The sequence below is a fragment of the Arachis stenosperma genome, chromosome 9 (assembly GCF_014773155.1).
Source record: "Arachis stenosperma cultivar V10309 chromosome 9, arast.V10309.gnm1.PFL2, whole genome shotgun sequence".
Lineage (NCBI taxonomy): Eukaryota > Viridiplantae > Streptophyta > Magnoliopsida > Fabales > Fabaceae > Arachis > Arachis stenosperma.
In genome coordinates this window covers 18,034,279-18,106,367 of record NC_080385.1, presented here as the reverse complement: position 1 = coordinate 18,106,367, position 72,089 = coordinate 18,034,279, and the positions used below count along the sequence as shown (strand labels likewise).

Below are 72,089 nucleotides of genomic sequence, written 5' to 3'. Positions count from 1 at the left end.
CTATTTGCTGTAACTGCTGCCTACTTGTGCTTTCCTTGTCTGTCTTCTCTGTGTTTGTCCTGGCGTGCTATATCTGAGATTAAACATTGTTTCTTTGAAAAGGTTTTGAACAATTACCTATTGGTTTTTAAAAGATTCATAAGGCAATGATAATCACTGAGCTTGAAAATAGTTTTCTTATAAAATATCTTCTTATGACAGCTTTGAAATTCCATGGTGAGACCGTGTGGTTAGGTTCTCACCCCCCTACAGCTTTACCTTTTCAGGAACCAGATGAAGAGGCATTAAGGAGTGTTATACTGCGTTTGTTTTATATTTTGTTGTATTAATTAGATTATTTTCTTCCCTCGTCTTTGTTATTACAAATTGTAAGAGGGATAGGAGTTGTATGTTTTATATGTATATTATATTAGGAGTTATTATGTAAGGAGTTTTGTATATGAATCTATGCCTGCTTGTATTTTTTTTAAATTAAAGTATTAATTTCCGATTTTCGAAGAAATCAGCGATACAGTGTCAAGTCACAGGCTCCTATTTTAGTATTTAGTATGTAAAGTAGTCGTAATACTTCTTGCTATCAGAGTGGCGTAGCCGGAAGCGTGACTTCTGATAGTGAGGGTGTTACATTATGGTATCAGAGCGGTCTTTCCCGTAGAGCCTTGGGAATGGACTGATTATGCTTCAATTGCATACTCTGAGCGTTTGTCATGAAATAGATCTTGTTCAGATAACGAGAATTAGAGCTTTATGCACATGACGGTCTACTGGTTAACGCCATTAGTCTTGCATTGCATAATTCCTGGTATTAAGTTTGGCCGGCTTAACACTAGTGAATTATGTATATGGAAGTACCAATGGGTTATCATAGACGATATGCGAGTCATAGATAATGCGAGTCACGTAGTTCGCGGATGCTATTGTTCGCTTTTCATGCTTGGTTTCGATTTGTGATTCTTGTTTATGTCGCTTAGGTTGGCATATCGTTTCTTTTTACTATCCTCATTGAAGTTCCTTGACTCAGATTCCTTTCTTGAACCATGATTGATCATTCTTTGACCGTATTTCATTATTCGTCCATAATCTTGTTTGATTGTATTCTTAAGAATTTGTCTGAGTCTTTTAAAGATATCTGTCCTTATCATTGATTATACTCTTCTTTAGGAATCCTGTGCTCATTGATCCGATCTTGAACTTGTTTTGGCATGATGCATGATCCTTAAATCTTGAGCAATTTGAACCGTGAGAATTATGATTCGAACTAAGCTAACTTTGTAAATTGATTCTTTTACTTCATGTCTAATGTATATCTTGTACTTACCATATTCTTGATTATCTTCTAAATTTTCGGCATCATAATTCTTGACCTTGAATTTCTCTACGTAATCTGTGTATCTCCTTGACGTGATCTGAGCTTATTTTGGTTTTAAAAAAAAAAGAAGAAGAAGAAAAAAAAAATTTAGAATTGACTATTTTTCTGCTTAATTCTGTTACGCAATCCTCTTTTGAATTTTTTTTTTTTAGACCATTTTTAATTTAGTATATATTTTTTTACATGGATTCAAAAATTTCTTTATATGATATAAATCTGTTTATCTGCAATACTTCACCTATTCTTTTATAGATATGTGAAAACAATTTTTTTATCTTGGATTTTCTTCCTTGACTACAACTTGATTTAATTCCAATTTTATCACAATTTTTATACGTATACTTTTATGATTTTGCACCCGAGTATTTTCCAAGACTCTTAAGAAAATATTTCTGCTCATAGCTTGATTAAGTTCTATTTTATAAATTTTGCGTATCTAATTTTAATCTAACTTGTTTTGATGTAATACCTTTTATATTTCTTTTGAAAAAGTGAATTCATTCCTTTTTGAGTTTATCCATTCCTTGTGGACGCTACTATTGATTTTTAGTATTCTTTTCAACCCAGCTTAGATTCGGTTCAAAAGAGTGTACCGTTCTTCCTTCTGATTGTTCCTTTCGAAATTCTTAGATTTAAATTCCTTCCTAGGATTACAACTTGAATTCCTACCAATCTCATATTTATTTTTATGCAAATTCTTATTTTATTATGTAAAATGTCTTTGAAGGTTTTCAAGAAAATATTTTATCCTTAGCCTAACTAATTTTTATTTCAAAAATTTTGCATAATCTAGTTTGACTTGAAATTGTTTTAATATGACGCAATATTTATGTTTTTATCAATTCTCTTGAATTTTATAAATAATTGCCCTGTTCTCTTTTAGGATTTCTATTGAAGTTCTTTGAAGTCAAAATTATTTCCTATTTGTATTTCAATTCTTTCTTCTGACATACTTCATGACTTTTAACCATCCTAATTTGTTGGTGACTAGAACCATTCCTTCATATTTTTGTAAACCTTGTGCCTCTCTAATTTGGTTTCAGTTTGTTTTGATCCAATTTACCACTACCCTTCTTTTGTTTTCTTTGGAGTTCCTAGATTCAATATTTCCTGTTAAGATGCGAAATGATTCTTTTCGAAACGTTTTCTCATGACCATACATTATTGCTTAGTTGTAATCCTATACCTCCTTCCGTATTCATGTAAATCTTATCCTTATCACTTACTCTTCTCTTTCTGCGATTTGTATCTCTTTGAACGTACTTAATGCATTTTAATATTATTGAATATCTTTATAAGGTGTGATTTCTAGTATATTCTTGGATTGTTTTAAACATTTTTAAATAAGGTTTGATTTATTTTTAAATAAGGTTGTTTTTGACTCTGCATTCCTTTATTTGGGCAATGCCTCTTTTGCTGTAAGTTGAATTTGTTTTGGAGCAATACAACCATCTCTTGAAGTTTTAAATAAAATCGCTTTTAACTTAGCTTACACTCCCTTACTTTGAAAATTTTTGTATGTGATTTAAATATGTTTCATTACTCCGAAAATTTTTGTATAAGATTTAAATCTGTTTCATTGTAATGCATTTTCTTTTCCTTTTATAAGCAAAACTTTATTTCAAGTTTCCTTCCAACAAGATCGTAATTTTCATGCATGCCTAACATAAGAACGAGAAAAATAGAATTTTTCTTTTAGCTAAATTAATCTCTCTTTTCTCAAATTTTACGTAGTTTGTTTCGACTTGAAGTTATATTGAAATCATGCTTTATTTGACTCAGGAGCAACTCATTCATTTATTACATTTGAAAAAGCCAATGAGTTAGGATTGAGAATGGTGGTTTTAGGTTATGATTTGAAAGTATATAATGGTACTCATGAAACTATAGTGACTAGGATAGGATGTCCACAAGTTCCCTTTCGAGTGCAACAGCGTGAATTTGTACATGATTTGATTTGTTTGCCTATGACTGGTCTTGATCTCATCTTGGGATTGGATTGGCTATCCAAGTATCATGTTTTGCTTGATTGTTCTGAGAAGTCAGTACAGTTTATGCCGGAAGGGTCAAAAGCACCGGTTGTGGTGAATAGTTACTATTTGAATTCTATGATAGTAAACTGCTTTGGAATTGAATGTCAGGATATTATGTTATTAACTGCGGGAGTATCAGGTGATGATCAGAGTTTAGAGCAGATTCCGGTTGTATGTGATTTCCAAATGTGTTTCCGGATGATATTAATGAATTTCCACCTAACCGAGAGGTTGAATTTGCAATCGAGTTGGTACCTGGATCCGGTCTAATTTCAATTACTTCTTATAGGATGTCACCTTTAGAAATGGCTGAACTGAAGGCTCAGCTGGAAGATCTGTTGGGTAAGCATTTTATCCGACCAAGTGTTTCTCCGTGGGGAGCGCCAGTGTTACTGGTAAAGAAGAAGGATGGGAGTATGCGGCTGTGTGTCGATTATCGGCAATTGAATAAGATCACTGTGAAGAATAAATATTCATTGCCTAGAATCGATGATATAATGGATCAGTTACAGGGTGCTGGTGTGTTTTCTTAGATTGACCTGCGATCCGGGTATCATCAGATAAGGGTTAGAGACGAGGATATACCGAAAACTACTTTCAGAACCCGTTATGGTCATTATGAGTATACAATGATGTCTTTTGGGTTAACTAATGCCCCGGTCGTATTTATGGATTATATGAACAGGATTTTTCGACCATATCTGGACAAGTTTATTATTGTCTTTATTGATGACATTCTTGTTTATTCTAAGTCTGAAGAGGAACATGCTGATCACTTGCGAACTGTGCTACAAATTCTGAGAGACAGGAAGTTGTACGCTAAGTTATCTAAATGCGAGTTCTAGACGAGTGAGGTGAAGTTTCTTGGCCATGTGGTGAGTAAGCAGGGAATAGCTATGGATCCAGCTAAGGTGGAAGCAGTGATAAATTGGGAGCGACCAACTTCAGTGACAGAGATCAGGAGTTTCTTAGGTTTGGCAGGGTATTATCGCAGATTCATTAAGAGATTTTCACAGCTCACCTTACCTTTAACTAAATTGACTAGGAAGGATACGCCTTTTATCTGGACTCCAGAATGTGAAGAGAGTTTCCAAGCATTAAAGCATAGGTTGACTACTGCACCTGTATTGGTATTACCTGAACCAAATGAACCGTTTGAAGTGTATTGTGATGCATCTCTGAAAGGTTTGGGGTGCGTTATGATGCAGCACCAGAATGTTGTAGCATACGCCTCACGGCAATTAAGGCCGAATGAAATGAACTATCCAACACATGATTTGGAACTTGCTGCTGTTGTGTTTGCTTTAAAGATTTAGAGGCATTATCTCTATGGTGTTAAGTTTCATGTTTTCTCAAACCATAAGAGTTTGAAGTATCTTTTTGAGCAAAAAGAGTTGAATATGCATCAGAGGAGATGGATGGGGCTTCTAAAAGATTATGATTTTGAATTGAATTATCATCCAGGAAAAGCAAACGTTGTGGCAGACGCCTTGAGTCGGAAATCTTTATATGCAGCTTGGATGATGCTACGGGAAGAAGAATTACTAAAGGCATTTCAAGGTTTGAATTTGGGAATTAGAGAAGAATCTGGAATCCTGTGTTTGAGTCAGTTGCAGATTTCAAGTGATTTTAAATTAGAACTTCTGAAGGCTCATCGAGATAGTGAAGCATTATGTAAGGTATTACCAGCAGTTAAACAGGGAAAACAGTGGAGAGTGTCAGAAGGTCAGGATGGTTTATGAAGGTTCAAGAACCGGATTATTGTGCCTAATGTTGGAGACCTGCGACAAAGTATCTTGAAGGAAGCTCATAAGAGTGGGTTCTCAATTCATCCAGGGAGTACCAAAATGTATCAAGATCTGAAAGCGATGTTCTGGTAGCCAGAGATGAAGAATGATGTGGCATTACATGTATCTAAAAGTTTAACGTGTCAGAAGGTTAAGATTGAGCATCAGAGACCATCAGGGACCCTTCAGCCTTTGGAGATTCCACAATGAAAATGGGAGAGCATCGCAATGGATTTTGTGATAGGTTTGCCTAGAACCCGATCTGGTTTTGACGCTATTTGGGTGGTTGTGGATCGATTGACAAAATCAGCTCACTTTCTTCCTATCCAAATAAGTTGTACAATGGAGGAATTGGCTCAAATGTATATCAAAGTGATTGTCAGGTTACATGGTGTGCCTTCTACTATTATATCTGATAGAGATCCCCATTTTACATCAAGGTTTTGGGGAGATTTTCAGCGTGCATTTGGAACTCATTTAAGTTTGAGTACTGTGTATCACCCTCAGACAGATGGTCATTCAGAGAGAACTATTCAGACCTTGGAGGATATACTAAGGGCTTGTGTTTTGGACCAGCCAGCGAGTTGGGATCGGTATATGCCATTAATAGAATTTGGTTATAATAATAGCTATCATGCGAGCATCGGAATGGCTCCATATAAGGCTCTGTATGGCAGAAAATGTCAATCTCCATTGTGTTGGTATGAAACTGGAGAAAAGAGTCTATTAGGGCCTGAGATAATAGCTGAAACGACTGAGCAAATAAAGATGATTCGTAGTCGAATACTTATAGCCCAAAGTCGCCAAAAGAGCTATGCTGACCAGAGGCGAAAGCCTTTGGAATTCGAAGAAGGAGAACATGTCTTTCTAAAGGTTACACCAATCACTGAGGTAGGAAGAGCTATTAAGACTGAGAAACTGAATCCCCGTTATATTGGACCCTTTGAGATTCTGAAGAGGATTGGGCCAGTGGCTTATAGAATTGCCTTACCGCCATATCTTTCAAATTTGCACGATGTGTTTCATGTGTCTCAGCTTAGAAAGTACACTCCTGACGCAAGTCATATTCTAGAACCAGAACCAATCCAAGTAAGAGAAGATCTAACACTTCCAGTAATTCCAGTGAGAATTGATGATACTAATATTAAATGATTACGAGGAAGGGAAGTATCATTGGTAAAAGTATCTTGGAGTCGAGCTGGTATCAAGGAGCATACCTGGGAGCTCGAATCAGATATGCGAAAGGACTATCCACATCTCTTTTCAGGTAACTAGATTTGAATTTTGAGGGCAAAATTCTTTGTTAGGTGGGTAGAATGTAAACCCCGATTAAATTAGTAAATAATTAGTCAATAAATTAGTTTTTAATAAGGAGGATTAGAAATGTGAATATTATATCAAATTAGGATAGAGCTCATCGAAACGAGAATTTTGACACCAATTTCGAAGAAAACGGTCCAAAATTGGACCGAACGGACCGAACCGGTTGAACCGGACCCGAACCGGGCTGTCGGTCCAACCGGACCAGCCCTTTTAAGTGAACCCAAGCCTTCGTCCCCCTCATTTCAACATAAACGAAGCTGAAAGCTTCCCAGGGAAATGAAGAACGAAACATTCCCGTAACCCTCACGTAAATTTCCAACTCCCGTAACTTCTCCGTCCGAGCTCCAATCGTTGCACCGTTTGCAGCCACACATTCACCGCGTCGAGCTTTACTTTTCTATCGAAACAATTTCATAGGTAACTTGTTTAATCACTCTCAGCCTTCTCTTCCCCCAATTTTTGAATTTTAAGTGGGAATGTTGAATTTCTTTGATTTCTGAAGTTTTAGGATCCAATTAGCTTGAGGAAAACGTTCACTCTTGCTTATGTGAAGCTTGGGTAAGGTGAGGATACGATAATTCTATTTTATTTTCTTTGAATTTGAGCTTTGAGTATTAAATTGGATATATATGTGTTATAAATGTCTATTAGGTTGAAAATAAATAATTGGAGCTTGAAATTGTGAATACTGGAACTTGGAGGAAGCGGATTAGTTGAGTTTTTGAGGGCTGAGTTCTTTTAGAAAAATTGTCTTGGAATAATACTTGAGAATCGGCTAAGGTATGGTTTAGGTTTCTTGCATTTAATATATAATGTTCTGTGAAAACTTAGGCTAGATGACCATAGGATAGGTTGGATTGCATGCGTATATTTAATGCTTAGTATCCTGTTGATGAACATGGTTGATTTGGTGCTTGTTAGTTAACTGGTGATTTGGTGAATTATTGATTTGAGGTATAACTATTGTGGAGGTTGTTGCGATAATGAGGTATTTTGTGTTAAAAGCCTAGGATTTGTGAACTATGATTCTTAGTTAAATTTTGGTTGTTGGATTTGAATATAGTATGAGTATAATTGTTGATTTGAGGTAGATTTATTGTGGTGATTGTTATGATGATGAGGAAGGGTATGTTGAGTTGAAAAGAATGCAAGTTTGGACCCGAAAAGGGTAGCAAAGTCCGAGTTTTAGAGAAGATGCTGCCAAAATTTTATAAAAATTAGAGATTTTGTTTAGATGATTATTTAAAAGAGATTTAGATTTAAATGTTATATAGTTTGATTTTGAGTTATTAAGAAAATGAGTATGTTTTAAGTTTGAAGTTTGATTCTTAGAAAAGAATGAATTATGTGTTTTGAATTGGAACTATTGATGGACGGAATGGGAGGTGTGATAATGAAGGATAAGGATTGAATATGTTTAATGTATGATGATGAATGAGATGCGATTGAGAATGATGTGGATGTTGATGAATTATAATGGATTTATTTATATGGCTTATGAATTTGAATGATCTGAGACACGAGATTCCCTGGATAAAGTGTCGTGGCTTGCCACCACGTGTACCAGGTAGAAAACTCGATACTCTATTGACCCTACGACGTAAGTGTGACCGGGCACTATATAAATTCCCGGGAATGTTACCCCCATTGAGAAATATTGATTATTTGAGATAAAGCTATGCATAGACTCATGGGGATGCACATCGGGGGACAGTCTAAGTACAATTTAGACTTGTCGGGTTGGCTGGATAACCGATAGATGAGCCTTATCAGTCGTAGGACAGGCATGCATCATCTGCATATTACTCGAATTACTTGTTTGTGCATTAGTTGGGTGTGCCTAACTGTATTTGCCATGTTAAATGTGTAATTGTTACCTGCTGTATTTGTAACTTTCTTGTGCTTGCTTATATCTGTTTAACTGTCTGTGAAATACTGAAGGAAGTGGAGGTATGGAGGAACGACAATATGGGGTTTAGACTTAAGGTTAAGTTAAGTCAATTTTATATACTCTTAGAAAACTACCTTTTATGACTTCTATTTAATACATTAAGCTCTATAATCTGAGTGTCGGCATTCTAGGATTGCCTCTAGTATTCCCAGGACCTTATATATTATGTGTGTGGCACCTTTACCATACTGAGAACCCCTAGTTCTCATTCCATACTATGTTGTTGTTTTTCAAATACAGGTTGAGAGGTATCTCGTTAGGCGTCTGAACTCTTGAAGCGGAGTGGTTGCTGGGTAGTTTTGCTGTACAGTGATGTATATATGTGTATTTAGTTTTCTCTCCACATAACTTGTTCTTTTTGATCCTCTTAGAGGTTTATCGAGAGGTAGGATTGTGCATATGTACATTTGGGTTTTGGATATGTATATATATGTATATATGTGTATATATTCTCTGGCCAGTCTTGACTTCGTAGGCTGAGTCAAGAGCTCGTTATTTTGTATCTTTGACTATCTGTTTCTATTTTAGGTTATTTTACACTTGGCAACTGTAGCTTTCTTAGCACGTAAGTTAACTCGCTTCTGGGGCGCTGTGCTTTTATTTTCGCAATTTTTGTTTCCTCTATTCTTCAAGGCTCCTAGCATATTATAATTCTTCTGCTATTATATATTTACATTTTATTTTAGAGGTCGTAATACCACACCACCTCTGCTTTACGACTTAAGCTTAAAGCTCTGGGTGGTAGGGTGTTACACTGTAAAAATTAAAAAACAATACCAAGAAGACCAAAAATCAAAGAAGTAAATCAACCAGAACTTCATATTGTTAATTATCTTGGGTATCCTGTTTATGTAAGTTTTTAATTTTTAAAAGTTTTTATCTTTAAATAATTTTATTTAAGAATAATAATAGTAATATATATTATAATGACACTAAGTAGAGATTATTCATATATGTGTGTATGATTTTATTGTTAGGTGGTTAGAAATAAAGATTAAAGTATGGATTAGCCATGTATGTATGTATGATATGGTACCGTTGATTTGGGGTTTTTTATGATTATTGGTTAATGAAATGAAATAAAATGAAAGAAAGAATGAATGAAATGAATGGATGGATGGGTGTGAATGAAAGAAGAATGAGATCTGTACATTTTGTGATGGGTATTAGTTTTAGTATTAGTTAGTTAGAAATTAAGTTTAATAAATTATTATGATTAATGATATAAATTTAATAAATTATTTATGATCGTTAATAATGAGATCTGTACATATTGTGACTGGTATTAGTTTTAGTATTAGTTAGTAATTGAGTTTAATAAATTATTATGATTAATAATATAAATTTAATAAATTATTTATGATCATTAATAGTTGAATTTAACATAATTTAGTAAAATTTAGACAATAAACTAGTAATAAGTAAACATAAATTGAAAATTAGTATGTTGTTTTATGAATAATAATAATAATATAATAAATAATAATAATAATAATAATAATAATAATAATAATAGAGGTTGAAAGAAAAAAATATTTGCTCTACGAATAAATAATTTATCAATCGTGAAATTAGTCCGGTTAGTTAGTTAAGGTTAATTAATTTTTGTTATAAGGTAATGATAATGATTGAAGGATTTTTGTATAACAGATTTACTGTGTTTGTTTGAAATGCAATTATGCTTAGAATTAGTTATAATTGACATGTAAGGATAATTGTGTTTTTGATAATATAGTTATATTATACTAGTACTTATAACGGAAATGTGATATTGTAGGGTTCACGAATGTTGATATGTGATCATTTAAAACCGTCGGATCCATACAACCAAATTGTTGAGTCACACTTACGCGAGACTGGATTTTATTATATTTCCCAGATTAGAGTTATCCAATGTCAGTCAGCAATGATTAATGCTCTGATTGAGAGATGGTAGCCTAAGACTCACACATTTTATTTTCCGGTTGGTGAGTGTGCCGTGACCTTGGAGGATGTGGCGATAATTCTTGGTCTGCCGACAAATGGTCTTCCGGTTACAGGACTGACCATGAGTAGTTTTGAGGCATTGGAGGCCGAGTGCTTGCACCAATTTGGAGTTGCACCGAGGAAGACGGACTGTAGGGGGAGCTTTATAAAATTAACGTGGTTTAGGGGTTTGAAAGATCGTATAGTGTTGAATGATGATGTTCACATTCAGATGTATGTAAAGTGTCACATAATGTTGTTATTCGGGACGATTTTGTTTGGAGATAAGTCGGGTACAGCGGTGCATTGGAAATTTTTGCCTTTGCTCTGTAACTTCGGTGGCATCATACAGTTTAGTTGGGGTTCGGCATGCCTGGCACACTTGTATAGATCATTGTATAGGGCAACTCGCGTCGATTGCAAGGAGATGGACGCTCCGCTGACACTGTTGCTTACTTGGGCTTGGATCCGGCTACCATTTCTAGCGCCGATTCCCGGCAATTCCCGAGTGTTTCCAATTGCAAACACGTGATTTTGATTAAAGTATTGTTGAGTTAAGAAATTAACTAAATTAATTAGTGATGACAAACATTATTTTTGGTCAAAATAAATAATTAGTGTTGATTAATTATAATTGCATATTACTAATTATTTATTATTACAGGCCAAAATTAAATTTTATAGCCCAAATGGAATGAAAAGCAAATAGCAAGGATAGTGGACTGAAAGCAAAAAGAGAAGCCCAAGGAAATGCAAAGAAAGAAGTCAGATGGGCCAAACGGGTTGCTTAATGGATATCCGATCCAAACCCAACTCAATTTCAAATCCCTCCAATTTGATCTCACTACCAAAGCAACGTTCTTCTCTCCTCTGTCTTAGTCAAATCACAAAATTCAGAAAAGTGAGAAAGAGAAAGAGAAAGCTTCTTCCCTAAGGTGATCATCAAAGAAGCAAGAAAGAGAAAGTCCAAGCTTGAAACGTAGAAGTCTAATCAGCAAATTCAAACTATATCAAGCTTAGGTTAAAGGTAACCCATTTTCTTGTACATGTAACACACTTTCTTCTCTTCATTTTCAACTCTCTGCCACTCCGTTTTGAGCCATATAGAAAAGAGGATATATGTTCTTCTCTGCTGTAAATCCACGGTCTCAAACATGTCTTGGGGACCAAGTTGGTTTTCAAGGGTTCAGATTTGGTTTACCATTGGAAGACTTTTGTGGATACTATTTTATGGCTTTCGGTCAAGATGGAGAATTCAGAAGCAAAGTTTCCATTGTGAGGATTAATGGGAAAAAGTGAGACAGTGGGTTGGTGAAGCTCAAGGCTCAAGGAGTTGACCTATGAAGAAGAACCCAGCAACATGCAAGGAGATAAAAGAAGACTTTCTGCTCATTCAGAACCAAAGAGAGAAAACCAGAGCTTTGTGAGTTGTGTTCTGTAAAGAAGTTCCTCTACTTAGATAATGCTTTCTTTCAAAGAAGCATTCGGCCAATACTGAAGAACTGTATTTGAGGTTTGCAAATCTGGTTTTGCACATAGCGAAGAGGTTGTTGATGAAGTCAATCTCCTTCATGTTTTACAGATTGTGATGTACTTTTCTATGTTTATCTTTCTATAATTTCTTGTGTGAAAAGGCATATTGAGAGAGCTCAAGTAAAAGCCATGAGTGGAAAAAGGCTGAGTGATACACTTGAGAGAAAAGCCTAGAGTTATTTTCAGATTTCTTTAGATATGTCTATGTCTTGTATTTTGTACCTGTGAGATATCCCTTTCTTAGTTGGGTTAGCACTAAGAGTGAAGAGTTAGGTATTCGCATAGCCAATGTCAAGTTAGGTTAGAACTTGAGTGTGAAAGGATTGTGTCAATCTTGTGGAATTGGTGTATGTAATACTTTTAACTATAGTGAAATTCCTTCATAGTTGTGGAGGAGACTGGACATAGGTTGCATTGCACAAGGCAACCGAACCAGGATACATGCTGGTGTTAGCTCCTCCCTTCTCTACTGTGTTCTGTTTTCTGATATTCATGAGACAAAAATAAATTGTCTCATAAATTTCCGCTGCTGAGTACAAATAGAATCAGAATTGAAAGTTTGTTTTAAATGTTCATTTCTGTAACTTAAAAGAAAGGCATAGATTCAACCCCTATTCTCTAAGCCTACCATAACCTTCAAGTATGCATTGAAAGAACTTCTAGAAATTGTATTTTGTTTACCACAGAATAAGTTAATAATGAATTGTCTGACGGCAGGTGGCGTAACTGGGACCGTGATAACTATGCCTACCGATATAATTCGCTTGTACACTACAGGAGGTTGTTGGATGATCTACAAGAAGGACAGGTATGTTGTAAAATACAAGTACCGAATGTAGCTTGTTCAGTGGATTAATTGTTGTGTAATCATTTGACTGGTTCAATGTGTCCAGTTTGTTTGGCAGGCTTATGGCATTGGAGACATTAACCCAGACGTGATTACTTTAGACATCCGTCATAATTCGATTATCTGGAGTGCCACGGTGCCACTTATTTCTTTTGAATGCATCGAGTAGCATAAATCTGATAGAGTCAGGAGGCAATTTGGCCTGAGACACGATGTTCCTAATCAAGAGCGGGATTTAGGTGCATCACACGGCGAAGTTCTAACTAGGCCTAAGAATCAAGATTGGGCCAATACCCACTCTTTTTGGGTGATGCAGTAGACCAATCGGTATAGTCACATTCTCTCTGATGACTTGGTGCCTTTACATTATCCATTGAAAATTTACATGCATTGGTACCGAGAAGCATTTGGTGACCACTTGCAATTGTCGAACCTTGTATTCCAAGAGAATCCAAAAGTTCCTCCACCACCACCAGCACCCGAACCGGCACCGACACCTCCACCACCACCGCCACCGGGACCGCCACAACAGGGGGTGAGTATTTTGCATCATATGTTCCTGACACGCATCCGTCTGAATATTTTTTAGTGTCAGTCCCGGTACATCAACAGTATTGGGGTGGGCAACAGTTTGAGCCAGGGCAGCAAGCTTCATTCAGTTAGCTGCTTGGTTTCATGGCACCGGGGCCGCACCACTCACATTCAGGTAATTATGTTGACATTCCCACAACAGTTCAAGCACATCCGGGTGGTATTACTTCAGTTAGGAGGTCATTGGATTCGCGACATCAGGTTCGCACTTCCTTTGATAATTTTGGTGCCAAAATGTCTGTTGACTCAAGCAGAAGTGCTGAAGGGGCGGGAGGGATTATACAGAGTGGAAACCCTAGATGTATTCCGATGAGTCTAATTCAAGAGAGTAATAGGGCAGTTGATGATGAGACTGATAACTACCTAGTAGACCATCCAGAGGATGCGGATGAGGGTGAGGATGAGGGTGAGGATGAGGATGACGATGAGGATGAGGGTGTGAATGAGGATGAGGATGATGACGATGCTGTTGATGAGGATCCAGCACCTAGTGCAGGTAAAATAAACTGTTGGTAATGATTTTCAAATTGATTATGAATTTCGATTAGTAAATCCATGATGAACTTCTATTTCTAATATATGTTGTGTTTTGATAGGTACGGCCACAAGTGAAAAAGGTAAAGGTTACATATACCCGATAGTCTACACCTCTACGGATGGTATAATCTTTCATTGCCTTGATTACTACCTCCCTTGAACTGAATTCCATCCCCACCTTGAACTTACCATCCGCCACAACAGGAAGCGCTGCATACATCATCAGTAATAAATTCTTTATTATATAATCAGTAATAAATCATTCATTACTATATATGATCATAATAGTCATTTTTTCTGCTATTCTATCTACGTAAGGAACAACTAAATATAATTCATAATAAAGAACTACTAACTAATAAAGTAATCAAATGCAATGGTCAAAAATTACTATTCACATATCACATATACTACTCATCTGACCTTATTCTTTTCCTAATTTAGAATATCACAAAGCTATCTTTCTTTACGTACCTGCATTCATATATTGGGGAAATTTCGGTGCATGCGTAGCCTCCAAATCCAACGACCTCATGAAAGAAGGCTCCTGAAACAAATGTGGGTTTGCTAGTGCATTTGCAACTTCCACCACATCTGCGTTCATGGTGCTGTCAGCTTCATCTTCGTCTTCACCTAGACCAACGATCTCATAGTTACTTTCAAACTCCTCCTCACTTTCACTATTATAATCTTCCAATTCAATATTACGGCCCGCTTCAGATTGCTCGAACTCAATATACAACTCGATGCACGACATTCGGTGGCAATTTTCCATATACATTGAGAACATCTCATGCATACTCGCTTCATCCGTCACTTATTTGATTTGAAATTGAACGAACCCACCAAACACAGATAAAGGATACCTGTACAATACACACGATACTCTCCTAGATATTTAAGAATCTATCTTCTCACAAATCCCACCTTTCAATTCCTCAAATGACAATGTGAACGGAATAACAATATCTAATAAATTTTCACACACAAATTGAACTCCCTCATATGTTTGAAATAAAATCTGCCCGTAAAAATAAATTTTCAACCCAACTCTATCATCCATAACACTATACGTACTTAACTACTCTCAATCTCACAAAAATCTATCCTGCAAGAATGAAAGAGAGGAATGAGAGCATACGAAGAACATGAGCAGAGGAAGAATAGGGTTTCTGCGATTTTTTTTGGGTTTATGTATGCAGTTACAATAAAATCGATCGGATCGACCGCGTCCTATTATTTCAATAATTTTTTTGGCATCACAAATCAGTGGGTCCGATTGCTGCCCTCCCGGATTCAAATAAAATTTTCCACCAGAAATCGGTGAATCCGATTACAGCACTCTTGGTTTTAAAAATTTGGACCTCCTGAAATCGGTGGGTCCAATTTCATGTATAGCAAAACTTAGCTGCACACAAATCGAACCGTTCAATTTGTGCTCCTTTCTCTTTCATCATGAAATCGGACGGTCCGATTTCTTTCCCCCAAGATTTCTAAAACTAACGCCGTCATAACAGTGTAATTCATCCCTAATCATCATAACCGAGCAAAACTCACAATGCTAAATCATATAAAAAAATCAGCCTATTATTGAAGCTAGTTACGGATCAGAATTTAGACCACAATTTAGAATTATGGTCACGCTTTATAAACGATGAAAATGAAACTAAAAATATTATTCTTTACCTTATTAATTCGTTGGACAGTTAGTGAAAGAAAAATGTTTCCTAACCATGCTTTTCATCAAACATAAACGTCATGGAAACATTTTTACAAAAATTTAAACTAATAAAAAAAAACATATAAATAACTATTTTTAATACACTGTTCCACATACAAGAGCCTTGCTCTTTTTAGATTTGAGTAAATATTTTTGTGTATATATAGAATTATAGACTATATTTATTTATTTATCTTATATTAAAATCCTTTTTTTTTTTTAGTCAACAAAATCAAACTTTGAATTTTTAGGTTATAAAAAAATTTTAATACTATATCATAAAATTATTTTTTTAAATTTTAAATATATATATAAAGAAGTATATGAAAGATTGTTTCTAATAATAAAAGTATACTTATTATTAAAAAGAATCAAAATATCTATCACCTTGGTCAAAAGAACACACTTGGACATGAAAATTCAGCACTTGGATAACAATTTTGTTAGAGAGTGAAGGTGTGAACGTGCAATAATGGTCCATCCCTTGAGATTCAAGAGGGTCTATAAAGAGAAGGGTTGTCCCTATAAGCATGGCTTTGAACAAAAATTAAAGAAAGTGTGTGTGTAGGTATGTGCTACTAATACAAAAAGAAAGAAAAGAAAAGCTAGACGGCAATCCCGAGGAACAAAACAAAAGAACCAATTAAGCATGTATGTATGTTTTGTGAATTTAAAGTGAGAAAATTAAACCCTATAGCAACGGCAAATGCTACAAGGTTCGTGTATCTCTCGTCCCACTCATTCAACTTCTCTATCTATCATCTCTAAAAAGAAAAGCAAACCCACGTAATAAAGCACCCTCCTCTTCGCTAGGTTTTTCTACTTTTTTTTTCTTTCCTCACTTAGTCATCAATTTTTGAAGTTGAATGCGATTTGAGAAATCATATTCTTGTTTTTAGGTATACATTGAACATTTCTAAGTAGGATGGCTTAGCTTTTATAAAGACCAATATAGCCAGTATCAAATTGAACATTCATGTTATTTTTTTTTATCAATTTAAGTTTTGGGAAGAAAATTTTATGTTTGAATTGTATATAGAGTGAATCTCAAAAGAGAAAAAAAATATAAGAGAAATAAAAAAAAGTTCATAAAAAAATTAAACAAATAATTCAAAACAATTCTTACCTGAAACAAAGGGTTAAATATATGGTAAAAACTTAGGTGCAGTCGACTTCACGTGAAGTTAATACCTGAAAGTCGTTAGATGATTTGACTAAATTTTCATCTAATAACTCTCAGATATTAAATTCACCTGAAGTCGACTTTTTCACCTGAGTTTTCATCTAAATATATAATTATTTATATTACTTTTTTTTTATCAGCTTAAATTTTTAGTAAAAATGGTTTCATCATAGCATGAAAATGAAAAATTCCTACGCTTTAATTTGTAGTAAAAATGGTTTCAACGGAAACTACTCGGAAAGGATGCCTGGGAGTAAGTTTTCATGTATAGAAAGATACTTTGCTACTTAATAAGATTCTGAAAGAGTAACAAATCTATAATCCATAATCTATAATAGTAAAAAAGTAGTAAATGAGGAGTATGAATCTTCTCAATCTCCATAGTGAATTTCTTATTGTCTTATTAAGCTATATCGCACGTAATCTTAAATTTTCAATTTCTATTAATAATTGATGATTTTGGTCATCCGTAAATTAAAGGAAAAATCTCAATTACACTAATTAGAAACTAATTTAATATCCAGTTAATTCACATTTTAACGATACAAAAGTTTCAGCATCTTCTACAATAATAATCAACAATCATCAACGTACAACTTTATAATTATCTTATTAATATAGTCATAATCAACCATACTTAACAATTTGTTAGCACCAACACCACATATAGAAACATGCAAAATTAAACATAATCCTTTTTAGTCATAATTAACAACGTAAGCCAACTCTATAACTAACTATAACAACCAATGCAAGTTGACAAAACCAATTTCAACTGAATCTCAACTGCTGTGACTGACTATCTTAAGTAGCTCCCACTTATATCCATCTATTCAAGATTCATAAAATAATTACTAAAACAATGGGCAGAGAAAGAAAGATTCTTAAACGGTGTATTATATGAATTTCGTTATGTATCATTCTTTAGAATCATAGATATATAAATTAAAGAGAATTCTGTACACCTTATCATAATCCTAATAAACTTGTAAATATCATAAAAGATTCTAATTCTAACAGAATGATTTTGTATGATAAGTCACTACTTTTATAAGAAAGAGAGGTGAGGAGATATAAAGATGATTTAATCTAGTTGGACATGATTTTGCTTGAATTGGGCCAATAAAGGTGACTGGTCCAATATGTCCCCGTAAACTAGAGGATGTTATATGTCAAGAATCCATAATTTGGACAAATTAATGTGAAAAAATTGAGTAGAAAGACGCTTCTTGAAGATGTCTGCAAGTTGACTGAAGAAAGGAACAGGAAGTAACTTCATTACTCTAGCTTGAACCTTTTGACGAACCAAATGACAATCTACTTCTAAGTATTTAGTGCACTCATGAAAAACTAGATTTGCCGCAATATGTAAAGCACTCTAATTGTCACAAAACAAAAGAGGAGGGCAAGCACAAGGTACATTAAGGAACTTCAGCAAATTGAGAATCTATAAGAGCTCGCACGTGGTACTAGCAAGAGCGCGATATTCAGCTTCAGTAGAAAAACGAGCAGTATTGATTTGTTTTTTAGTCTTCCATAATACTAAAGAATCTCCAAGAAGAAACAATAGCCAGTTAAAGACCTACGTATATCCGGAAAACCGACCCAATCTAAATCGCTAAAACTGCAAATTTGGAGATTAGAACTCCAAGGAAAGAAAAGTTCCCTGCCAAGACTAGTATTAAGATATCAAAGAATACGAACAACTGCTTTGTAATGAGCTTGAGTTGGTGTAACTAAAAATTGATTTAGCTGCTGAGTTGCATAAGTAATATCCGGGTGAGTAGTGGTTAAGTAAATCAAGCGACCAACAAAGCGACGATAAACAAAGGGATCTGGAAGAAGAGACTGTTATCTTAAAAATGTTTAATTGCACTATCCATGGGAACACTAATGGGATTAGCTCCCAAAAGATCAGAATAAGTCAAAAGATCAAGTAGTATTTCTGCTATGAAAGTGCAATCCTTTTACTGGGATCAGCCACCTCAATATCCAAAAAATATTTTAAAATTTCAAGATCCTTAATCCTAAAATGAGAGTCTAAGATTCGCTTAATGGCTACAATCTCAGAAATGGAATTTTCAATAACCACAATGTCATCAACATATATTAACAAGATACATACTTCTCTGCCAACAACCTTAATGAATAGGCTATAATCGAAAATAGTCTGTTGATATCCACAAAAAAGAAGAAAAATAGAGAGTTTTTCATACCACATTTGACTAGACTGGCAACCGATACAAAGATTTGTGGAGACGACAACATTGATTTGGAAGACTGGAAGAGAGGCCCGATGGTAGCTCCATGTATACCAATTCAGATAAATCTCCATGGAGAAAAGCATTATTGACATCTAGCTGCTGAAGGCCATTGTTTAATAGAGCTAAAGCCAAAAGTATGCGGACAGTAACTGGTTTGACAATGAGTGAGAATGTCTCAAAAGTATTCACTCTTTTAGTCTGTGTGAAACCTTTGGCCACCAAACATACTTTGTATCTTTCAATTGAGCCACTTGGACGAGGACAACATTTAATTTTATACACCCATCGACAACCTATGAGTTTCACCTTTGGGGGACACTCAACAAGAGACTAAGTTTTATTTAATTCTAATGCAGCAAGCTCTTTCTTCATGACAAGGTGCCAATGAGAAACCTGATTGGCCTCCTAAAATACTTTTTGTTCATGTTCAGATTGCAATGATAAAATGTAAGTTCTGTGAATAAAAAATAGTAAAAAATTGAAAAAATAGAATAGAGGAAATCTCGACAACTTGAGAATGTAGAGGGTTCATTGATAAGTAAGAGAAGAATTGCAAACATAATATGACAAGTGAATCAGAGGCCGAGAAAGGCGCTAGCTACGGCGTGGACACGTGGTGGTGGATTGGGCGAGGTGGTGATTATAGATGATTTGGATGAGGGGATATAAGATATGGGTTGGAGAATAGAAGATGAAGAAGGCTAAAGATCATGCATGAGAGAAGAAGAAACTTGAATATCATTTGTAGGAAGGATGAGTTGGGGGTTGTCGCAGAAGGTGTGTTTCTAGGGAACGATGATTGGATGCCATGAGGAGGTGGGCTAAAGTCACCAAAGGAGAATAGAAAAAATTTGTAACGGGTCATTAGATAGAGTGGAAAAGGTGGTACTGGGAATGAGTGGGTCAAGTGATGAGCGGATAATTTATACGCTTTTTGGCATTGTTTTTAGTATGTTTTTAGTATCTTTTAGTTAGTTTTTATTATATTTTTATTAGTTTTTAATTAAAATTCACTTTTCTGGACTTTACTATGAGTTTGTGTGTTTTTCTGTAATTTCAGGTATTTTCTGGCTGAAATTGAGGGATCTGAGCAAAAATCTGATCCAGAGACTCAAAAGGACTACAGATGCTGTTGGATTCTGACCTCCCTGCACTCGAAGTGGATTTTCTGGAGCTACAGAAGCCCAATTGGCGCGCTCTCAACGGCGTTGGAAAGTAGACATCCTGGGATTTCCAGCAATATATGATAGTCCATACTTTGCCCAAGATTTGATGGCCCAAACCGGCGTTCAAAGTCACCCTCAGAAATTCCAGCGTTAAACGCCGGAACTGGCACCAAAATGGGAGTTAAACGCCCAAACTGGAATAAAAGCTGGCGTTTAACTCCAAGAAGAGTCTCTACACGAAATTTCTTCATTGCTCAGCCCAAGCACACACCAAGTGGGCCCGGAAGTGGATTTTTATGTCATTTACTCATCTCTGTACACCCTAGGTTACTAGTTTTCTATATATAGGACCTTTTACTATTGTATTTTGATCTTTTGATCATGTTTTGATGATTGAACCCTCTTTGGGAGGCTGGCCATTCGGCCATGCCTAGACTTTGTTCTTATGTATTTTCAACGGTGGAGTTTCTACACACCATAGATTAAGGTGTGGAGCTCTGCTGTACCTCGAGTATTAATGCAATTACTATTGTTCTTCTATTCAATTCCGCTTGTTCTTTGTCCAAGATATCACTTGTTCTTCAACTTGATGAATGTGATGATTGACGCCCATCATCATTCTCACCTATGAACAAGGTGACTGACAACCATTCTTGTTCTACAAGCATCTGAGGCTTAGTGAATATCTCTTGGATTTCTGATTGCACGATGCATGGTTGATCGCCTGACAACCGAGTGCTCGCCTGACAAACGAGCCAGCCATTCCGTGAGATCAGAGTCTTCGTGGTATAGGCAAGAACTGATGGCGGCATTCAAGAGAATCCGGAAGGTCTCACCTTGTCTGTGGTATTCTGAGTAGGATTCAATGATTGAATGACTGTGACGTGTTTCAAACTCCTAGCAGGCTAGGGCGTTAGTGACAGACGCAAAAGTATCAATGGATATTATTCTGGCCTGAACGAGAACCGACAGATGATTAGCCTATGCTGTGATAGAGCATCAGGGACGTATTTTCACTGAGAGGATGGGAGGTAGCTGCTGACAACAGTGAAACCCTACACGAGCTTGCCATGGAAAGGAGTAAGAAGGATTGGATGAAGGCAGTAGGAAAGCAGAGAGACGGAAGGGAAGGCATCTTCATACGCTTGTCTGAAGCTCTTACACCAATGATATGCATAAGTATCTCTATCTTTATCTTTATGCTTTATTCGTTTATCACTATACCCATTTGAGTCTGCCTGACTGAGATTTACAAGATGACCATAGCTTGCTTCATACCACCAATCTCCGTGGGATCGACCCTTACTCGCGTAAGGTTTATTACTTGGACGACCCAGTGCACTTGCTGGTTAGTTGTGCGAAGTTGTGTTTATGCCATGGTATTGAGCACCAAGTCTTTGGAGCCATTACTAGGGATTGTTTATGTTTTGAAAAGTATTGATCACAATTTCGCGCACCAAGCTTTTGGCGCCGTTGCCGGGGATTGTTCTTGTGTATGGACAACTGACGGTTCATCTTGTTGCTTAGATTAGGTATTATTTTTCTTCAGAGTTCTTAAGAATGAATTCTAGTGTTTCAGGGTGATGTTCTTATCATCACCAAAGCTGATTGATCATCATCAATTTAGCTCTTGAATGCAATGTCCTGCTGAAGTTTAGCCGGCCATGTCTAATTCCTTTAGACTAAAGCTTTAGACTAACATTGCATGATTCCTGGAATTCTCATTAAGAATTTTGATACCTTTATTTTCCTTTTCACTTAATTTTCGAAAAAGCACAAAAAAATTTACAAAATCATAAAAACCAAAAATATTTCTTGTTAAGTCTAGTGTCTCATTTCAAGTTTGGTGTCAATTGCATGTTTCTGCTCTTCTTGCATTTTTTCGAATTCATGCATGTGTCTTCATTAATCTTCAAGTTGTTCTTGATGATTTCCTTGTTTTGATCTTTGAATTCTATTGACTTGAGTGTTTTGTTGTTTCTCATATATACAAACTGCTAAGTTTGGTGTCTTGCATGCATTGTTATTTGATTTTAGTTGCATTTTGATTATTCCTCATTATTAAAAATCCAAAAATATTTTTAATTTGTGTCTTTTCAAGTCAATAATACAGAGAATTGAAGATTCAGAACATACTGCAGAGGAATTATACAGAAAAAGCTGGGCATTCAAAAATGCCCAGTGAAAAAGACAGACTGGCGTTTAAACGCCAGAATGTGCACCATTCTGGGCGTTTAACGCCAGGATGGCACAAGGGGGAAGATTTTGTTTTTCAAATCAATTTTTTTCAAGTTTTCAAAGTTTTTCAAAATCAAATCTTTTTCAAATCATATCTTTTCAATCAAATGTTTTCAAAATCAATTTCTTTCCTTTTTCAAAGATACTTACTAACAATTAATGATTTGATTGAACATTTTTTGCCTTTTCTGTTAAGGAAGGTTTTATGTTTGAATCATATCTTTTCTTGTTAGGCAAGTCATTAAATTTTAAAAATCAAATCTTTTTAAATTGTTTTCAAAATCAAATCTTTTTAAAATGTTTTTCTAATCATATCTTCTCAATCACATCTTTTTAAAAATCAATCATATCTTCTTAACTACATCTTTTTCAAAATAGTTTTCAATCATATCTTTTTAATTTCTAATTTCAAAATCTTTTTCAAAAAATCACTTGATTACTTTTCCACTCTTATTTTCGAAAATCAATTAAGTGTTTTTCAAAATGTTTTCAAAATCTTTTACTTAAATTTTCGAAAATTACTTCCCTTCTTCTCACATCCTTCTATTCATGGACTAACTCTATTCCTTAGTGCAAAATTCGAACTCCATCTTCTTTGATAAGTTCGAATTTTCTACTTCTGTCTTCTACTTTTCTTCTCCTCTGACACCTCAAGGAATCTCTATACTGTGACATAGAGGATTCCATGTTTTCTTGTTCTCTTCTCTTTCATATGAGCAGGAACAAAGACAAAGGCATTCTTGTTGAAGCTGACCCTGAACCTGAAAGGACCTGACCGAATTCTTCAAAGAAGAAGAACACATGGCAGCCGAAAACAACAACAATGCCAACAATGCAAGGAAGGTGCTGGGTGACTTTACTGCACCTACTCCCGACTTCTATAAGACTTACTGCTTTCTCAATTTCTCACAAATGCAATGCTGTTGTATTTTTATTTTTTTGTGTATTTTATTGATTTACATTAGAATATATTTATGTGTTTGTGTAACTGTTTATGATTTCATATATTATTTTATTATAATCTAGTTATTCCGGTTGAGCCTAGTTGAGGCTTTCAACCTTTGATAAAGTAGCCAAAACGGTTCGATTAGTTCAATTTTCAAAACCTTGCTTTAATTATATTAAAACGGTTTAATTTTGATGCACTGAAGAGGAGACTTGTGGCCTTTTCAGGACGACGCTCTTCCTCTCTTGGAGCAGGCAGTTCGCAGCCTTCCTTCCCTGTCTTGCAGTTGGTTGCTCTCGCTAGAGAAGAGCAGACACGGGTTTGATCTTTGATCCTTTTGTGTGCAGGGTTCCATCCAGAAAGAAGAGAAGAAGAATGGAGGCTGCGAAACGGTTACAAGGAAACTCATTATCACTTTTCAGCGAAGGCATTGGCTTTGTTTTGTTGCGTTGGTCCGCTCTTCGTGATGCTGTCGAGAACCAGTGGGGTGGCCCTGACTCCCGCCTCAAGGCCGATAACCTCGCCACCGATATCCTCTCCTGGTTCACTCAATCCAGAGGTTGCTCGCTATTACACTGCTTCAATTATTGTTATTTTGTTTTAGATCCTTAATATTTTTATTTTCTGAATGATTCGCAGAGCCGCTTGATACTGATGACTTGGAGGACAAACTCTATGATGGCATGACTTCGCTCAATGTAGTGGTTGAGGCTGGCAGCATTAAAGAGGTGCATCTTTCTTTCTTTGTTGGATTAATACATATTATTTGTTGTTGAATTTTGCTCATGTTGCTTGTTTGCAATAATTAAGGTTTAAATGTAGTTGTTATCTTTAGTTTACCATAGTGTTTGAAAGTAAAGTTACCTAATTTGTTAAGCTCAATGGAAGTGGGTTGAATGTTAGTTGAACTTTAACTACAAGGTTGAGGGTTTGAATCTTCGGAAACTCTCTTTGGAGAGGGCTGCATTCTTTTACCACCTCGATCACAACATCAGTCTTCCCTGTCTTTTTATTCATAGGTGGAAACTGAAAACTTAATATCTGGCCATCATAGGCATAATTAATGGTACACTATTTAGTCTTTAGTTTTTGGAATGAACATATCATTAGTCACCAATTTTCATGTTCATGTCATATGTTTCTATTTTGTATTTTAAAATCTTGATATACCTTTTGTTTTGTATGTATTTTATTTGGAAAGAAGCAGTTAAGTAGGGCTCTGGTGTCCATATCCATTTGTAGCATAGATTAAACTTAATGTGAACTGTGTCCTAAGGTCATTTTTTCAAACTTAAAAGAAATTAAAGCTGTGTATGCCACTGCTAATGACTCCTTTGTGATGTATCTGTGTATTTGCAGTATTTTCTTGTGATTCTCATTTTTTCATGTTCATGTTATTATTACGAACTAATGTAGGTAGCTAAAAATCTAATGGTTATGCATGAGGAATGCTTAGAAGGAAACTTTGTGACCATTGAGCGTTATAGGCAGGCCATTGTTAACCAAGCTGCGCATCCTCGTGCAGTGCCACAGGTAAATGATAGCATAATATTTTTGAATGAGTATGAGCCTTGATTTGTTATATTGCTATTCTATAAATTTTTTACACTTGTGTATATGATTGATTTAGGCTTTTCCTTGTCCTATATGACTGGATTTTTTTAGGAGGGAGCAACGTTAAAGTATATTATTTGATGGGAATGTGATGCATGAGTTTGCTTTGCCCATACTATATTTAGGAGGAGAAACATTAATATTTTAATTCTATAACTTCTAATTTCTAAACGAGCTTAAATGTTCAGACATTATTCATAATAGCGCATCATGGTGTCATTTTGGTTCATGTACTCAACCGCACATATAGTGAAAAAAATTTTGTTGTTGGCTGACACGTGAACATTTTCTCTTGTTTACATCTTTGCTAAGATACAACTGGAAGCTCATCCACATTACTTGAATTTTGAAGTAGTAGTAGTAGTTTTTTTTTATGATTTATTTATTTTTTTTAAATAGATTGTGATGATGAGGATGATGATGAGGATGAGGAAGATGATGATGTCCAAGGTGGTCAAAATGGTGAAAGCAGTGCTAGGCAAGCTACTGCGGATTGATGATGAGCCTCTCAAAAAGGATGCAGGTGAAGCAGAGGATGGATGGGTTGTAGTTTCAAAGAAAAAAAACAAGGTTAGAAAAAATTAGATGAAGAATAGTTCAAATTTTCCTTTAGGATGGTGCAATCTTCCTCTGGTTTCTATTGGTTTTTGTTGTATTGCACCTTTTACCTCAAAGAGTGTTACTTTGTAATTAATTTTTGTTTGCTTATTTAAAGGAATCAATCGGCTGAGCCTGAGGTCTTTAAAAATAGTAAAATATTGAGAAGAACGTATTTAGGGTTTTAACAGTCCAACGTTAACATTCCTAATTATATATCCTTTAGTTTTCGCGACCTTTATGCAAAATATGAAAGTTCATTTCAAATACTTACATTGAAAGCCTTGAATTATGTGTTATCCTCGCTTCTATTTTCCGAGCACTTTCTTCAATGCATTGACTGAATTATTTTTTCTTGCTCCTACATGAGTAGTAGTATCCTGCACTCCTGAATTTTTACCGCATCTAAGTATTGGAAACCAAGTATTTGACTATTTGCAAAAAGTGAATAAGGCATAATGGATTTATTACCTTTGGAGCAGCCTGGACTTATCGAGTTTCTAATTTTAGGAAATAAACTGAGGCATCGATCTGTTTTTATTGTGCGGAGTAACTTAAGAAAGTTTTGAATTGGGGATTGTTCTTGAAATAATTTGGAATCCAAATCTTGGTGATATGAAAGGCTAGTTTGAAGAAAGTCCTTAGGCTCTTATTGCGAACTGCAATTAGGTACCTTAATAGATTTATTTGAGTTTATCGCCACAAACCAAGAAAAAAAATGGTAACATAACGGTATATATATATATATATATATATAAAAGAATTTATTCAATATTCTGAAAGTTGGTTCAAATTGAATTAAAAATTGGTCGATTTTAAAATTTCATCTAAACTGCACGTTGATCTGCAGAGCCACAAAAAAAAAAGGAAAAAGAAATGGAGAGGGCGGGAGGAGAATTAGAAAACAGAAAAATTCTATTATTTTCTTTTTTCCCCTCTCAAAGGCGCTCATCTTCTTTCTCACACCACCGCCGGTTACCATGCCATGGTAACTGACACAACTTTGTGCCCCTTTTTTTGTTCTTGTTTTATTGCTTGTAACTTTTTTTTTCTGTTCTTCAATTACAACGATGCATCCTCAGTCCCTCACAACTACAGTTGGAAATGAGCCGACCTAGACCAAGCTCAAGCTTGACTTACCAAAATTAAGTTTAACTTACGGCTCAACTCATTACTAATCGAGCTTATTTCTTAAATTCAAGTTCGACTCATCGAAAGCTTACGAGTTAGCTCAAATAATAGGAACATGATCTATAATTCTATATTAATAAATTATAACTCGTATATTTTAAAAAATCAATTTTATATATTGTCTATCTATCAATAAATTATAAATTTTTTATTTATATTTTACATCAAAATTATATGTAAAAATAAATATAAAATTTTAAATAATTAAGATTAATATATATATATATATATAATTATATATTACTATTTCATATGTATATATACAATATTAAAAGTATAAATTAAATGCATATATAATATAGTTTGTCCACTTATTCATATGATTTGCATGGTTTTACATTCTCTTTCCCGATTTTGTGCTATGATTGAAAACATGCTTCTTTGGCTTTTATTTTCTTTTATTTAAATCCTCTCTTATTACCATTCGATGCCTTGATATGTGTGTTAAGTGATTTCAGGGATTACAGGGCAAGAATGGCTTAGAGGATGGAAAGGAAGCGTGCAAAAGTAGAAGGAATACAAGAAGTTGAAGAAATTGCTAAGCTGTCCAACTTGACCTCTTCGCACTCAAACGGTCATAACTTGATCTACATAGGTCCAAATGACGCATTTCTAGTTGCGTTGGAAAGCTAACATCCGGGGTTTCGATTTGATATATAATTTGCTATAGTGGCCGTACAGATATGTGATGCGAACGCGCGCTCCATGCGGATGCGTCGCATCTGCGAAAATCAGCGTGGCATATTTCATAACCAGCGAATTCTGGGCTGTTTTTGACCCAGTTTTCGGTCCAGAAAACACAGATTAGAGGCTATAAAGTGGGAGAGTCCATACATTTATTCAGAAGTCACACTTTTCATAAATTAGATGTAGTTTTTAGAGAGAGAGGTCTTAGGATTAGGATTCCTCTTAAAGGATTTAGGAATATTTTTATCTTTTTCATCACAGGTTCAATGTTCTTTTTATTTACTTTCTCTTTTATTTGTTTATGAACTTTTCATGTTAGGATTTTCTTAATTAATATAATTTGAGGTATTTCAGACTCATGATTGCTTACTTCTATTTATTATATAAGTAATTTAGATTTTTTACTATTGGCTTTAGTTGATTAATTGGTAACTCTTGAGTTGTCAAACTCATCGTGATTGATAATTGTTATCTTTGCTGATTAATTTAGATTCCTATAACTCTAGTCTTTCCTTGAGGAGTTGACTAGGACTTTAGGTGTTAAATTAATTTGTCCACTTAACTGACCTTCATAGTTAGAGGTTGACTTAGTGGGAGCAAAAATATAATTCTCATCACCATTGATAAGGATAACTAGGATAGGACTTTCAGTTTTCATACCTTGCCAAGGGTTTTATTAGTTATTAATTTATTAATTCCTGCAATCTCTTTCTCCTGTTCAAACCTTTTCAAAACCCCAAAATATACCTTTGCATAATCAATAATAAATAATACTTCCTTGCAATTCCTTGAGAAGACGACCCGAGGTTTAAATACTTCGGTTATCAATTTCAAAGGGGTTTGTTACTTGTGACAACCAAACATTTGTACGAAAGGATTTTCTGTCGGTTTAGAAGCTATACTTACAACGCGATTATATTTGTGAATTTCTTTACTAATAGAAAATCCGTTCGTCAATGTGACTAAACCCTAATTTCTTAGACCTTTTTAGTCTCATCTAAAATTCATCAACCGCCAATTCCTTGGTCACTTAATTCCAATTAGAGGGTGAAGTTCAATTCTAGTTTATATGCCACAAAAATCCTAATTACCCAAATATAAGAGGATTATATGTCACGTATCCTGTTAAGTCCAGATAATTAGAAATTTAGGAGAATATATTTTAAAGTTGTTATTCAAGTAAAAAGCTTTTCCAAGTTATACAAGAACTCAATTAGAACCAAGGTCATACTTTCGTTCCACCCAGATTCATAAAATAAAGAACGAAAACAATTCTTGAAATATAAATCAGTACATGAATTAAAATAAAAAAATAATAGTATCAATCCATACAATAGACAGAGCTCCTAACCTTAACAGTGGAGGTTTAGTTGCTCATGGTTCATAGAGAAAACAAGGATTCTGAAAAACTGTAAAGTGCGGAATGAGGTATAAAAGAAGAGAAGAGATTTTTTTCCATTTTATATCTAATCCTAATTAATGTAAAATATATTTTCTAAAAATAAATAATATCTTTTTCTATTTTTAAATAAAATAAAGTTTAAATCAGAATTAATAGGAGATTGCGTGCTTGCTTCTTGGAGAGTTGGGGACCACTTGATTCCTTAATAATCCACGCCTAACTTGAGAAATCTCAAGTTAGGCGCAGCCTTGGCCGAATTGATGGAGAAGAAGTATGAACTATTATACATCGTTGAAAAGCTCTAGAAGTAAGCTTTTCAACGCCGCTAAAATCACTTCAATTAGATCTCTGTAGCTCGAGTTATTCAGGTTTAAGTGCAGAGAGGTCAGGGTTGACAGCATCATTCGCCTTCTTCTCTTTTTCTATGAAAACTCCATCAAATCCATCCGAATGCTACCTAAAATAAAAAGAATTGTACACGACTCAAAGTAGCATCCATAGTGGCTAATAGATAATTAATTCTTGATTAAACTCTACAAATTAAATGCAAATTCACTAGGAAAAGATAGGAAAGATGCTCACGTATCACCTATCATTTTAAAGAATTTTCGTTCATGCAAAATACTTAAGGCTGTAGCTATTGAAAATCCAAATGATGTTGATCAAGCTACTGAAATTGTTCTCAGTGAAATTATTCTGGCATCAAAAGTTCTATAATATTCACTGAAATTACATCAATTTGTGATCTTCTGGCATGTCTCACACGTTTAGTATATATCTTGGAGAGTAATTACAAGTATTAGGACACAAACAGAATTGCATCAATTTGTGATCTTCTGGGACAACGTTATTTCTTCTTCTTTTCTCACACTTCAATCCGTGAACTTAGCCAACATGGCAGAGTAAATTAAGCAGGGTCCAATCTGCTTGCAACAAGTAGATTATGAATAAGAATACATTGGAGGGTTAAAAATAGAAGTGATGATTATTATCACATGCGTCTAAATAACAAAAAGTAGTCTTAAATATGTCACATTCATCAGTGTAGAAAGAAGAGAGAACACAAGTGAGGGTGAGTTGATGAATGAATAGTGATGAGAAAAACATGGACGAAAAAAGCGACAAGGAAAGAAAGATTTTGATGGAAGTGCTTGGTTGAATTTCAGTGCCTTTTGCAAACTATAAGAACCGCAACTAATCAACCGGTTAATTAAGTGATTATATTTTCCAAATTAGATTTTGAACAGTTAGAGAGAGAATTTGAGGATTTAAATGTGATTTTTGGACTCAGTAGGTTTTTCTGAGTTAGAAAATGTGTTTTCTGCAAAAAACCTTGAAAAACTGCGAACTGGCAATTGAACCGGTTGAACCGGTTCAAGTTTGCCCGGTGCTACGCGAGAAAAAGTGAAAACAGCAAAAAATCTTAGAAAAATATTAGAAGTCAAAAATCTAGCGTTAATTTTAAAGGTTTGGCCCAAAGTTGAGCCAAACGGGCTGGACCGGGTCCAAATTGGGCCCAAGCCCAACATCATATAAGTCCATTAAGTGGCAAACTCTGCCACTTTTAATTCTAAATAGCAGCAGCAACGTGAAAGTGAAGAGAGGAGAGGTAAGGGTTTTATTTACTATTTATCATCTTCTTCTTGGAGCCATATCTCACTCTCCGGAGTTCCGATTCGTGTGCCGTCAGTTGCTATACAAAGCTCTTGCCAAGTCCCTTAGTTCTATCCCACTTGTGTATGTAAGAACTCAAAATTCCCTGCCCAATTTTGTGCCCTTTGTGAAATTCAAATTTTGGGTTTTGATTTTGAGTGATCTTTGTGATTTTGGGTAGGTGTTTAGGTTCACTCTAATCCTTGTTTAGTATTGGGTTTTGGCTACAAAAACTGTTGGAAAAGATAAGAGGCTTTGAAACTCTTGTGAAAATTTGATTACGAGGAGCCCTAGGTTGATTTGTGATGATTTGTGTGTATATAGCTTGATTATTGTGAGTTTGGAAGCTATTGGAACTTGTTAGTGCTTGTTGAAGTGGAAGTGGAGGCTTGCTTGTGGTTGAAAGCTTGGATTGTGCTTAATTTTGAGTTTTGGTGCATATTGGAAATCGGCCAAGGTATGGTTTCGGTTTCCTCTATGTAGTATATAATATTCATGGACACTTAGGCTAGTGACCTATAGGATAGGTTTAGATTTAAATGATTGTGAGTTGTTAAATAATGATATGCGATGATTTATGATGAATTGATGATTGTTGAGTTTGATTATGATGATTGATAGCGATATGATGAGGATGAATGATTTGTAAAGTTGAGAAGTGAATTGTGTTGGTATATGTGATATTGTTGTTGATAAATTGGTGTTGTAGTTGGGAAAATGTTAATGAGGTTTGATATATGTGATATATTGATGTTGAGATTGATGATGAGTAAAAGTGAAGGAAAATGTGGTAAGCTTGGTGTAATATAACAGAGAGGGTTATTTTGATGAGAATTGGAGTTTGGAATGGTTTGGTTTGGATTTAGTTGAGACAAAAATTTCTAATAAAATAATAGTTCTTAATAATCAAATTATTCCTAATCATATATCTGGCTATACTATGTATACAAGGTTCTAGTGCGACAAATTGAAATGATCATTATGGAAAATGTGAACAAATGATCACATAGAATATTAACATTAAATATTCGCATAAGATAAAAATAACTTAGATATTTATTTATCAGTAATAAATTATCTGACATACCAAGCATAAAGAATCGAAAAGCATTCAGCATAGCTTTTCAGATCATCCTAACGAAACTTGTGACATTCAGTGTTGCAACATTCGTCAATGCATTTTATCCTCTTTACTAAATTATACGGATGGCGTTTTTGACATTGTTTTCTACATTCTACTAACGTAGATGAAATATAATCATTCGTAAATACAGAGTTATAAGATTCAGCAGTATTAGTAGAACAAATAAGCATTCCAATTATCAACATTGTAATTGCAAGTGGTGCACTGTTTTTAGCCATAGATTCCTCTTCTTTTTTGTGCTATTGCAATAGCGCATATATATATATATATATATAGGTCGTGTTTCATGTAGGTTTAAAATCTTCCTTAGTATTGTTATATTCATTACTGTATATAAGTTATATACAATAATGATTTTAGAACTGTAATAATAATTTTCACTTAATTCGTGTCTTTTCCTTATACTAAACGAGTAAAAGTTACCAATTATCATTATAAACAAAGAATTTAATTTTCATCAGTGTAAAATAATTTTATATATATATGTATTTAATTACGTAATGCTATATTTTTAAAATTAAATTAAAAAAACACTTTTCATTAAACAAATATTTAGATTGCCTCTTGAATTCAACAATTTCAAAACATAGTGATCCTATAGTAATGCTATTTGGTTGTCAAACAATATTAAAATTTAAAACTATATATAGATTACAAAGGAGTGAAAGAATAATATAATTGAAAATGTAATATCAATGTAAATTGCCCTATGCAATGATATTGAGGACAAAGAAAAATGTCTTAACTATTTTTAATTGAAGTTACATTTAGATACAATAAAAGTAACGTAAGCTATTGTTCTAAGCATCCTGCTAGAATTATGATCTCTGTGAGTAAACAAAATTAATTTTAATAATTAAGTAACTTGGTTTGAATTAAAAGAAATATATAAAACTTTTAAAGGGGATCTCAATTACATTGTAACGAATTCAAAATCAATTTAGAATGAAATATGAAAGTTTTAAAAAAAGTGCGACATATTTAAAGACGATAATTCATAATCAAATATTTCAACTTTAATTTACTTACCACTCATATAAATTTGCAACTTCTAATACATGTTGATTTGACAAGTTATTAAGTTGATCAACATGACAAGTTGATAAGCTTAAGAAATGATATTTTTCTTCTATACCACCATAGAAATAGTATAAATAGGTGGTTAGGTTTAAACTAGTATATGAAATTTTTATGAATTATAGTAAGAGTTGTTGGAGGTCTAGTAAATTGATGTTGAGTTTTTATATTTATTTGCAATCAACTTCTTTTAAAGTGAAAGTGTTGGTAGAGAAAAAATGAAGAATTCATCACTCTTTAATACAGACAATAGAATTCACATATAAAAAAAGTTATAAATTTAATAAGGAAAAGTATATGGAACCAACTAATAATCAGCCAAAAATAGAACAACATAATTAATTATAATTAGTTTTATTAATTTATAATTTAATTTGTTTTTTAAATTATTGTTTACCACGTTCAAAATATGAGGGAAGATAGCTAGTGATAGGAGAGAATCACAGAACAGATGCTTTGATTATTCATTAGTTGGTTCCATATAATTAATTATGTTTTATTAATGCGTAACACATGAAACATAGAAATCATATCCAAAACCATCCAATTTACAAGAAAAAGAAACATCCGTGTAGCTATCAGTAGCAATATCCGGTTAAAGTTACCGGTGCCTCTGGTTTACCAATTGGCTGATTCTTGGCTTATATAAAGTTGGTTCCCTAGCATTGTTGATTTAATAATAATTAAATTTGGTATATTTTTTTTCTCTGTAATGTTAGTATTTTCTCTTTATATTTAGATTGAGCGTTTATACTATTTAATTTAGTATTTTTAGTATAATTGAGGCTTAACTTTTGATGGAATATCACAAATTACTATACTTTACATGTTATTTTCTGATAGTAGTGCTGCAATCCACATTGCTTGGAACCCAACCTTCCATGAGAGAATGAAGCATATTGAAATGGATCGTCACTTCACACAACAATTAACGCAGCCTGCTTTGTTCAAATCATAGACATCTTCTTCCCTTCCATCTGTGATATAAGGATTTAAAAATAGGAATTTCGAGTAACGTATTCATTAATCAATTGAAATACTATTTCAGTATAAATACGGAAACAAGTCTATATACATATTTCGGTGTACTTAAAGAGTCAAAGACTATAGACAATGAGTGTTGGCGTGTTGCTCATGATTTTATTGTTCATTTATTATTGTTATCTCTTCCTGTTTGAACAAGTCCACTCTTGTTGCTTATGCTTATGTCATGCATGACAACATTGTTAAATAATTGGAGTTTCCTCTGCTTCTTATCTTAGAATTCAAAGTTCTTTGAACCTCTCAGGCCAGGTTATATCTGTTGGCTGGATCTACTATTTAACAAGCACTGTCTTATTATTCTGCACTCTAACTGTTTGATAAAATGTTGCATAGGTCAATTTGGTAACAACTATCATTTCAGGTTTGGAACAAAGTTTGTTCAATGTTTCTTTTATTTCCAGGTTTTAATTTGTGGCAACTTTGATCTCAATTTAGTAGATGTACATATTTATGCTTCCTAATCGTGATATTGAATGGTGTAGAAGCAAACTGAGGCAGACAGGGTGCACTTCTTTATCTCCAATGGCATCTTCCAAAGCTTTCCAAATAAAACTTGTTGTATTTGTTGGTCTCTTGCTTGTCTCAAAATTTAAGGGCATGGAAGAAAATATGATGTCTGAAAATTCTTATTCATATACTGATAAAACTTTAACTTTCCCAGCTCCTCAAATAAAATATGATGTCTTTGTTAGCTTTAGGGGCACAGATATTCGCCAAGGTTTGCTGAGTCATTTGATTAAGGCATTTCATCTAAAACAAGTTTTTGCCTTTGTTGATGACAAGCTTGAGAGGGGAGATGACATATCAGATGCACTTCTTGGAGCAATAGAAAAATCGCTGATTTCATTGATCATATTCTCACAAGACTATGTTTCTTCGAGATGGTGTTTAGAAGAACTTGTGAAAATAGTGGAGTGTAGAGAAAAAGATGGACAAACCGTAATACCTGTTTTTTACAAAGTAGATCCATCAGATGTACGATATCAAAAGGGCACCTTTGCAAATGTGTTTGCTGAACACGAGGAAAGGTATGATATGATCAAGGTGCAAAACTGGAGAACCGCTTTGAAAAATTCTGCTGATTTATCAGGATTTCACTCAACAAATTTTAGGTAAGTCTTTTCCTGCTTTTTTACATGGTTATATGCTACCTTGTAAGCAGTTATTGCATAAGTGTCGAGATTAACAATTGCAATGTAAATTGATTGTATATTAGGTAAGTCAATGATACATTGAATGATGATAATGTGATATATGTGTGGCCTTGTGTGTACATGTAATTTTCTTTTACTTTGTAGTTCTGAATTTCACCTGTAGAAGCACATAGTAAAGTTAGTCTTCTCTAGGTTCATATTCATGAAGCTTTTAGATTGCTAATAAAAGAAAACAAAGGTTCCAAACTTCCAAATTAACAATAAATGTATATTTCCTTTTCCTTTGTTGTTGTATAGGAATGATGCTCAGCTTGTTGATCAGATTGTTGATTTTATATCATCAAGATTAAATGACATGCATCAGGTTAAATCAAAAGGACTTGTTGGAATTCACAAACCAATTGCACAGTTAGAGTCGTTGATGCTCAAAGAATCCGAAGACGTACGTGTTATTGGAATTTGGGGTTTGGGCGGTATTGGTAAGACAACCATTGCAGAAGAAGTATACAACAGAATGTGTGCCGAATTTGAATCTTGTTGTTTCTTGGCAAATGTAAGAAAAGAGTCAGAAAGAGATGGAATAATGTCTTTGAAGAAGAAACTCTTTTCTACACTATTGAATGAACAAAATTTGAGAATTGACTTACCAAAGGGATTGCCTGATTATGTTGAGAAAAGGCTTGGGCGCATGAAGGTTCTCATTGTTCTAGATGATGTGAATGATTCTGACCAGTTAGAAACTTTAATTGGAGCTCGTGATTGGTTTGGATTAGGCAGTAGAATCATTATAACAACTAGAGATAAGCAAGTGCTAGTTGGAGAAGCTGAAGAGATATACCAAGTTGAGGCATTGGATTGTGATGAATCTCTTGAACTCTTCATTCTAAATGCCTTCAAACAAAACCAGTTTGAAATGGAGTATTGTGAGCTGTCAAGGAGGGTGGTCAAGTATGCCAAAGGCATTCCGTTAGTTGTTAAAGTTTTGGCTCAACTTCTTCGTGGCAAACGAAAGGATATATGGGAAAGTCAATTGGAGAAACTTAAAAGAATGCCTAATAAGAAAGTTCATGATATAATGCGGCTGAGCTATGACGATCTTGATCGTCAAGAGCAACAGATTTTCTTAGACATTGCCTGTTTTTTCAATGGATTGAAGCTCAAGTTGGAATACATAAACGTTTTACTGAAAGACCAAGATTATGCAGTGGCTGCTGGGATGGAAAGGCTGAAAGATAAGGCTCTTATAATTATTTCTGAGCACAATATTGTATCTATGCATGATATTATTCAAGAAATGGCTTGGGAGATCATTAAAGATGGCTCTGCTGAATACCCTGGAAACCAACTTCGGTTATGGGATTCTCACGACATATATCAAGTATTGAAAAACAATAGGGTAAAACTCAAAAGTTTGGTTATTTATTTATTTATGGGGAAAATATGCTTTTAATGTTGTTTGAAATTTCTATACTTCTTTGTTGATAGGGGAGTGAGGCCATTAGAAGCATATCCTTCAACTTTTCAGCAATTAAGGACCTTCAGTTAAGCCAAGAAGTCTTTGCTAAGATGAGCAAACTACGATTTCTAAATTTCTATAGCAACATATCTCAAGAGGCCATGTATAGTTCTGATGGACTTCCATCTTCGTGGAACAAAGGCCTGTGTCTTCCTCAAGGACTTGATTCTTTGTCAAATGAAGTAAGATACCTTAGCTGGATGCATTACCCTCTGGATTCCTTGCCAACCAACTTTTCTGCAGAAAATCTAGTAATATTGGACTTGTCCTTCAACCGAATGGAAAAACTTTGGTGTGGGGTGAAGGTAAGTTGTATATATTTGTGTCCTATTATATGAAATGTCTTTAATTAGCTGTGTTTGATTCTTTTTTTAAAATTGTTCTAATTGGTGCAGAATCTGGCAAATTTAAGGATCCTTAGATTATATAATTCCTTACACCTGACCATGCTGCCAGACTTGTCGAAAGCCAGAAACCTTGAAATACTAGTTATTCGCAAGAGTTTCAGTTTCCTTTATGTACATCCATCTGTTTTTTGTCTCAACAAGCTTGAGATATTGGATCTAGGAGGGTGCGTTTCCCTTAGGCAGCTCCGAAGCTATATCCATTTGAGCTCTCTCCGTTCTCTCTCTCTCGCCGGCTGCGTAAGGCTACAGGACTTCTCCGTTACCTCAGAGAATCTGGAAGAGTTGAACTTAGAGCTCACAGGTATCCAACAACTACCGACATCCTTTGGGCGCCAAAGCAAACTCGAAACATTACATCTAGGATTGTCTGATATTCAGAGCATTCCTGAAACCATCAAGAATCTCACAAGGTTCAAGTATCTTAGCATCAGATATTGTTGGAACCTCAGGGAGTTACCAGAGCTTCCCCCATCTCTTGAGTATCTAGACGCCACCGGATGCGCATCACTCAAGACAGTGTTGTTTCCATCATCGGCTGCCTTGCAGCTTAAGGAAAACAGGAAAAGCATTTTGTTCTGGAATTGCTTGAAATTGGATCAACACTCCCTTGGGACTATTGAATTGAATGCTCGAATCAACCTCATGAAATTTGCATACCAGCATTTATCAGCATTAACACATGACTACTATAAAGATAATGACAATGAAGCCATCTATGTGTATCCAGGAAGCAATGTTCCAAAGTGGTTGGAGTATAGAACATCACATGATTATGTAAATGTTGATGTCTCTTCTTCGGCTGCGCCACATTCCCCTTCGTTGGGCTTCATATTTTGCTTCATTGTTCCACGAATCCTCTCGGATGGTTTTGCTTTCAGGTTTACCATAAGTGTTGGTGGAGATGAAGGAAACAATGTCAAATTTTACTTGGGGAAACCACTTGAAAAAATTGTTTCAGATCATGTGTTTCTCGTGTATGATCACCGGCTTACTCACTTCCTTAATAGCAGAAGCAATGTTGAAGTTCAACAGAGGCTTAAAATTAAGGTTGCGGCGGTGACACAGACAGGGAAATCAGATTATGTGCCTGTGAAGCTAAAAGGGTTTGGAATCAGGCCAATAAAAGCATCAGAATATCAAAATTTCATTCAGAAAATGGAATTGGTTGATAAGAGGACGAAAAGAGCTGGTTCACTTACTTTGGTTGGAAATACTTCACTTGAAAGATTTTGCTTCCAAGACCAGAAAACTTACTTTGACTTCATTCAAGAAATCAACTACGTTGATGGTTGTTGGAAATTCAAACACCATCAATTCACTAATTATTCATATAGGTATTTTATTTGATTTTAGGTGCATTAATAAATAGTTTTATGTTTGAAAATAGTTTTTCAGGATGTATTATGTGATTGTATTTTGTTTTATTCTCCGTAGATAAATTAGACATTTAAATCTCTTGTATTAGAGAACTACACTATAATTAGATATAGAGAAAAAAAAAACTCAGACATATTTTTCCTAGTATAATATGCTTCTCTCTTTTCTTATAAATATAGTACGTTTACAGATAAATGCTAATATACTCCGAAAAAAATTAGCTGCGCAACACTTCTTAAATTCTAAAATTTAAATTTTAAAATTCTTAAATTTTAAACTCTTAATTTTAAATTCTAAATTTTAAATTTTAAATCCTAAAATTTTAAATTCTAAATTTTAAACTTAAAGTATAAATTATAAATTCTAAATCTGTATAAAATATAATAAACAAAAAGTTAAGATTTATTTAATTAACAAGAAATACAATTTTGTTTATGGACTATTTTTTTTTTAAATATGAATATAATGCGTGTGTTATGCATGATTATGAATATAATAGTTGTTTTCTTCTTTTATGAATATTAACTTTTTTTTTTCAATTTGTCACTAACAAATTGGACCCTCAGAATTTTTGGATTATAAAAATATGAATGCAAATTTAAAGGTCTAAATTTTCAATGCACTATTTTAAATTTTGGGATACACAAATAAGAGGATACGATTGGCACATTTTAAAAAATTTATAAATCAAAATGATAAATTTAAGGATTAAATTTGTATATTTAAAAAGAGGTAAATACTAAATTGGTACTCGAAAGATTTTGAGCTGACAAAATGGTACTTGACTTTTGTTATTGACAAAATAGTCTTTAAAAGATTTCAAAATTTGACAAGCATACCCACGAGTTCGTTGGAGCACATCTCCAGTAAGCACAATGCTGACATGGCCACTACATTTTGATGACATGGCAAAAACTTCCCCAACCATAATCCTTCCCCTCCAACGCACTTTCCCTTCCCCCTCCCCAATGCACCCCCCTTTCCCCTTCCTTAATGCACTCTTCCCCCTTCCCAACCCTAATTCCTCCCTCTCCTTCCCTAACCCTAATCCTCCTTCCCCAATGCACTTCCTCTCACCCCAATCCAAAATCCCACCTTTTGAACTCTAATCCCCTTTTCTTGCCCCGTTGAACCCTAATTCCCCCTTTCCAACGCACTGTCTCACACTCTCAACTCACCCTCCCCAAAACAGCAGTGGAGCTCAACCTTCTCAGTTTTACAGAACTAGTGTCACTGACACCGCACTATTGCCATCTCGTCGTTGGGTTTTCTACGTCTACTAGCATCATCTGTTTCCTTTACCGGCCTCGTCTCCGTCACCTTTACTCGCTGCACACCGCTAGTTGCCACTTGTATCTGCTTGTTGCTCGTCTCCAGTCACTGTCTCTGCTTCTTCTGTCTGTGTTCTATCTTGGCTCTGTCGTGCCGTGCTTTTTCTGTCTCTGGTGTTCTTCTTCTGGTCTTGTCTAAATCGGCTTCTTACTTCGGTAGTGTCTGTATTAAGCTTTATTTTATTTTATTTTGATTATTGTATATAAATTTGTTTATTTTTTCTTAGTTTTATTGTTATTAATATTTTTGAATTATAAATTAATCTAAAAATTTAGAACAATTCATAATTTGAGACAATTCTGTTGATATTGAGATTATTGTTGCTGCTAGTGGTGGTGTTGAGAGAGGAAGAGAAGAGTGTGCATTGAAAAAGGAGGAGTGGTGGAGATTGTTGTTGCTGTTGATGTTGAGATTATTGTTGCTGCGAGTGGTGGAGTTGAGGGAGGGAGGGATAGTGTATGTTGGAGAGGGGGAGTGGTGGAGGTTGTTGTTGCTGTTGATGTTAAGGTTGTTGTTACTGCGAATGGTGGTGTTGAGGGAGGAAGGAGGAGTGTACGTTGGGGAGGAGGGTTGTGATGGGGGGACTACAATGGGGGGAGAAGTGTGCGTTGGGGATGGGGGTTGCGATAGGAAGGGAGAGGGAAGGGGAGAGAGTGTGCGTTGGGGAGGGAACTTTGGGGGTGGTTTGCCAGGTCACCGAAATACGGTGGCCACATTAGCATTGTGCTTGCAAGAGATTTGCTCCGACGAGCTCATTGACACACTTGTCAAATTTTAAAATTTGTTAGGAACTATTTTGTTAATAACAAAAATCAAGTACCATTTTGTCAGCGCCAGAATCTTTCGGGTACCGATTTGGTTTTACCTCATTTAAAAATGAGTCTCGCTACACCTTCAAGCAATTTTACATCCAAGATCATTCAAGCCATTTAGTTTACGCTGCGGGACTTCATCTTCTTCTTCTTCCTCCTCCTCCTCCTCCTTCTTTTTTTCATTATCGTCATCGTTACCACCACCATACTACCACATCCATCCCCTCCTCCTGTTTCTTTTTTATTTGAATTTCTTTAATCCCCTCCTTCCTTTTCTTGTTTCTCCTCTATCATCATTGTTGTCATCATCAACAACACCAACATTTTGCTAACATCTTTATTGATTCTGATTCTCTGTGGTGATCGAATAAATAAAAAATATTATCAAAACGAAACTATTATATAATATCAAATAAACAAAAAATGGTCCATTATATAAATTCGAATTCAGAAACACATGCGTTTCGAATGAACCAAAAATATTATCAAAACGAAACCATTATATAATATCAAATGAAGCAAAAATTGTCCATTATATAAATTTAAATTCAGAAACACTTACGTCTCGAATGAACTGAAAATTAGCTCAAAACAAAACCATTGTATAATATCAAATAAACCAAAATTGTCCATTAAATAAATTCGAATTTGATGATAATAATAATAATGACGATACGTATTAGAAGAAGATAATGACGATAACGATGATGATGATGATGATGATGATGATGATGATGATGATGATGGAGGAGAAGGATGAAATAGAAGAAGGAGACGAAATTCTAATAAGAGGAAGAAGAGGAAGAGAAAGAGATGGATTGAAAAATAATAAAAAAGAAGAAGAGGAGGAGGAGGAAGAAAAAAAGGTATTGTTGGTGACGACGATAACGAAATTGAAAAGAAGAGGAAGAGAAAGAGGTGTTGTTGGTGACGATGATAATGAAATTGAAAAATAATGAAAAAGAAGAAGAAAGAAGAAGCGTGAAAGAAGAAGTGCAAGGGGAGAAAAAAACAGAAAAAAGAAACCTGTAACTCAAATCACTTGAATGAATTTAAATATAAAATTGCTTAGATATAGAAAAGTACTCTTTAAAATTTTTTAAAACAAATCTAAGAGTTAGATTTATAAATTCCATATTATAGTAAAACACAGCAAACTTCAACAAAGCTTGAAAACACCGATAGAAAGTCAATATCAAAATTAGAAAAGTGTTGTTCACCTGCTATTTCCTTCTTCTACTTTATCGCACATGGAGTAGAAAATTTAAGGATCAAAATTAAATATTTCAAGGAGTTTGAAATATTGTACAAATTTGTTGGACCAGGGTCCTCTGAGGATTGACCTTGTGTTCTGAGGTGCAAAAAAATTATTTGACACATTTTTATGACCTTAGCCAATTAGATCTTGAGATGCCTCTCCAAATAGCTTGAGATGACTATGAATATTAGATGAGATCATGATTCAGGAATCAACAGAAACAAAGATCATATGGTTATTTCCATTTGGGGAAGCGGCGGCTTGGTCGATCTGACTCCGGCACAAGGGGCAGCCGGTATGAGAGCCAAGCCACCTATCAATGCAACATGTGTGGAATACATGCTTGCAACTGTGAAGCTTCCGAACACTCTCTTCTTCTTCGAACTGCGCCAAGCATATAACACACTCTGTTTGGTTCCTTCCATCAACAGAGCCACCTACCTTGTACTGGAAGGTAATGGAGTGCGACTCCAAGCTCGCGCCGCCGCAGCCGGAGAACTTGTTGTCCAAATATATTCCCGGTGGTGCCGGCATGTCACTAGTGTGACTGCACCATCCAAGCATGGTGAAGCTGAAGAATGTGAAGGCAATTATGAGTGCTCCAACTATGAGTATGCCAAAGACGATGTTCATTTGTTCCGGTGACATGGTCATGGCGACACAAATGAAAATGGATGAAAAGGAAGAAGGGAATATCTATGCAGACATTTATTATTGGAACTTGTCAAAGATGTTTGTTGACGATTACTATGTGAAGGAAACCACCAACTTAGTAGTTCTCAACAAAGCTAGTAAGTTAGAGCAGATAGAAAACATTCTATGTGTATTGAATATGATCTTTTGTAGCTAAATATGACAAACAATAAAGTATACTTATAATATTAAATTTTTGTAATAACGATCTTAAGTATATAAAGATGTTGTTATAATCTTTAAAAATTGAATATTAGTAAAATAAAAAAATTTAAATTTAATTATTTTGTTGGACCTATAGTTTTATCAAATTTATAATTAGGTCTTTATATATATATATATTTGTTTAATTAGATATTTATACTACTTTTGATTTTGTAATTAAGTCATTTTTGTATAAAAAATATTAAAATTAATAGAATATTTTTTTAAAAGAATATGTGATCAAAGATCTAATTAAATTCTTAACTGTAGTTATTTTCAATTTATAAAAAAATATCTTATAAATTCTAATATTTTTTATATTAAAAATTACCTAATTACAAAATTAAAAATAATATAAATACTAAATTAAAAAATATATATAAAGATCAATATAATAATTAAATCAAAATTTATTATAAAACAAGTCCAAGTTTACAATATTTGGTTCACGTATGGTAAAAAAATGTGCAAAGGGAAAATTAAATTTATTTTGAAAATAGTAAAAAGTTATATGAGTAAACAAAATTACTTATTAAAACAATTAATTTATACAATTATTTATCTTAAAAAAATACAAAAAATATTTTAAAATCATGCAGAAGAATAAAAAATAACAATAAAAATAAAAAGGGGGACCTTTCAAGAAGTAGTTGTGGCGTTGAAGACATCATAAATTCTAAGATGATATGCTTCGGATTTGGTTAAAACTAAGAATCTAGAACTACTAGTTCTCGGGCAAGCAAGAAAACAGTTGACAATTACGAAGGAGGAACATATGCATATTAATTACTTGGAGCTTTTAATAAGGATCTTATGGCGGCTTCACGGCATGGATCTGATTTTAATTAGTTTTAATACAGGAAAAAGCTCTACATTCATATAAAAATTACATGAATGGTATCTATGTAACTTTCATTCTACGTCCCACACTTTCGCTTGTTTTACATGCGCCTCTTATAACTTATATAACGAATTTTTATTTTGCGTTATCAACGTTTCTGAACGTAAACTTTTTCATATAACATAAACCTATTTTGCGTTCTTCTTCTCTTTCTTATTCTTAAACCTAATTAAATTCGTTGTTCTCCTCTTTCGCGTTTTTCTTCTCTGCATTATCGATCTAGATTAATTCAACACAATTATCTTCGTCGTTCATCTTCTTCTTCGTTTTCTTCTTCGATCTGCACTTTTGAATTGAAATAATGAATGAATCAACTTCGAATTAGTTGAATGAATGCGATTTTAATGATTCTTCTCAAACGCATCAATTTGATGAGGTTTATATTATTGAATTCTGAATCGAATTTAATGGAATGAAATTTCTAATTTTAATTGAAATGAATTGAATGGACTGAGGTGATCTACATCTGAATTGATTCAATTGAATTGATAATATGTAACTGTGAGTAAGTATGAGTGTCAGTAATTGTGAGTAACTCTGAGTAAATATGAGTAACTTTTTGCTTCGGTAAGTACTAAAGAGGTGGTTCATCACTTTCATATTTTCGGTTCGGTCCGCAGAAAAAAAGTCTAACAAAAATTAGACCAATATGTTCTTTTTTCCCCTAAGCACTCTATAATTGTTTCACTGTAATTAAGATTTCGGTTCACCATGAGTATTGTGTTCGGTTCATTCTGCACTACTCAAAACTCTTCTTCCTCACCTTCTACTGCTTCTTCACCAGAGAGAGAAGGAGGAAAAGACAAAAAATATAGCAGCAGTAACAACAAAAGAATGACGATAGGGTTTCAGGATTTAGGGTTTTAGGGTTTAGGGTTTATGGGTTCAGGGTTCAGGGTTCAGTGTACAGGGGTTTAGTGTGTTTCAAACTTTTGGTTCGCCCCGTATATTAATTTCGGTTCACTGTGTTCATGGTTGAGGGTTTAGGGTTTAGGGTGTAGGGTTTAGAGTTCAGGGGTTTAGGGTTTACAGTAGGGTTTAGGGTTTAGCATTTAGGGTTCAGAGTTTAGTGTTTAGGGTTCAGGTTCAGGGTTTAGGGTTTAGCGTTCAGGGTTCAGAGTTTAGAGTTTAGGGTTCGGGTTCAGGGTTTAGGGTTTAGGGTTTAGGTTTTAGGGTGTAGGATTTATGGTTTAGGTTTTAGGGTTTTATGGATTTAGGGTTTATGGATTCAGGGTTCAATGTTCAGAGTTCTGGTTTTAGTGTTTATGGTTTAGGGTTTAGGGTTCAGTGTTTAGGGGTTCATAATTTTTTGGTAAACAGAAGAGCGATTTGGATTACTCTTCTGAAACGAATCAAACTGACAAAGTTTGGATTATTCAATTTTGAATCGAATTGAATGGAATGCAATTGCTAATTTGAATTGAATTAAATGAAAGGAGGTATACTGAATTGAATTGAATTGAATTGATAATATGTAAATTTAGAGTTATTTGAATTTGATTTTATATACTAGATTATGTTTCGTTCACTCAATACTATACAATTGTATTATTTTCGATTCACCATGAGTACTATGTTCGGTTCACCATGAGTACTGTGTTTGGTTCACCATGCGTATTGTGTTCGGTTCATTTTGCAGAAAACTGTTTGAATTTGATTTTATATAATGGATTATGTTTCGTTTACTCAATACTATACAATTGTATTGTTTTCGGTTCACCATGAGTATTATGTTCGGTTCACCATGAGTACTGTGTTTGGTTCATTCTGCACTATTCACAACTCTTCTTCCTCACTTTCTACTGCTTCTTCACCAGAGAAAAGGAAGAAAAGACAAAAAAAAAATACAGCAGCAACAATAACAAAAGAATGACGATAAGGAGAAAATACGTGAAGAAGAAGGAACGCAAAAAAGGAGGAGAAGGAGGAACGCGAAGAAGAAGAAGAAGACAGAACCGTGCGTAAACGAGTGTGAGAAGAAGAAGAAGAAGAAGAAGAAGAAGAACGAGTGTGAGAAGAAGAAGCGTGGGGGAGAAGAAGCATTGGGCGATTTCGTGTGTATTCGACGCATGTATTTTACGTTTCATTTAATGATATTAAATTTTTTTGTATTGGACTAACTTGGTTACATGATTACATGGATGTGTAGCATCCCCGTTTAATATATACACGAGCAGTAGAATAACTGAATAAGAATTATAACATTAGTGATTTAACTATCTTTGTGGTTGGATTTAAAAATGAAATAATATTAGAATATTCTATTTTCGAAAAGACAATTCTTAGTCCAATTATATCAGTTGTATATAAAAATTAAGTACCGAACAAAATATATATATTAGAATATAAAATATATATTAAAAATAAATTAAATTATATATACATTAAAAATAAATTAAATTATATATACATTTATATTTGATGGCTAATTTTAATATGCAAATAATATTTTTGTTCTTAAACATAATTATAAATTTTTAAACATAAAAATCTAATCGAGAATTTGATAAAATTAATTAAATATTCAAAAAAATTCTACATCCAAGTCATTTATCTAACTAAATTCAACTAAGTTGTTCTGATGTATTTTTCGTTCACGCGCTTTTTCTTCTCGTACTCCTCTTTTTCCTACTTCCTTTCTCATTCGAATTTATTTTCTTCCATTTTCCTTCTCATCATCATCATCATCATCATCATCATCATCATCATCATCATCATCATCATCATCACTGCTGTTAGTGTCCCGTCTTATTCTCCTCTTTTTTCTCATCTTTCTCTTTCATTATCGTCGTTGCCACCAGTCACCACCACCTCCTCCTTTTCCTCCTCATTCCTTTCTCATTTGAATTTATTCTCCTCCTTCTTTTTTCTCCTCCTCCGTCGTCATCATCATCATTATCGTCATCGCTGCTACTACTGCCTTTTCTATGTTTTTATAATAGCATTAAAGAAGAGAGTTCTATATTTTTGTAGCAATATTTCGTTGTTAAAATTAATAAATTTTGATGTCAAAATTAAAAAATTTTGGTATTTTAGTTTTTGGCAAGAGTTCAATCCAATAAGTGTGAACCTACTTTCATTCAACTAAATAAGATTCTAATATAGTACAAACATGTTCATTTAAGTAATTTCGGTATTATGTTGTGTTCTTTTAATATGCAATTTACTTTTTACATTCATTCAATTAAATAAGATTGTAATGCATGTTCATTAAGTCTAATATAAGAAATAGAGAAAAGCTCTACATACAAGCCATTAGGGCTTGTATGCTTTACAAGTTCATTAAGCAATAAAGCCACAAAACGCGCTGCATGCCCTACGTCCAATACACGCGCTATATAAAGATCCCGCATATATGTAACTACCAAATTTAAAAGATTTGTTTCCTTCTTCGTTCACCTTATCGTTCTTCTTTTTCTCGTTCTTCTTTCCTTATTTCTAGATTTGTTTTCTTCTTCGTTCTTCTTCTCGTTCTTCTTCTTCTTGTTCTTCTCTCTTTCTAACTCTAGCTTCGTTTTCTATCGATTTTTGTTTACTGAAATCAAAGTTTGGATTCGTTTTGAAGATAATGGATGATTCAACCTCAGATTCTCAGCTGAATCAGGGCGAAGTGGATTATGAATTTGAATCTAATGAAGTTCCTGAGGTTTGATTTACATACGTTTACTCTGAATTTTGTTGCAGTAATTTGTATAGCATTGTGTAGCTGAATAATTCGTGAACATTGACTGTGAGACTAACGTGTCAACATAAATCTGTGGATTGAATGTAATGTATTTGATTGATTATCTGGAATTTATAGCAGACGCTCGGGTGTAGATCAAAACTTGTTTGGGTGTATTTTTTCTGGAGTGTGGGTGTATTTACAGTTTATGGCTTTTTCTGTTATTTTAGCTGAGTTGTTGTCGTTCGGGTGTATTATATGAGATATGATTGGGTGTATTTTTAGTTTTCGTCATGGTGTATTCTGCAGCCTGTGTATTTACAGCTTATGGCTTTTATTGTCATTTTGGTTGAGTTGGTGCCGTTCGGGTGTATTATATTACCAATAATTGGGTGTATTTCTAGTTTTTGACATGGTGTATTTTGCAGCCTCTCTCTGTTGTTGATGACCAGTTTGTTCCAAAGGTTGGAATGACCTTTACCACCCTTGAAGATGCTGGAAAATTTTACAGGAACTAGTATTTCAGAGATGTTATTTCATTTGACACCACATACAATACAAACAGGTAATAAACTGTCCCTTTTTATGATTCTAAATTAATGTGTTTTATGAATCTGCCACAGAGGTGTATATTGGGTGTTTTTTGGGTGTATACAAAGCATTTGTTGGGTGTACGTAATGATTTTCCATTCTGCACTATGGTAATTTGTTTCAGGTATAATTTGGTTTGTGATTCTTTTGTCGGGGTGAATCACCACGGTCAGTCAACACTTCTTGGATGCTCTTTGATGAAAAACAAAGAAATTGAATCATTCAAATGGTTATTTCAATGTTGGCTTCGTTGCATGGGAGGAAATGCTCCGAAAGGGTTTTTTGCCGATCAATGTGCATCAATGAAAAGGGCTTTAGAGGCCTGTATGCCAACAACAATTCACCGTTGGTGTATTTGGCACATCATGAAGAAGATTCCAAGCAAATTAAACGGGTACAAGGGACATGCAGAAATTGAACAAGAAATGAGCGAAGTTGTTTGGAACTCTCATAGTAAAGACTCATTTGATAGGAATTGGAATGAATTTCTGCTGAATTTTGGTCTTGTGGACAACAAGTGGCTTTCAGGTAATGTTTGTTTAAAATCTGCAGCAGAGATGTAAATTTAATTTTCTTCGGGTGTATTTATAGTCTGTGTTTGGGTGTATTCTGCAGATCTCTATGAAAACCGTCATATATGGGTTCTAATCTATCTGGATCACCACTTCTGGACAGGGATGAGAAGCACGCAAAGGATCTCTATGTTATAAAATACTGTTTATTTTTTTTTACAATGGTTTAAGGGTTTTGGGTATTAGGGTTTAGGGTTTTATGGTTTACGGGGTACGGGTTAGGGTTTAGGTTTTAAATGTTTCGTGTTTAGGGTTTTAGGGATAAAGCATTAGGGGGATAGATTTTTTGGTGTATATTCAACGTTCTTTGGGTGTAAAAAATAGCAAGTTATGGATGTATATTTGGTTTGACTTTTTCCTTCATATTATAGTACCTGTAATTCATACATTTTGAATACAGCAGAGAGATTTTAATTATTGAAAGAAATTTTACAATAAACAGAACTATAATTGAAAAATTTTTACAGCATGTGTTCAATTTGTTACAAGACTATATAACATTTACATTAAACAGTGTCAATATCCTCAGAATCTATCTGACAATATGAACTCAATAAAAATGAGGATGACTTGGACAGTCTTATTGCATTACTTTTCCTAATGGCTTCAGCTTTGTCTAGATTCATGTCATGGAATAGAATCTTGGAAGCATATTCCACTCTAAAGTGGTCCACCTCGTCCTACAGTTAAAAAGAATATTCTGTTTAATCAACCATGTTAATTGAGAAATATAATGTAATACAGAGTTATTTACTTTTTAAACACATTTACCTAGCTGACATTTATTTCATCTAAGCACACTTACATTTCTTCCAACTTCGTTTCTGGCTGCCATTTTTTCTGAAATAAAAAATACACTCATAGATATCAGCAAGATACACCCAAGGATATAAATAAGATACACCCATAGATATGAGTCAGATACACCCATAGATATCAGTCAGATATCACTCAAACATGCATTAATATACAAGGGCAAGCAACATTACAAGGTCAGGTAATATACACCCATGGACAATCAAATATTAGAACAGTGAAACTGTTGAATATATATTACAGTATATCAGTTCAGAAAAATACACCCATAGATATCAGCAAGATACACCCAAGGATATAAATAAGATACACCCATAGATATGAGTCAGATACACACATAGATATCTGTCAGATATCACTCAAACATGCATTAAGATACAAGGGCAAGCAACATTACAAGGTCAAGTAATATACACCCATGGACAATCAAATATTATAGCAGTGCAACTGTTGAATATATATTACAGTATATTAGTTCAAAAAAATACACCCATAGATATCAACAAGATACACCCAATGATATAAATAAGATACACCCATAGATATGAGTCAGATACACCCATAGATATCAGTCAGATATCACTCAAACAAGCATTAATATACAAGGACAAGCAACATTACAAGGTCAAGTAATATACACCCATGGACAATTAAATGTTAGAACAGTGCAACTGTTGAATATATTACAGTATATCAGTTCAGAAATATACACCCAACAAAGTATGTGATATACACCCAACAAGTTACTCCATATACACCCAGCAAATTACGCATTATATTCCAAACAATCAATTACCAGAAGAACTAGAAAAACAACTACAGTAATACCTAGAACAAATAAGAAGAACACTATAACCTAGAACCAAGAATAACAGTAAAACGTAGAACAAGTAGAATATTAAAAACTGTAAAATGAGACTTAGAACAAGAACAGTAAAACCTAGAAGAATGTAGAAGAACAGTAAAACCTAGTTCTTCGTTTTCGAAATCTGAAAAATATAGAATATGAGTGAAATAGTAACGTAACGTACCTTGAGTATTATAACTTCATTTTTTCTTGAGATTCTTGATCGAGAGTTCTACGTTGTGTTGGTGGAGAATTCTGATCTTCGCGACAAGTGCTATCTCTGCAGTTTGGAATGTTGCTCGAAAATGGACGGTTTGTGTTTTCTTTGAACGGGTTGGAGAAGTGGAAGAGTGCTCCATTAAGGAGAGCTATTTGGGAAGAGAAACCGTTTGAGTGGGACGCGTGTAATTTACGCTCCATTCAAAGTGAGATGAGTGCACGTGTGAATGATGTGTGGGTTGGAAATTTGTAAAACTTGTAGGGCCTTTTTACTTGTATGTGTAGCAGGCCCGTAAGAAATAATACTCCTGAAAAAGTAAGAATAATAGTTCAAAACTCCTCCTTCTTTTATTCTTCGTTATCTTGATTATCATGATTAATTAGCAAGATCAGAACATCAAATTTGAATATCCCTTCTCATTATTTTTAGTTAGTAAGTAATAGAAGAAAAGAAGCTCTCATAGAAGCATAAGAAGATATTAAGAAGACATTTATGTGTTTATAGTAAAATTTTGGAGTTAAAATTAAAAAGTTTTTGTGTTTTGGTAACAACATTTTGGTATCAATATTAAAAAGTTTTGGTGTCAAAATTAAGAAATTTTGGGTTTTTTTTTTGTTTCTAGCAACAAGTCAATCCAATAAGTATATACCTACATTCATTCAAAAAATAAGATTGTAATATAATACAAATATGTTCATTCAAGTAATTTTGGTACTATCTTATGATCTTTTAGTATGCAATTTACTTTTTACATTCATTCAATTAAATAAGATTGTAATACATGTTTATTCAAGTCTAATATAAAAAGTAATACTCCTAAAAAAAAAAAGTAGAAAAAACAATTCAAAATCTCCTCCTCCACAACCACCACCACCACCCCAAAAAAATATGCAGCATTAAAGAAGCTGTATTTTTGTAATTAAATTTTCGTGTCAAAATTAAAAAATTTCAGTGTTATTGTTAAAAAATTTTAGTGTTATTTTTTAACAAATTCTGCATAATTTAAAATTTTTTATCATTTTTTTTTGTTATTATCATTTTCTTCTTCTTTTCTTGTCTCATTCTTATAATTCTTCTTATTTTACCCTTTTAATAAGAATAAAAATAAGAAAAAAAATCATACAATAAAAAGAAGACATACATAATGTTACAAAAAATCACCAAAAAGATGAAGATGAAAAGAAAAAAAAATCACAGCAACTGCATAGAAAGAAAAGAAAAAAAATCACACCAAAATTTGAACTCAAATATAGTATATTAAGAGACATATGGTTTAACCAGTTGAGCTAAGTCTCAACAGGTTTTCTCTTGGACGTTAAACAGGTTATTAGTTATGTTAGGGCCTCAATTTTTAGCACGAGCCCAACGTATAGCCCACCATGTAGCATAAGTTAAGCCCAACTAATTGTGGAAGAAAACTTAATATAAGGTCATGAGCTTTGTGATAAAACATAGATCCAGAGCCCATTGAAAATAAAAAGACTCTCCTTTTTGTATTTGGTGCATGAGCAACGGTGAATGCTATTTCCAAGTGAGACCAAAAAAATAATAGCATTTGGAATTGGAAGCTTTGTATTGAGAATATGAGGGTGTGGTGAGACATGGAATCAAAATCATGAATCATAATTGGTGTAAGCCATATTACCTTATCCATATATATCCACATCCAAATCCACACCACCCATCTAAATTCCAAAATAACACCTCTCCCTGTTTCATCTCATCCTGAAATGGCAATGGCAACACAAGCTTCCCTCTTCACCCCACCCCTCTCTGCTCCCAAGCCCACCGACCGTACATGGAAGCAAGCAGCCGCAGTGTCCTTCACCACCCCGAAGCTGAACCTGAGGTTCCCAAGCGTAAGAGCTTCGGCTGCAGAGGAGAAAGTAGAGGCTGCTGCAGCAGAGAAGGAGAAGGAGGAGGCACCAGTGGGGTTCACCCCACCTGAGCTGGATCCAAACACGCCATCCCCAATATTCGGAGGAAGCACTGGAGGACTATTGAGGAAGGCCCAAGTGGAAGAGTTCTACGTCATAACATGGGATTCCCCGAAAGAACAGATCTTTGAGATGCCCACAGGTGGTGCCGCCATAATGAGGCAGGGTCCAAACCTTCTGAAGCTTGCAAGGAAAGAGCAGTGCCTTGCACTTGGGACAAGGCTTCGGTCAAAGTACAAGATCAAGTACCAGTTCTACAGGGTGTTCCCCAATGGCGAGGTCCAATACTTGCACCCCAAGGATGGTGTCTACCCTGAGAAAGTCAACCCTGGTCGCCAAGGTGTTGGTCAGAACTTCAGGTCTATTGGCAAGAACGTTAGCCCCATTGAGGTCAAGTTCACTGGCAAGCAACCCTATGATTTGTAATTCAGCCTAATCTCTATTGTACTTACTTATTATAATCATATTAATCTCTGTACCTTATGTGTTTACGTATTTCTATTGTTGGGTTTTATGATTAACTATATAGTTGGGTAGTATGCTATTTTGTTTGATTCGTGCTGGGACAAGATAATTGAATTAGTTGCTTCTGATTGAAGATATATACAATCGTAGAAATTCATATTACAATAATAATTAGCTATTCCGCTATTCAATTATTATGGTATGATTATATACAAAATGAAGAAGCTAAGTAGCATTGGTTAATCATATTCAATAAGATGAAGCTGAAGATAGTGGTGGCGTTGGTGCTGTTCCAAGCACACCCTCAGAGCTCAACCTTGTTGGAACCATAATCACCAATTCATACCCAGCATCATCCAATCTAACCTTTCAAGACGTGGCGTATGATGAACTCGACAAGCCACTTGAGCAATAATTTGATATTGAGGTGCTATATAGAGGATTCATATCACAACTTACTTTGACTGTGGCGAATATCGCTTTGGACAATCTGCATCTTCACATAAGCGGTTGAGCCTCTCACAGATGTGGCAACTACGTCTATGTTATTGACTGGGAGTTTAAGCCAAGTGGTAGTATCAAATAATTAATTCTAGTCGATGCTGAATCTTAATTACTAATTAATTAATGACAATAATTAGGGATGAAGGGAGAGTGAAACTCCTAAGTTGGCAGTGGTAAATTCTAACAAAATTTTCATTTTTTAAAAATAGTTTATAAAATTAATGAAGGGAGCGGTTTGACCATGTACTTCCAAACGATGAGTGGATGGATTGTTTTTCATCAGCCTCGCTGTCTCGATTTGCAGAAATAGGTTCAGATCATGTGCCTATCCTCCTTGATACAAATTTGGTCATAGAAAAATCTAATCGGAGGTTTAAGTTTCAGGAGAGATAGTGTGGTTTAGAAGAAATTCGGATAATTATCACTGAAACTTGAAGGAATGGGTGGATGGCACAATAATATTTGTTTTGGCTCATAAATTGAAGTATTGTAGGCACTGTATTGTTCAATGGCAGCAACAGAACAAATCTAATTCGAAGAAGGACATTGGTGAACTCACATCTCAACTTGAAATTCTTAGAGAGGATGGTATTACTGGGGGAGAACAGGTTGAAACCTTGGAAAATAAACTTGAGGATGCTTACTTTAGGGAGGAAAGCTATTGGAGGGAGAAATCTCGTGTAAAGTGGCTAAAAGAAGAGGACAGAAATACAAGTTTCTTTCACCAATCATTCCAATTCAGAATTCGAAGAAATAAAATTTGAAACTTGGAAAACAATGATAGTATGTATGTTATCACCTGTGAGGAAATTGCACAAGTAGCTGAAACATACTTTAAAGATATCTTCACATCGATTAACCAAACTAATCCGGCACATGCATTTGAAGATTTTAAAACCAAAGTTTCAGCAACCATGAACAGAAAATTAATTAGATCGGTCAGTTTTGATCTGGTAAAACATGCGGTCTTTAGTGTTTACCCCCAGAGCGTCCTTGGTAATGATGGATTTACGACTAAATTCTTTCAATTCTACGAGAGTTTAGTAGGGGAGAATATTTTTAAGGCTATTCGCAGTTTCTTTGTCAGTGGTAGACTACTAAAGAGCTTCAACCAAATACAAATCTGTCTCATTCCTAAAATTCCTTATGCAAAGGATATGACATAGGTTAGACCCATCAGCCTTTCCTCAATTGGGTATAAGATTATTTTTAAAGTACTAGTCCATCGACTACAAAAATTTATGACTTCGCTGATTAGCCTTAATCAAGTGCCTTCATTAAGGGTAGAATGATTTCAGACAATGTCCTAATCTCTCATGAATGTATGCACTATCTAAAGACAAAGAAGAGGGGCCTATCGAGTGAAATGGCTGCTAAATTGGATATGAGCAAAGCCTATGATCGTGTTGAGTGGCATTTTCTTTGGTTCATTTTGGAGAAGCTGGAATTTGAATCTAGGTGGATTGGTTGGATACAGGAGGTGGTAACTACAGTTTCTTACTCTATCGTTGTTGAAGGTAAACCTTTTGTTTTTTTAAACCAAATAGAGATATCCGTCAAAGAGACCCTCTATCTTCGTACCTTTTTCTTTTCTGTGCAGAAGGATTATCCTTTTTGCTCAACAAGGCAGAGCAAAACGGTCTCATTGAAGGTATTTAGATCAACTGAAGATGTCCTATTGCTAATCATTTATTGTTTGCGGATGACTCAATCCTTTTTTGCAAAGTGTCAAAAATAGTTGTGAAAATATTCTCAATCTTCTTCAGTCATACGAGGGGTTCAGTTGCCAAAAAGTTAATTTACATAAATCAGCTTTATTTTTTAGTAATAATACTCCTCCCTCTGCTCGATTACTACTGGCTCGGAAATTGAAAATTGATCATATTGATGCACAGGATAAATATTTGGGTCTTTCATCTACAATCCAAAAATAAAAAAAGGCCACCTTCAGAGAAATCAAGGACAAGGTGAGGAAGCGATATCAAGGATGAAAAAAAAAACTTCTCTCCTCTATAGGCAGGCATGTTCTAATCAAAGCTATTAGGGAGGCTATCCCAATTTATTCATTATCATGTTTCTGTCTTCCTGACACTTTAATTAGGGAGATTCACAACATACTCTCCTAATTTTGGTGGGGTAAAAAAGGTACAGAGTAAAAAATAGCATGGGTTAGTTGGGATATTATGACAAGACCGAAATTAGAAAGTGGGCTAGGTTTTAAAGACCTAGGGATCAGAATTTAGCGCTATTAGCAAAACAATGTTGGAAAGTTGTCTCTCAACCACAATCACTCCTATCTAGACTCCTCAAAGGTAAATATTTTCGATACAGTTCTATAATAAATGCAGAGATCGGAATAGTACCTTCATGGGGGTGGCGTAGCATATTGGAAGGGCGTAAAGTTGTTGAAAAGAGGCTGGTTTGACGAGTTGGTGCTGGATCTAGTATCCGAATCTTCAGTGATTCTTGACTTGCTCCTCCACATCCTTATGTTGTTTTTTCATCTAAAACTTCCAATCTACAAAATCAACCACTATTGATGGTCAAAGACTTAATACTTTCTAATAGTAAGTGAAATCAAACTCTAATTAAAAGTATTTTTTCTGAGGACACTAGTCAGCGTGTGCTAGCAACAACAATTAGGGGTGGAGAAGATAAAATTTATTGGGCCCTTAATAAAAGTGGTTTATATGAAGTGAGTACTGGGTACCGTGTGGCTTATGGATTCTCGCATCCTCCCATTGAATTTTGCCCAAAGATTATGAGACAACGAAATTTGTAGCAAGAACTGTGGAAGCTGAAAATTTCAGGGAAGATTAAGATTTTTCTCTGGAGGGGCTTCCATGAAAAGCTTTCAGTGCTGCAAAAGCTTCATCATCGCATCCCATTGATTCAACCTATCTGTTGAAGATGCATACAATTCTTAGAAATAATCAATCATTGTATCTTCCATTGTGTAAAATCAAAGAAAATTTGGTCAAAAATAGGCTTACCAACTACTAGAAGGAGCACCGAAGACTCTGATTTCTATGTTGAGTGGAACTTGAGAATGGGAGCCTTGCGTATCCAACCCAATAGCTCCTCTCGGAGAATGATGATGGTGATTTTGAGCTAGTCCTTATGGAAGGTTAGGAATAGGTTCATTTTTGATAATGTATCAACTAGTATGGAAGAGATAATGGTATCGGTTTTGAAGCTGCAGAAAGAGCTTCAACAAATTTCCACTTCCTAATTGATGAGTACTTTACTTTTTTATCTCCCTTATTAGATTATTATATGATGTTATCTCTATAGTAGAGCATTGGGAGTCCCCCATTTCTTTTATTTGTCCCATATATAGACACCTATATGTTTCTTTCATTTCATGAATGAAATTATCTTGGACAAAAAAAATTAATTTCTATTTTTTTAAAAAAAATTATAGTATCTATATTTAATAAATTAAATTAAATTAATTTTTAATAAATACAAATAACAATAAGTATATTTGCTAAAATAATTTTTAAAATTTAAAAATATTATAATAGATATTAATAGAATTAAAGGGCAATTTACATAAATAAATAAAGTGGGAGAGTTATTTACGTAAATGTGCAAATCTGTATGTTGTTACGATTTTGTGCAAAATGGATTTATATGTAAACCGTGGCAACCCACCACGGTTTCTAAACATGCATAAACCGTGGGAGGTCACCACGGATTAGGAGCAAATTTTTGTAGGAGAAAACCGTGGTAGGTCACCACGGTTTATGAAGGAAATTTGGCAAGCATAAACCGTGGGGAGTCACCACGGTTTATGAAGAAACTTGTTTGCACATAAAACCTTGTGGGTCACCACGGTTTATGTGTGGTAAATAATGGCCAGAAAATCTTGTTAATTTTATGTCCAAGAGACACAACTTATTTTTTATTTTTTATTATTCTTGTTAAATTTTTTATAATTATATTTTTATTATTATTTTTCATCTCAAATTTTTTTAATGAAAAAATGAGAATAAATTAGATTTTCATAATTTGTTCTAGTTTATCACCAAGCAGAATTACAAGAACACAAAATTTTGTGTCTCTATCCATCAGTGTCTTGTTCTGTCCTATTTTCAGTGTCTTATCCTATTTTGTTGTTGAAAACAAAGGCAGCCTAATAAATACACACTATATAGTACATTTTATAAAGAAAAAAAATCATCTATTTCTATTGAATATTTATAATAAAATTTTTTCGTTCTCTTTATGTATTATTGACTAATATATACTATAAAATTTTTACATGTATTATCAATTAGTTTTTCATTATGTTTATCCCTATTTTTCATTTTACACTATATTTAAATATTTATTATACTATAAAAAATATTAATGAACATAATAAAATAATTACTTATTAATATTTTTTAGAGTATTCATTAATATTCTTAAAATATAATAAATATTTTTTATTTTAAATTTAACAAATACTAATGTATCAATATACACTTATATGTGAATTTATTAAATCTATATAAAAGATTTAATCAATAAGCATGTTAATGAATATTAATATACCAATATTAACAAGTAATTATTTTATTGTACTCATTAATATGTTATAGTGTAATAAATCTTTATTTTATAAATGAAAAAATAAAGATGTATATAATGAGAGAGGTCACCTTAAGCTTAAACGAACTTTTGAGTAGTTTTTATAAGTTCGCCTAAGATTTTGAAAACTTCATAAAAACTCAAAATAAAAAATAAAAACACAGATTCCAAACATTAATGTTAGTGTAATTTATTTTTAAAAATATTTTTTATTTTATAATAGAAAAAAATCCAAAAATTTCATGGTGTTTATTATTAGAGTCTAATTTTTTTCTAATTTATTTTACATCACAAATTTTAAATATTTTAAATTTATTAAATTTCATCATCTTAAATTAAATATTAATTTTTTATTTTTTAGTAAATAGACATCAATTTTTTAAGCACTATAAAAATCATTTTCTTAGTATTATCTGATTTTTTTTATTGTACTCTTTCTATTATAAAAATAATGATTTTTATAATAAACAGCTTTGTGTCTCTTGGACATAAAATTAACAAGATTTTCTGGCCATTATTTACCACATATAAACCGTGGTGACCCACAAGGTTTTATGTGCAAACAAGTTTCTTCATAAACCGTGGTGACTCCCCACGGTTTATGCTTGCCAAATTTCCTTCATAAACCGTGGTGACCTACCACGGTTTCCTCCTACAAAAATTTGCTCCTAATCCGTGGTGACCTACCACAGTTTATGCATGTTTAGAAACCGTGGTGAGTTGCCACGGTTTACATATAAATCCATTTTGCACAAAATCGTAACAACAAACAGATTTGCACATTTACGTAAATAACTCTCCCACTTTATTTATTTACGTAAATTGCCCAGAATTAAATTTAGATATTAATTAATGTATGATATTATATTAGACTTTTTAATTTTAATAAGCATAACTCAACTTTAAAAAGTTTTTTTTTATTTAGAAAAAAAATTTATTTAAGAAAATAGTCTAACGACACTTACAAATCGCAAAAAACACATAAGATCTAAAATTAAGACAGAAAATAGATAAGTTCTAAGTTAAACTATTGTTTGAGAACAGATACGGGGTTTGATTATAAAGAATTTTATAAGACAAAAACAGAAATAGATTACAAATTTTATTGTTTCTAAAACTACATATGCTGCAGCACAGAAACATAATAGATCTGAAAGCTTTCTGAGTCTAGAAATATTTTCATGAATGAAAGGTTTTTTTAATTGTATCTTCATCCCATACTTATAATACCATTTTTAAAACACTATAAAAAAAATAATACACCACAAAAAGAAGAAAAATAACCACAAAAATTATTATAGATTTAAATTTGGATATCATATCTAAATTTTAGAAGAAAAAAAATAGAAACAAGAATAAAAATCACAACTAAAAAAAGATTGCTGCGGGAGAGGGATGAAAGAGGTGGCGACAAAGATGTGGACGATGGAAGAGTGGTAATGACGATGGAATGTGATAGGTGAAGATAGAAATTAAAAATGTAACTGTAAAAATATAACAGTAAATTATCCTTAATTTTACTTTAAAAGAATTGTATGTAAAAAAAGTTCATATCACTAACAATATCATGATAAAATTTAAATTCTTTTGTAATTTAAATTGTAGAAAAAAATATTAAATTAAATATGCAAGTACCTCATCGAACAAGTTATGAAGGGACTTCTTGTCAAAAGCATTATTGTGACTTGTGAGGTATCTCCTCTAACTTGTTATAATTATAATTAGTGGTCTTAACATTATTTTCTTATTTATTTTCTGTTACAACTCATTCTAGTTTATCACAAATTCCTCTTTAACATTATGTTTTTTTTAATAAATTTTTATAATTATTTATAAAAATTTAATTTATTTAAATATTTTAATAAAAATTTATATAATATAATAATATTTTTAACAAAAAAATTAATAAAATTTAAGATAATAATATAATTGTTTATTAAATAATATAAAATAAAATTTAATTATTATTTAGACTTTAAAATATTATTTTAATATAATTTTATAATATTATAAAAATTTTATAAATAATGCTACAATACGGAAGCAAATTTTTTTCTTCACCTCTGAAATGTGGTGGAAGCAAAAAAAAAAGAAACATGTGTTTATATTGACCCTTACTTGACGGATAAATGTTGTAGTATTGCAAAATTGATATAAAATGTGGGCCAAGTTATGCTTAATTAATTAGCCTTAGTTTTACATATAACATAATGATTAGTTATTTGGACTTTTTGGGAAGAAATGGGCTGGATTTAAGCTATGGAAAGTTTTTTTTTTTTTCATTTTTAAACGTTGACAATATATTTAATTTTGTAATTAACCCATATTTTGAATGTTTATGGGTATACTATGTTTTGAAAATATGATGTTTGTAATATTAAATTATTGTGTATTTCTTTTACAGTTAAATTATTTAATTAAAATTTATTATTAATAAAATTATTTTTTTAAACTTAACTTTTTTACGTTACAAATAATTTTAAATTTAAAAAATTTCAGATTTTAAATTTTTTAATTTCAAATTTTAAAATTAGTTCTGCTACATTTTTTATTTCAAATTTTATAATTTCACAATATATTAATAATTTCAAATTTTAAATTTGAGGTTTATTTGTTAATTTAAAAAATTACAAACTAACATCAACTTTTATAAATCCTAACCTATGTTGTAAAACTTTTTACCTAAAAAAAATTCAAATATTTTTATTTCTAATTTTGTAAAATAACATAAAAATAATAAAATGATAAAGTTATCTTTTTCATTATTTTTATGTTTTTAATAAAATTTTTAAAATAAAAATAAAAATATTTTCATAAAATCAAACTAAATTATAAATCCTAATCCCTAAACTTTACGCCTTAAATCTTAAATTCTCAAAGACATACTCTAAACTCTAACTTTAAGTGCATGTTTGGACGCCATTATTTTGTTAAAAAAAGATCTTTTTTTAATGAAAAAAGATCTTTTTTTAATGAAAAAAGATATTTTTTAATGAAAAAAGATATTTTTTTAATTTTTTAACGTGTTTGGCAAATTTCTAGTAGTAAAAATAAAATCACTAGTAAAATAAAAAAAAGATCTTTTTTGAAAAGTTGTAATTTACATCTTTTTTTAAAAGATCTTTTTTCCTTAAAAAAAAGATGTTTTTCATGTAATAAATAAACAAAAAAGTACTTTTATATTGTTATACCCAAACATAATTGATAGATAAAAAGACCTTTTTACATGAGATATCCAAACATAAAATTACTTTTACTTCTCTATAAGATTTTTTAAGAAAAGATAACTCGAAAAAAGATCTTTTCTTAAAAGCTCACCCAAACAAACTCTAAATCTAGAATGCATCAATCTTACATCATAAACTCTAAGTTATAAATTTTAAACACTCAATCCATAATAATAATAATAATAATAATAATAATAATAATAATAATAATATATTATTATTATTATTATTATTATTATTATGAACACCACTTTGACCCCTTGTTACAAACATCAACTTAAGGCTACGCTCTCCATCTCAAACTCTCTCAAGAGCACCAAATAATAATAATAATAATAATAATAATAATAATAATAATAATAATAATAAATAATTGAATGTGTAGAATTTGTAATTTAGAGTATAGTTTAAGATTTATGCATTTTAGATTTAGAGTTAGAGATTAGAGTATATTTTTGAGAATTTAGAATTTAAACCATAAGGTTTAGGGATTAGGATTTATAATTTAGTTTGATTTTATGAAAATATTTTTATTTTAAAAATTTTATTAAAAATATAAAAGTAATGAAAAATATAACTTTATCATTTTATTATTTTTATGTTATTTTACAAATTTAAAAATAAAATATTTAAAATAAATTTTTTTAGGTGAAAAATTTTACAACATAGATTAAGATTTATCAAAGTTGATGTTAATTTGTAACTTTTTAAATTAACAAATAAGCCTCAAATTTAAAATTTGAAATTATTAATATATTGTGAAATTACAAAATTTGAAATAAAAAATGTAACAGAATTAATTTTAAAATTTAAAATTATTTGTAACGTAAAAAAGTTAAGTTTAAATAAATAATTTTATTAATGATAAATTTTTAATTAAATAATTTAACTATAAAAGAAACACACAATAATTTAACACTACAAACATCATATTTCCAAAACACACTATACCCATAAACATTTAAAACATGGATTAATTGCAAAATTAAATGTATTGTCACGTTTAAAAATGAAAAAAAAATTACATTCCATAGCTTAAATCCAACCTATTTCTTCTCAAAAATTGATCTGTTTTAGACAAAAAAAAATCCAAATAACTAATCATTATATTATATGTAAAACTAACACTAATTAATTAAGCATAACTTAGTCCATATTTTATGTCAATTCTGCAATGTTACGGCACTTGTCAGACCAAGTAGGGACCAATGCAAATACGTGTTTTCTTTTTCTGCTTCCACCACATTTCAGCAGATGAGAAAAAAAATTTTCTTCCGTATCGTAGCATTACCCAAATTTTATTACATGATAATTAATCTTAATAAATAAAGATTTATATTTTGATCTTTATATATTTTTTATTTTTTATTTAAAAATAAAAAATTATATTTTTGTTTAAAATATTATATATTAAAAAATATTTATTTATATACTTGAGACATTTAGTATATTTTATATTTATTTCAGTTTATCAATGCTATTTTTTAATAATAATTTTTAATTTATATTTAATAAAATCTAATAATTTATAAATATGTAACATATTTAATAAGTACAAAATTATTATACTTATTTTAAATGTATCCCTTATTTTTAGTAAGTAATTTATTGGGAACAAAAAGAGTTAAAAGCATAATTAAAATATTAACAAGTTCATAATGCTTTGTTATGCCAAAATGCCCCAACCCCAAAAATTGATCCCATTAACTGCCAAAAATCAAAGAGTCTAAACAAAATTGATTAAAGTAGTAAATACATATTCAATTATATACAGCAATCCATTAAAAAATATAGTACACATGGAACCCAAAAAAAAAAATGAAACAATAGCGTCTCAAATATATAGGAAAAGTATGAGTTCTTTAATAATATAATCTTATCTATATTTAAACTTTATAAAATTTTGTACAAATAATTTATAATAAATGATTATTATTTAACCGTTGAAATCATATGACATAAATTAATTTGTGTGTGTGAGAGAGGTGTGAGTGTAACACACTACTACACAGAGTTTTACATCTAGGATATAAAATAGAGGTGGTGTGGTATTACGACCTCTAAAATAAAAAATATATAATAATACATAACAAAGGATATAGTATACTAGGAGTCTTGAAAAACGGATTAAGCAAAATCGCAAAATTTAAAACACAACACTTGGAAAACGGAATAACTTGCGTGTGGAAAAACCTAAAGATCACAGATATGAATAAGCGAAAGAGTGAGTAGAGAGCCAAGAATACAGCATAACTAGCTTTTGACCCAACCTGCGAAATCAAGGTTGGCCGGAGAATATTTATATACATATACAAGTATCCCAAAATACCCTAAATACAGAAATAAGACCCTAACTCTCCTTTAACTTCTACGAGGGACAAAATAATCAAGTTTCTTGGAGAGAAAGCTAAATACACATATAAATATATTGATAACTCCAAAAGAACCCAGGGACCGCTCCGCTTCAGGGATCCAAACATCTAGCAAGGTGCCTCTCGACCTGCATCTAAAAATAACAACACAGTATGTGGTGAGAATCGGAAGTTCTCAGCATGGTAAATGTGTCACGCATACGGGCACGGATGCAGTCATATTTATGAGGGGGCATTTGCCCCCACAGGGTTTTCAATTTTTTTTAAATAATAATTATATATAATATATTTTATTTTAAATTTTAAATGACTTCACTACAAATAAATTAAATTTAATTGGTTAAAGTTTTAAATTCACTTTTTTATTTTTTTTATTATTTTGACTATTATTTAACCTAATCAAATTTAGTTCTTGTGCCGTCACTCTTTTATTCTTTTAAATTCTCTTCTTATTTTTTATATTTTCAACTTTTTTTATTCCTTGTCTATTTGTCATCTTGTCTTCATCAAAAGGTAAATTTTATATTCTCCGTATTTTTTATATAGCTCTTCATGACTCTATGTATCTTTTAATTTCATTGTTTCTCTTTTTGATGTTGTCAATTACAAATTTTAATTTACACAATTATAGTTTAAGTATTAATATAATGTTTTATTCTCTTCATGACTTTATATATTTATTTTATTCTCGATTTATTCATCCTTATTATTTATTTTTTATCTTTTGTTCTATTATATGTATCTATATTGTATATAAAATTTTAAAATGAATTAATTAATTTATTAGTTTAGAATGTATTTTTTATTTTTAGAAATAGTAATAGAAAAATATTTTAATTACAATACATAATTAAACAGATGTATAAAATTTTTCATCTAACATTATATCAAAATTAAATTAAAAAATATATAACAAATTTAATTTTTTAAAAAGAAAGAAAGAAAAAATTATAAATTAAGTTTCTATTAATTTATATAAACATATTTTTTATATATAGATTAATTTTTCTAGTATTTATATATAATTTTAGTTTTAAATTAGAAATACTAGTGTATCATTAGGCGCTAATTTGCTAATTGATTCAGTCTTTTATTATTAAATATGTATAAAAAATTAGTTAGAATAACAAAATATCTATAATTTAACTAAAATATTTTAAGATAAGATTTTAGAAATAATTTTTTTATAAATTATATATAATAAATAATATGTTAAAAATAAAAGTGTTTACTAACTCTTTTTAATTTTTATATCTCCATATAATTAATAATGTTCAATAAAATTTATTTTAATATATATATTTTGCCCCCGCCCCTAAAATTTTCTGGGTCCGTCACTGCACGCATATAATATATAAGGTTCTGGGAATGCCAGAGGCAATCCTAGAACACCGACACTCAGTTATAAAACTTGAATTCTAAACAAAAGCCATAAAAAGGTAGGTGTTCTAAGGAAATCTAAACTTACTTACTTAAACCTAACTTTACACTAAACCGGTCTACCCTTCCTCCGTTCCTCCATCACTATTAATTCAGCAGAGATACTTACTTACTTAAACCTAACTTTACACCAAACTGGTCCACCCTTCCTCCGTTCCTCCATCATTATTGATTCAGCAGAGACAAACAACCAAATAATTTTACGCACATGTAGGAAATAGGTAGTGTAAGTAGCAAATATAACAGGTAACATGATATATATATTCAGTTAGACAATTCCAAGTAATGTATAGCAGACAAAACAAACAAATGCACATGATGTATGCCTGTCCTATGGATGGTGAGGCTCATCTGTAGGTTATCCAGCCAACCCGACAAGTCCAAAAACCTTAGACTATCCCTCGTCGCACATCCTATGAGTCTATGCATAGCTTTTCACATTTCAATCATAATTCATACATTCATTAACATATAATTACTCAATGGAGGATATTCATTCCTGAGAATTTATACGTGCCTGGTCACCCTTACGACGTAGGATCAACAGAGTATCGAGTTTCAACCTGGAACACATGGTGACAAGCCACGATTCTGTTACCCAGAAAAACGCGTATCTCAAATATCATTAATTCATAAGCCGTTTAATATTCATAATCATTATATAATCATTCATCATAGCCATGGCATCATAACTTCATTTAACATCTACATCTTTTTCTTATAACTCCTCATGTTTACCCCTTTCTTCATTCTCAAGTTACCTTATTTCCTTAGCTTCAATTGGCTACTAGACTTAGTATTATACCTTATGACTAAAAGGATGAAAATAAAGGTTTAGAAGTCTAAAATCTGGTTTAAAACACAAAAATCCAGTTTTGCAGGAAATAAAGGCCACGCGTACGTGTGGGAGTTTTAAAAGTCAGCCCGCACGCGCATTCCCTTACCATACACGTAGGTAAGAACATCATGTCATGCGTATGTGTGGGCCATGAGCACGTGTGGTCATGCATGCTGGTTCATCACGCGTACACATGGGGGCTACTCGCGCACGCGCAGTTTAAAATTCCACGCCACGCGTACGCACGGGCTACACGTACACGTGGACGTACGTTGTTAAAAAAAACCCAGATTACCCAGAAAGCTGCATAATACCCAGAAAGCTGTTATACCCACCTGCATAATACATAATTCACAACAAAACTTTCGACGTCCATAATTTTTTCTACAAAATTCTGTTGTTCACAAAATTTATACCGTTCAAAAGCTTGCAAAACCATCTTTGAGTTGAAACAAGTTCCATTTCCAACCAAAATTTGAGACTCCATTTATAAACTGCCGAAGTTCGGCCGAAATCCAAGTTTTTCAAAGACTTCAAAACCTCATTCTCACTCAATTCAACATATTCATAACCATCAATATAACTCACTCTCAGCAATAGCACAACAATCCTTGCAATTCTATCATTTTCTTAGTCCATTAACATCTCATTTCAATCCAAACTTTACAAGTTTTAATCACAAACTCACATATTAATCTATATACATCTATTGTCATTATCATAAATTCTCCAACCATCATCACATCATTATTCATTATATTAATACCAACAACATCAAATAAACACCACTCAAGCTCAAACCATATCATTATATTGCCATGATCATAAATTCTCCATCCATCATCATTATATATATATATATATATATTCAACTCATATTGTCAATTGCTCAACTATAACCAAACACCAAGAAGACATCATAAATTCACCATATTCCTCAACACATGTCCAACATCAATTTATCCATCAATATCATAAAGACTAATCATTTAACATATTTAACCACTTCAACTTATCCTATAGTTCTCTAATCTAAGTTTTCACAGAACCTTACATATTAAATGCGCAAAATCTAAACCATACATTGGCCACTTTTACTTACTGTCCAAAGCAACACTTAAGCTACACACACAGCTCCTCAATTCATAAGATCACCAAGACTTGATATCAATCCAAGGCTTCCAATGTCCACAATATCAAGTTCCAATGCAATTGCAACACATCACCTAATACAAATATACAACATATATATACCCAACTTAATATCTATTGAACAAATTCAGAATTTAGATAGGGCTGTAGTTTTCTCACCTTACCCGAACTTTGTATAAACAAGAGTGAACGTATTCCTCAAGTTAATTGGATCCTAATACATCAAAGAGTAAAAAAATTCAATATCACTAATAATTTTTGAAAATTGAGGGGGAAGGAGAGGCTGGAGTGTTAAGATAACTTACCAAAAACTATTTCGATAGAATTGTAGAGCTCGACGCGCTGGACACGTAGCCGCAAACGGTGCGGCGATTGGAGGTCGGATGAAGAAATTATGGTGGATGGAAGTGGGATATAGGTTTTGGTCTTTACCTTTCTTCTTCCACGGCGGCTGGAACGAAATCAAGAATAGAAGGAAAGTGATGAGCTGAAGCTCATTTAAGTGATGGGTCCGGTTGGACATGGTTCAATTGGTTTGGTTTATTCGGTCTAATTTTGGACCAAATTTTTTTAAATTGGTGTTAAAATTTTCGTTTTGAAGAGATCTATCCTATTTTAATATTAGATTTATATTTTTATTTTTTTTAATTAAAATTTAATTTATTGACTAATTATTCGCTAATTTTATGAAATTTATAGTGAAAGAGAGAGATTAAATGTATTATTATAGGTGAGACTGTTTTGCTCCTCTGCTTTTTATGTGCTACAGTGGGAATAACTTGAACAATCTCCATGACAGACATAGAGATGATGACTTTGCTTCAATCAATCAATGTCCCAATCTTTGGATCTTTTTATTATAAAATAAAATAATTTTTTTTAAAAAATTATTAAAACTTTAAATTTTGGAGTTTAACTTTTTTTTTGTGAGACTATGGAGCAAGTTCGTCGTACTCAGAGTCGAATTTTATAAAATTCATAAAATTTGCAGGCTAACTTCAACTTCTTAAAATTTTTTTACATATTGAAAAGCACAATTTCTACTACATTATTATGTGTCATACATATGATTTTATTTAATTTTTTCTGAGTTTTTAAAAATATGTATTCCTAAAAAAACTAATGTGAAAGTACAAAAATTTTAAGTTATTTTTAAATACGATTTATTTTTGTATATTTTTATATATTTCTATATACTTTTGTAGACGACATAATAAGTATAAACTAATTAATAAATTATTAAAATTTAAAAATAATTACATTAGTGTAAAAATAATTTAAAAAATACTTATCGTAAAAAAATTAAAATTTTATATAATTATTTAATTATAACTTGCCAACCAATAACGCGATGGTTTGACTACTCTGATCGAGTTAATTACCGGTATAAATATGCTCCAAACAAAACTTTTTCTCTTTTTGGACATGGGATTCAGTAGAGCCCAAAGCCAAACAAAATCCAATCCAGTCTCTAGTCTCTACCACAGCCTTGCCAGAGAAATAAAAACAAATTTAAATTTCAAAATTTATACACAACAAACGAGACAACTCTAATTTGGCACTAAAATTTCAAATTGAAAACTTTTTTTTCTGCCTATATATAATCAGTGATTCAAAAATCAAAATCATTTTAGTATAACTATAACATTTGTGACATTTACCTTCCATCATCGCACTACTAATAGAAAATTCACAAGCAACTTTGGTAGTAATGATTTTATATCTGACCAACATGACCAGCAGCTCCGTGATAAATATGGAGGTGGTGACTGGTTTCTTAATTTTTGGGATTTTTTTATTATAAAATAAACAAAATTATTTTTCAAAAAAAATTATTGAAACTTTAAATTTCAGAATTCAACTCTTTTTTGGTGGGGGACAAGATTTTCGTATCCACCCACAAATTTTATAAAATTCACAAAATTTGTGGTACTCTCTTGTCCAACTTCAAAACTTTTATGTATTCCTGTATACTTCTAGAAATAATGATAATAATTGTCATTGCCGCGAATAATTTTAAAAAGGCCATATTTATTGTGGGTTCGGTATTTAATTTCTAACTAATTTTCTTTAACTAAGAATTTTGATCATAGTATATATTATTAAAGAAGCCATACTTGCATATTTATATAATATTTTTTTCAACAATTTAAATTACTAAAGGATATAAATTTTATTATTATATTATTAGTAGCATGAAATTTCTTTACATACAATGCTTCTAAAGTAAAATTAAGGAAAATTTACTGAAATAAAATGTTTAGAAACACATTTTATCATATTATAACTTTTTTAAACTGAAGACACAATTGTAACTTTTACCATTTTATAAAAATCGCTATTAGTACCCGTGGATTAAGGAAGAACGTAAACCACTACTCAGTGACGGATCTAGAAAATTTTGTGAGTGGGATAAGATGTATATATAATATGATAATAATTTTAATAATTATACTTTGTTATTATAAAATATAATTAGTCTTTAAATTATCTAACCAACAAATTAAAATACTAAAATAATAATTTAAATAATAATATAAAAATTAAAATTTCATTTTTTTAGATTTTATATTTTAAAAAGATTAAGTAATCTTTTATTGTCAACACATCAAATGTCTATTTTTTATATATGTCGTTAAATAATCATTTAAAAATTCATCTCTCATATGATTACGAAATCGATTCTTTATAATATTTATATTTAAAAAAAATTTTTCAACTAATGTTGTCCTAGAAAAAAGTTAAAGTTAACTTTAAAAAAATATCAATGAATAAACAGTATTTTTTATTTTTGATTTTATCATTATTATTTATTTAACCATTTTTTATTTAATAGTCAATTTTAAAAAAAAGTCTCAAAAAATTAGATATACATTAAATATATATTATAAAAAAAGACTTTAGATGTCATATTTTGATGCAATTTTTTTCAAATAATATTAAAAAATAAGATCTTTTCATTCTTAAAAATTTATAATTTTATGTCAAGTGAATTTTTTTAAAATTTTTTAATTGTGAATGACTACATTATTTTGAAAAACAAAAAAAAAATCTAGAGATCAAATTTTGCTCTAAATATTTTTGTGCATCTTCTAAATATTTATTCAAATATTAACAAAATAATTTAGATTAAATAGATATGTCATTGGTTAAGTACGAAATTTTTTTATCACTTTTAATAAATATAATATTTATTAATTATTTTTATCGCAATTTTTAAATCATTTAGAGATTATTTTGTCTGCACTTGAATCTTTTGGATACTAAATTAGTAGTTACTTCTATTTTGAACAAATAATCAAATATATATATATATATAACAATAGTGATATTCACTAAGTATAGAAATAGATTTTTTTCAAATTTTAAATTTATTTATTAGTTGTAATTATAAAATAACAGATCTATAATTATTTCACTCCTTCCTTTTAAAAGCTATTGTAACAAATTCATTTAAATATTGAATTACCATTTGTTTTTACATAATTGAAGTTAATGAGTGAAGTTCAATCATAGTGGGTCAAATTTAATTATATAATAGGAGCAAATAAATTTTGTTACTATGTATTAGTTAAAAAAAAATTTAAATTCCATCGGGGGCACTTTCCCCCACACCGATGAACTTGAATCCATCCTTGCCGCTACTGGTAGTTGCAGTTGAAGGTACAACCAGAAACCGCTATAGCAATAGCAGTTTAAGGAATTTGTGCATAAACCGCTATAGACAGTAATCTCAGTCTTCGCATAAGCAGCATTCACAAGTAGCCTCTTCACATTCTGTCCCTAGAGCGAAATTGGCCGCAACATGACGAAAGCAAAATGTTCGATAAGCATGAGGAGGTAGCCCACTATTAGGTGCCTCTAGTGCAATCTTGATGCCATTGTGCTTGTCAGATATCACGAAAATATCCTCTTGTGGAGTCACATGTCTTCTTAAGTTGGTCAGAAAATATATCCAGGACTTTATATTTTCTTCTTTGATGAGCGGATAATTTGTACGCTTTTTGGCATTGTTTTTAGTATGTTTTTGGTAGTTTTAGTTGAGTTTTTATTATATTTTTATTAGTTTTTAGTTAAAATTCACTTTTCTGGACTTTACTATGAGTTTGTGTATTTTTCTGTGATTTCAGGTATTTTCTGGCTGAAATTGAGGGATCTGAGCAAAAATCTGATCCAGAGACTCAAAAGGACTGCAGATGCTGTTGGATTCTGACCTCCCTGCACTCGAAGTGGATTTTCTGGAGCTACAGAAGCCCAATTGGCGCGCTCTCAACGGCGTTGGAAAGTAGACATCCTGGGCTTTCCAGCAATATATGATAGTCCATACTTTGCCCAAGATTTGATGGCCCAAACCGGCGTTCAAAGTCACCCTCAGAATTCCCAGCGTTAAACGCCGAAACTGGCACCTAAACGGGAGTTAAACGCCCAAACTGGCACCAAAATGGGAGTTAAACGCCAAGAAGAGTCTCTACACGAAAATTACTTCATTGCTCAGCCCAAGTACACACCAAGTGGGCCCGGAAGTGGATTTTTATGTCATTTACTCACCTTTGTACACCTTAGGCTACTAGTTTTCTATATATAGAACCTTTTACTATTGTATTTTCATCTTTGGACATCTAGTTCTTAGATCATTGGGAGGCTGGCCTCACGGCCATGCCTAGACCTTGTTCTTATGTATTTTCAATGGTGGAGTTTCTACACACCATGGATTAAGGTGTGGAGCTCTGCTGTACCTCGAGTATTAATGCAATTACTATTGTTCTTCCATTCAATTCCGCTTGTTCTTTGTCCAAGATATCACTTGTTCTTCAACATGATGAAGGTGATGATTGACGCCCATCACCATTCTCTCCCATGAACAAGGTGACTGACAACCATTTTTGTTCTACAAGCATCTGAGGCTTAGTGAATGTCTCTTGGATTCCTGATTGTACGATGCATGGTTGATCGCCTGACAACCGAGTGCTCGCCTGACAAACGAGCCAGCCATTCCGTGAGATCAGAGTCTTCGTGGTATAGGCAGGACCTGATGGCAGCATTCAAGAGAATCCGGAAGGTCTAAACCTTGTCTGTGGTATTCTGAGTAGGATTCAATGATTGAATGACTGTGACATGCTTCAAACCTGTAACCTACTGGGCGTTAGTGACAGACGCAAAAGAGTGATTCTATTCCGGTAGGGGAGGGAACCAAACCGGTGATTGGCAGCACTGTGGCAGAGTGCGTGCATTAGCTTTCACTGCGCGGATGGGAGGTAGCTGCTGACAACAGTGAAACCCTACACGAGCTTGCCATGGAAAGGAGTAAGAAGGATTGGATGAAGACAGTAGGAAAGCAGAGAGACGGAAG

At 32.8% G+C, this 72,089-nt stretch overlaps 6 protein-coding genes and 1 long non-coding RNA gene across 11 annotated transcripts; 5 read left to right on the top strand and 2 right to left on the bottom strand.

Moving 5' to 3' along the window:
* Positions 1-3,204: 3,204 nt before the first annotated feature.
* Positions 3,205-4,247, top strand: LOC130949182 (uncharacterized). Its single transcript, XM_057877977.1, has 2 exons — positions 3,205-3,573; positions 3,936-4,247. Exons 1-2 carry the CDS (start codon positions 3,205-3,207, stop codon positions 4,245-4,247), a joined length of 681 nt encoding a protein of 226 aa, XP_057733960.1.
* Positions 4,248-4,298: 51 nt separating this feature from the next.
* Positions 4,299-4,718, top strand: LOC130949181 (uncharacterized mitochondrial protein AtMg00860-like). Its single transcript, XM_057877976.1, has one exon. It carries the CDS (start codon positions 4,299-4,301, stop codon positions 4,716-4,718), a length of 420 nt encoding a protein of 139 aa, XP_057733959.1.
* Positions 4,719-23,828: 19,110 nt separating this feature from the next.
* Positions 23,829-25,652, top strand: LOC130949180 (pre-rRNA-processing protein TSR2-like). Its single transcript, XM_057877975.1, has 4 exons — positions 23,829-24,012; positions 24,093-24,181; positions 24,870-25,015; positions 25,481-25,652. Exons 1-4 carry the CDS (start codon positions 23,829-23,831, stop codon positions 25,650-25,652), a joined length of 591 nt encoding a protein of 196 aa, XP_057733958.1.
* An 8,346-nt stretch (positions 25,653-33,998) lies between these two features.
* On the top strand, positions 33,999-38,443 carry LOC130948314 (disease resistance protein RPV1-like). Of its 5 annotated transcripts, none has more exons than XM_057877033.1 (5): positions 33,999-34,111; positions 34,196-34,974; positions 35,314-36,412; positions 36,502-36,837; positions 36,928-38,443. In XM_057877033.1, the coding sequence occupies exons 2-5, from the start codon at positions 34,301-34,303 to the stop codon at positions 38,284-38,286; spliced, it is 3,468 nt and encodes a 1,155-aa protein (XP_057733016.1). In that variant the 5' UTR covers positions 33,999-34,111; positions 34,196-34,300; the 3' UTR covers positions 38,287-38,443. The 5 variants fall into 5 exon arrangements, with proteins under 5 accessions (XP_057733016.1, XP_057733017.1, XP_057733015.1 ...); XM_057877035.1 differs by having other exon boundaries at positions 34,042-34,263; positions 34,345-34,974; XM_057877036.1 differs by having other exon boundaries at positions 34,046-34,223; positions 34,345-34,974.
* A 3,479-nt stretch (positions 38,444-41,922) lies between these two features.
* Positions 41,923-42,372, bottom strand: LOC130949179 (RING-H2 finger protein ATL34-like). Its single transcript, XM_057877974.1, has one exon. It carries the CDS (start codon positions 42,370-42,372, stop codon positions 41,923-41,925), a length of 450 nt encoding a protein of 149 aa, XP_057733957.1.
* A 9,525-nt stretch (positions 42,373-51,897) lies between these two features.
* Positions 51,898-52,715, top strand: LOC130951893 (photosystem I reaction center subunit II, chloroplastic-like). Its single transcript, XM_057880643.1, has one exon. It carries the CDS (start codon positions 51,957-51,959, stop codon positions 52,587-52,589), a length of 633 nt encoding a protein of 210 aa, XP_057736626.1. The 5' UTR covers positions 51,898-51,956; the 3' UTR covers positions 52,590-52,715.
* Positions 52,716-66,428: 13,713 nt separating this feature from the next.
* LOC130951951 (uncharacterized) lies at positions 66,429-67,194 on the bottom strand. Its single transcript, XR_009074160.1, has 3 exons — positions 67,045-67,194; positions 66,899-66,953; positions 66,429-66,813 (listed from the first exon to the last, which is right to left on the bottom strand). It is a non-coding gene; the product is annotated as an uncharacterized LOC130951951 (long non-coding RNA).
* Positions 67,195-72,089: the final 4,895 nt, after the last annotated feature.

Excerpts from the sequence above, each read along its gene's own strand:
- LOC130949182 (XM_057877977.1), top strand. The coding sequence starts at position 3,205 with ATGGTGGTTTTAGGTTATGATTTGAAAGTATATAATGGTACTCATGAA. Across the intron at positions 3,574-3,935 it reads GTTTAGAGCAGATTCCGGTT|ATTGACCTGCGATCCGGGTA; the intron begins GTATGTGATTTC and ends GTGTTTTCTTAG.
- LOC130948314 (XM_057877033.1), top strand. The coding sequence starts at position 34,301 with ATGTACATATTTATGCTTCCTAATCGTGATATTGAATGGTGTAGAAGC. Across the intron at positions 34,975-35,313 it reads TTTCACTCAACAAATTTTAG|GAATGATGCTCAGCTTGTTG; the intron begins GTAAGTCTTTTC and ends GTTGTTGTATAG. Across the intron at positions 36,838-36,927 it reads AACTTTGGTGTGGGGTGAAG|AATCTGGCAAATTTAAGGAT; the intron begins GTAAGTTGTATA and ends TAATTGGTGCAG.
- LOC130951893 (XM_057880643.1), top strand. The coding sequence starts at position 51,957 with ATGGCAATGGCAACACAAGCTTCCCTCTTCACCCCACCCCTCTCTGCT.
- LOC130949179 (XM_057877974.1), bottom strand. The coding sequence starts at position 42,372 with ATGACCATGTCACCGGAACAAATGAACATCGTCTTTGGCATACTCATA.
- LOC130949181 (XM_057877976.1), top strand. The coding sequence starts at position 4,299 with ATGGATCCAGCTAAGGTGGAAGCAGTGATAAATTGGGAGCGACCAACT.
- LOC130949180 (XM_057877975.1), top strand. The coding sequence starts at position 23,829 with ATGGAGGCTGCGAAACGGTTACAAGGAAACTCATTATCACTTTTCAGC. Across the intron at positions 24,013-24,092 it reads CTGGTTCACTCAATCCAGAG|AGCCGCTTGATACTGATGAC; the intron begins GTTGCTCGCTAT and ends AATGATTCGCAG. Across the intron at positions 24,182-24,869 it reads AGGCTGGCAGCATTAAAGAG|GTAGCTAAAAATCTAATGGT; the intron begins GTGCATCTTTCT and ends GAACTAATGTAG.